Source organism: Caretta caretta, chromosome 19 (assembly GCF_965140235.1).
Source record: "Caretta caretta isolate rCarCar2 chromosome 19, rCarCar1.hap1, whole genome shotgun sequence".
Taxonomy (NCBI): domain Eukaryota; kingdom Metazoa; phylum Chordata; order Testudines; family Cheloniidae; genus Caretta; species Caretta caretta.
Window position 1 is genome coordinate 9,855,891 of NC_134224.1, and position 69,280 is coordinate 9,925,170.

Below are 69,280 nucleotides of genomic sequence, written 5' to 3' on the forward strand. Positions count from 1 at the left end.
CTGAATGGGACAGAGAGGCGTCACCCTGAGCAAAATCTGAGACTTCCTCAGAGCTTCATATGACACACAGACGCCTTATTGACAGGTGGGCTTATTCTCTACACTTAATAAACAGTGTTCAGAGGAGAGCACATGCAGGCTAATAAACAGCACCCTGGAAGCACTGGTTAGTGCTCAGCATAGGAGCAGGAAAGTAGATTTTTATTCCTAGCTCTGTCTGTTGTGGGACCTTGGGGAAGACATTTCACCTCTGTACAGCTCAGTTGCCCCAAATGTAAATTGGGAGCTACTAACCCCATAGGGGATGGTGAGGCTTAGTTCATTAATGTTTATAAAGTGCTTTAAGATGCTCAGCTAGGAAATACTCCCCAGTGATGGATGCTAGCTGGAAATGCAACAAATGATGTACCCTGCAATTGCCACTCTGGACACAAGAGGGCGTGCGCGGCGGCTGCTCCCATGTTGTTAAGGTGTGCAGCTGGTTGTGTGTGCAATGATCCCTCCCTTGTGTGAAAGGCCCAAGTGCAGTGGTTCTCAAACTTTTGTATTGGTGACCCCTTTCACACAGCTAGCATATGAGTGCAACCCCCCTTATAAATTAAAAAACACATCTTTTTATATTTAACACTATTATAAATGCTGAAGGCGAAGCGGGGTTTGGGATGGAGGCTGACAGCTCGCGACCCCCCCAAGTAATAACCCCCAGTTTGAGAACCCCTGCCGTAGTGTCTCACGTCCATCCATTGAGCAGCATCTCAGAGACCAGCTCAACGAGTGTGTTAGCGTGCGACTGGTGATACAAACCGAGCACCCAGTCAGAGAGCTGGTGTTAGAAAAGGGATCGTATCTGACACACACATAAATACAGGGGCTTAGGAAGCCATGACAGGGCAGGAGTCTGTGTTTCAGTCTTTGGTGTACAGCCCAAATCAGCCACACCAGAACCGGTTCGGCACCTGAGGACTCCAAATGGCCCATTGCACGGCACTCACGTGTGCACACGGGTACCACATGGCACTTCACAGGCGATTCACTATAGTTCAGGTAGGTCCTGATGAGCCCCTGAATGCTGAAACAGGACAGCCAGTGCCACCTCCACTCCCAGGCAATCCCTGGAATTGACGAAGGGTTGAACTGGAGTAGTCACTACCCTAGAATGGCCAGCGGGCAGAGGAGAGGCTGCAGAGACATGTGCCTGTCCAGGCTCCATTCTAGGGCAGGGGATACTTTCTGGTAGCAGCACCCCTGAACCAGTTTGCAAGGAACCCTGATAACCCAGAAAGACCGTGGGAAGAGCTGGGGGCACTTGGTGGCACCTCCAACAGGATCCAGGCCTGAATGTAAGCTCTTAGAGCACTTGTATGTCCCAGATCTGCGTGGATCTTTCCTCAGCCACGTCCCAGAGGATGGCGTGATCTCGGTCATACAATCTGCCCCCTGCATGGAGAGAGGGGAGAGTCTGATGGGGAAAAGATAGGAGGTATTTTCTCTCTCCCTCTTCCCCGCCCTCTCCTCCACCCCCTGCCAATCTCCCAGCTAGGACCCAGTGCTTTTAGTCACTATTTACAGGAGCTGAGAAATCGCCTCTTTGGTAGCTTAGTGCCCTTATTTTGCCCCTTGGGCTCTGCCACTCGGCCATGTAGCCTCTCCTCTGACCAGTCTCCAATGGGGAAGTAAAAAGCCATGGGTTTTCCCGCTCTGCCCCGCCTTTCGAAGAAACAATTTTCCACCCAAAAACCTTCGTAGCACTGAAATGATCCATCCCCATTGGGCAGGGCTGTCTCTGCCACAGCCAAAGCCCAGAGATTTTGGGAGTGGAATTGAGGACCTGAGAAACTGCCCTCCTTCCCCCCCTGAATTCAGACGGTGGGCAGGCCCAAGCCTCACCTTTCACATCCAGGATCATGTCCTCAAACATCTGGCTACAGATCCGCCCAAAAGAATCGATTCTCCAGGTCTGGCGGGGAACTCGGCTCTCAGCCCACAGCACCACCTTGGCGCCTTTCCCGGCCAGACCAATCACCTGCAGGCTCATGGTGGGGGCAACCTGAAACCAGCAACAGCCAAACCAGTCAGCCCCTCTGCTACCTCCCATGCCCAGCTCAGGCCTTCCAAGCTCAGACTTGCCATGGCCGTAAGGGACAGGCAAAGTCCAGTGCAAAGTGCCAGGGACATTCCTCCCTGCGATATCAAGTGAGGAACCGATGAAGGGGAGACGTCAGTGCTGGGGGAGCCTTTTTCCAGTGGCACACTCTGCTCTCTGCTGGCTGCCCCACACCCCAATGGGCTGGGGAGTAACCCCAGAAACTGAGTACGCAGGTGTGAGTCCTGCCTGGCATGGATCCATTACAACACACCTCCCTGGGGAGCCATGATCCAGGGGGACCAGCCCCAAACAATCCCTCCAGCTCTGGCAGTTCGGGTGGGGGAATAGTTGAGAGATTAACAAGGTTGCCACGGTAACCACTCACAGCTGTATGCACATGCAGCAGGGATTGAACCTGGGGATTGAACCTGGGTCGTGGGGTGTCGATCTGGGGTTCTGCTTTGGGCCCATCTCAAGCAGCCTATGACCCATGCAATCCAGGGCTGGTGACATCCCCATGAGTCCCGTCCCCCCCCCCCCCCCCCCCCCGAGTCTCCAGTCACCCACACGCAGGGGCCAGTCCTGACCTGGTTTTTGATGAGCCCCTCCTCGTAGTACCAGATGGAGCTGCTCTGGTCACTCAGGTCCGAGACCACCACGCGTCCTGCTTTCATGTCCTCAACGTCATCTGGGACAGAGAGGAAGAACTGCAGCTCCGCGTTTTTTATCCGGAAGTAGATCCGTCTCTGGAAGGAGACAAACCATGAGCTTCTGCTGCCCCATTTCACAGCATCACTCACAATGGCCACCCTCCTTCTGGTACAGAGCAGCAATTACATGGCTTGGTGTGACGAAGTGGGACTGTTCTTAATGTTTCCTCTGAATAGTGTGGGGGTGCCTCAGTTTCCCCTATGCAGTTCTTAAGTATCTAGGGGGTGGAGTAAGGGTGTATGATCATTGCAGAGCCCTAGAGGGCAGGTGTGTGCAGGAGTCTGGACACAGAGAATGGCCAACACCCTGTTTCCTGGCAACTGATGGCCTGGGCCCTTCCCCCCCTGCAAGGTGAGAGCTGAAGGGTTGGAGAACAAAGGAATCAGGTGACCACCTGGCCCGGGAAAGGAACAAAGCCCAGAGGAGGAGGGGCTGGAGGGGGTTTCAGTTTGGGGCTGGCTGGGACATGGAGTGAGGTGCAGACGTGGTTGTCTGGCTCACTGCCCCCCAAAATGGACCCAGCTGAGGGGTCCCGTTCTCTGCACCTGCAAGCTCTGTGTTAGACCATGTTCCTGTCATCTAATAAACCTTCTGTTTTACAGGCTGGCTGAGAGTCACGTCTGACTGCGAAGTTGGGGTGCAGGACCCTCTGGCTTCCCCAGGAGCCCCGCCTGAGCGGACTCGCTGTGGGAAGCGCACGGAGGGGCAGAGGATGCTGAATGCTCCGAGGTCAGACCCAGGAAGGTGGAAGCTGAGTGAGCTGCGTGTCCTGAAGATAGGCTGCTCACAGAAAGGCGACTGCCCCAGAGTCCTGACTGGCTTCATGGGGAGCAGTTCCAGAGCATCGCCCAGGGACTCCGTGACACTTGGGTCTGTTCATAAGTGAGTATAAAGAGCTGGCTAGTGTAAGGAGAAGCCGGCTAGTGGCCCTGTGCACCACTGCCCTCTACTGGATTGAATCAGAACTGCTCCAAAATGTGTCATAAGCTCCATACTACTAACAGCTAATGGAAATCCTCCTTTAGCTCGAGGGGGAAAGTGCTCGGCTTTAGGAGCAGGAAGAGCTGAGTTTTATTCCTGCAGTTGCTATGAAGTTCTGACCATGGCATACAACATATAGAATAAGTGTATTGCCCCGTCCCTTCCTCTTGCAGCTCCAGATGTCCTCAGCACCAGCTGATCAAATCCCCAGACTAGTGCACATCCGTCTACTCCAGCTCGAGTGTAGATGTACCCTTGGCCAAGCCTTCCTATACCAGCTCTATCCACTGAGTGTAACTCGGAATCTCCAGCAAACCCCACTGAATTCCCACTGTGTCCCAGTAAATCCCAGGACATCTTCATGCACTCCCAGTAATCTAAGCACATGCTCTCAGTCCCCTGGGCTCCTGGCCCAGACAGAGAGGGAACAGCCCTCTGGCAAAGTTGTCAGCTCAGTAGGAACAGGGTGGGTTGTGCTGGTGACACATGGCTGTTAGCATCACTTCTGTTACTCCCCCGTTGAGAAGGTGGGCTAGGAAAGAGCAGGGGACTCCCTGTCAGTTTTCCCCTGCTTCCAGCACATATAGCAGTAAGGGAAGTTTGGTGCCCAGCACTCACCTGCCTGATGGGGTAGAGGGAGCCTATGTGCTGAAGCCCGCTGTAGGTCAGCCAGTTGGTGATCTCTGTAGAGTCCAGCAGCCACTGGCGGCCTCGGAAGTTGCTGTGTTCACACAGCACCCATCTTGGGGGAGGGGAGAGGGAGCAAAGACATTCTGTTACCTTCCCCGTGCGGAAGAATGCTCCAAAGAGTGCACAGGCCCGGAGGGGTGTCGCCCTAGTGCAGGGGTTCTCAAACTTCATTGAACCACGATCCCCTTCTGACAACAGAAATGACTGCACCACCCCAGGAGAGGGGGCCGAAGCCTGAGCCCTGCTACCCCGAGCAGGGGTGCCAAAGCCGAAGCCCAAGGGCTTCAGCTCTGGGCAAGGAGCCTGTATCCTGAGCCCTGACACCCAGGGTGCCCTCGGGCTCAGGCTTCAGCCCTGGGCGGTGGGGCTCAGGCTTCAGCTTCAGCCCCAGGCCCCAGCAAGTCTAAGCCAGCCCTGGCAACCCCATTAAAACAGAGTTGCGACCCACTTTGGGGTCCCAACCCACAGTTTGAGAACCACTGCCCTAGAGACCCCACCAAACTCTGTGCTCGATTGGGAAGCAGCGTGGATAGCAAGGGACTTGGAGTCAGGACTCTTGGTTTTTCTCCCCAGCTCTTAGAGGGAGCACGGTCTAACTGTTACAGGAGGGGATTAGAAATCAGGGCTCCTGGGTCCAATTACGAGATCGGTGTGTGACCTGGGGCAAGAAGCTCAACTTCCCTATTACGAGCTATTTTTCTATAACTAAATGCACGGATTGACAGCAGCAAAATCTGCACTCAGCACCCGGCCTCTGGGAGCTAAGCTTGTTTGAAAAGGGGTCTCCAGGAATATTTCATCCCACCTTTAATTCAAGGCCAGCCTGCTCTGAGTTAACACCCAGAGGGTGTTACCTGGGGAAATGTCCAGGCTTGTGTGTTTCAAGTTATTCTTTAACCTTCATGTTCTTCCACAACTGGGGCAGGGCTGAGCCACCTGGGAGTGTTTGTCAACCTGTTGTTTGGGCCTGGAAGCTGCACAGCCTGGCTTCCTGCCAGCCCGGGGACGGAGCCAAAACACACCTGCGTAGCTGACGGTCTGATTGGCTGGCATCCCAGTGGGGTCAGATGGGGAGAAGCAAACAGAACGGGTCTGTGCGGGTTCTGGCTCTGGGGAGGAGCCACAGAGGGGGTGCTGAGTCCTTTCCCACAGCACATTGTGAAGGGGAGACCTGGGAGAGGCTTCCCCAGCCTGGCTGGCCTGGGGCAGCGGTGACCAGGCTCATAGTGTCAGCTGTGGGCTGGGCTCTGGCACAGGTTGGGTCTGACTGCCCAGGGCTCAGGAGCTGGTCACAGCCGTCAGGAGGGAGGCAGGGCTTTCCCCGCGGCTCTGAGCGTCGTGTGGAGTGGTTCCCTCAGCATCTGGATACTTCCCTCTATGTGACACGGGTCCAAAGAGAATCACTATCGGTCACTGTCCTGGGTACGTGTCAGGCATCACAGAAAGGTGGCTACCGTTCCCTATTGCTGTGGGGTGACGGAAATCCGAGGTGGGTCACGACTGAGCAGTACTCAGGACGTATTGTGGGGTACGGTACTGCTGGTTGTGATGGATGCACACCCAGTGGGCGGAAGGTCACTGCTGGGCACTCTTCCTGGTTTATCCAGATGGATCACTATTTCTGGATGTCAGAGGGGCCCCCTGGGAGGTCGCTGGCCCCTATTCTTGGTGTATGCCGGGGGAAGTTCGTTCACTTACATCCCGCCTTTCACGCGCACAGACAGCACATGGTTATTGAAGCCCTCGGCCTGCAGGCTCCGCACTTCGCTGGTCAGCTCTATCTCCTTCCCTTCAAAACGCTCCAGCCCATGCAGGAAGATCGAGGGCTCCGAGAAAAACTGCAGGGAAAGGGGAAAGGGATGGAAGCAGCGAAGGGGCAGGATGGGGCAGGCAGGGAGGATACACATGGCGATACGCAGGCAAAGCCAAGAAACTGCTAAGGGGGATGAGGAGGCAGCATTGGGATTTGAAATACTTACAATTGGGACCTTCTTCAGCGACCGGGTGACCGTGGACGAGACGCAGCCCATGGCGGTGAGCGTCGGATACTCGCCGTCCGATAGAACGTGCTGTTCCCCCTTGAACTCCCAGCCGTCATAGAGAATCCAGCTGGAAGTGAGATGCACCCTCAGGAATGATTCTGTCCCCAGGGGCCTTCGGGGCAGGCAGGGGACTGGGGTGCAGGCTCCCTGGGCTCTTCCCAAACCCTCCTCCACACTTATGTACCAGTGAGAGGAACTCCCTGCAGCCCCCTCCAAACACAGGGAACCTCACTCCCTCCTCCCCACCTCTTCCCCAGCACACAGCCCTGCCATGCCTCTATCAAACCTGCAAGACACCTGCCTTCCTCCTGAACCTACCAGCCCCCAGGTCCTTCCTCCTGGGAACTGGCAGTCCCCTGCAACTCCCGTCCAGATCCTCCCCACCCCAACCCTCAAGAGCTCATGTGCTTCCCAGCCCACTTGCCAAACACACAGGGCCCATCCCCACAAATCCAGAACAGAAGACCCTGCTCTTCAACTCCCCAAAGAGCCTGCTGGGGCACAGCCCCTAGGGGTTCCTGGCATGATCTCCCATGTTCCCAATCACCCCGCCAGAGCTCTGGGAGGTTCGTGCGGCCGCCAGCATTTCAACGCCAGCTCAGCAGCCCCTGCTTAGTAAATATGGCCCGTGGCTCAGAGCATGTGCGGCAGCTCTGGCTGGCCTGATGGACGCGTTACCTGCCTCCGTGGACCCTGCAGGACTGGGGAGTGAAGGCCTCCGGCAGGGACACCTGATCGTCCTCAAAGGAGATGTGATCACCGAGGTAATTGGGATCTGAGAACAGCTGGATCTGGAGAAACCCAGGAGTGAAACTGAATGAACTGGGTCAGCAGGGCACGGGGTCGGGGCTGGGGGAGTGTTAATGGAGATGGGACCCAGGGAGGGATACATGCGACTTCTCCAGCAGGCAGCTCGTGGCACCTCGCGAGGCGGCATCCCCCAGCAGCTCAAGCTCGTGCGTCCAACCCAGCACTGAGCTGGCAGAGGCCACAGTGATCTTAACACCCCCACCAAACCAGCGTCCGCTCCCAATGACATCCCATTACCAGAGGCACCCAGACCCCAGGGGATGGGCCTGGCAGAAAGGAGAGAGACAAATTACAACCCCACTCCACAGGATCCCACCTCTTACCCTGGAGACAATATGCAGACTGTGCTCCGCGACCTGGAAGAAAACAAGCCGCACCTGTTACTGTCTCACCCCACCTGCGCCAGGGGCTAATACCCCACAGCGGTGAGCACTGCACTCAAATGGGGCCTCAGCAACGCCCATTAACATCTCCCACCACCTGCACCAGGAGCACATGCCCCACACCAGTTCCCTTCACGCCCCAAGGGGGCTTCCCATGGTGTGCTGCAGAGCAAAGGGCCCCGATTTGGAGCAACTTTGTCCCCACACCAAGCACGGGAGGGTCAATACTCCCTGTGCTGGGTGTATTGCCCCGGGGCCATCTCCTCTGGCTGGCGCTCCCTGTACAGCAGGAAGGCGGATGGCAACAGAGAATCAAGCCCAAAGAACACGGATTGAAGGACTTCTTTTTTTAACACCCCTTGGCCACAGGGCAAGGGCAAGGGCAAGGCAGGGTGCGACTCTTTTGCCCAGAGGGGCAGGCAATTGGGGTGATGTGGGCTCCCTCACAGGGGGCAGGTGTATGGGGAGACACAGGGCTCCCTCACCTGGAGGACAGGTTGCACTGAGGAGATCCGGCTGTCACTGGCTCCCCAGTCTTCGCAGTTCCGATACACTCCTTTCTCCAGGATGTACTGCTCGCCTGAGAAGTTTGTGTTCTCATAAGCCACCCACCTGGCCAGAGAAATGGAACAGGGTGACTTAGACACCCATCCAGCTCTCAATGCACCCTGCCAATCATGCAGTGTTGCACGTGGGGGAGTATTACTTCCTTACCCCAGTGGTGATCAGCCCTGAAGCATGTGGATTCCTACCCCAGTCCTTAGCACAAATGTTCCTGCTGGTCACTAAGTTACCCAGCACTGGATTTGCCAAGACCCTAAACTCCTTTCCCCTCTTCTATATTGAAGCTGTCTCCCTCGTTCCCTGTTACAGCACTGTCCCCGCCGCCCCCGCACCCGCAGCCCACAGTGCAGCCTCACCCCGCCCTTCCCCAGGGCTCTCACACTCCACTCAGCACGTGGATGGACTGGGTTGTGATTCCATAGCTGGCCAGCTCCACGTCGGGCAGCGCTTCGCTTAGCTCCACACTGGGCCCATCCTGGAAGTCCTTGGCCTCAAAGAGCACCAGCGCTGGGTCTGAGAAGTCCTGTGGGAAGAGGGGAACCCTCTCTCAGTCTGTCTGTCTGCCTGACTCCCTCCTCGGTGTGTCACTGCTTGGCGGTGGGTGCCACTGGGCCACGGCAGGCTCCCTCCACAAACACAACCTGGGTCCCTAGTGGTGCTGGATGCGGCAGGTGATGGAGAATAGGATAACCACTAGGTCACCGGTTCAAATCCAGCCTGAACCGTTGTTACCGGCTGGTGCCGTGTGTGTAATGAGTTTGGTGGGTCTTCTGAGTCCCACTGGGACAGGTGTCCACAGCACAAAAGCTACTGGCACTGCTTGGCACCCTTCTGGACAGTGGTCTCAGAGAGGGCAAGGGCTGGACAGATAAAGGTGCTGAACTCCCCTGGCACTCTGACTTCGGCTGAGGCATGTGGGCGGGCAGTGTGGGAGAGCCGGCCCTGCCCAGGCTGGCGTGGGTAAAGGAGGTGGCAATCCAGCCGTCTGCTGTCAAACACCCTGCCGGCCCCGCAGCTTGCTCCTCTCACCGTCCGGATCAGCCGTAAGGACACCAGCTCGTCGTTGTAGCCGCCCCACTGCGTCCAGTCATGGTATTCGCCTTCCTCCAGCAGATACTGGTGGCCCCGGAACCCCTCCTTCTCGTAGCCGACCCAGCTGAGGGAACGGAGACAGACAAGCAGTCAGTTCCGTCATGCACCTTCTGGGCCCACATTCACCCCCAGGCTATTGAGATGCTTCTCCTATTGCTAGGGGCACCCCTTTCCCCTTTGTGTATGGGGGCACCTCACCCAGAACAGCTCCTGGGCTTGGAGACCCCGGTCTCCTTCACCTTGGACTTTGGCCACCAGAGCACTTTGCAATGACGACAATCTCACCCTCTGGTCTCTGCAGTTCCTCCATACACTCACCAGCCCCCCAGGATGCGCAGAGACCCCATTGTGGACATCACAGGGCCCTGGCTGTTCTCCTGCTTCTTCAGAGCATAGATGTCTCGGTTCACTTCGCAGCTGTGGCCCTGGAAACATGCCTTCTCATAGATCACAGCCTGGAGAGACACAGGAAACACATGGCGATTGTGGAACCTCAGATCCAGACCTAGTGACTCCTGCTGGGGTAGGTCGGGACTGGAGTAGTTGGGAACTCCCCCACAGCCAGTGCTCCTGCCCCATTCCCTACAGCGCCCCCTACTGGAAGAGGCTGGAGTTGCGGGAGCACTGCCACAGCCAGTCTTCTGACACCATGCTCTATAGTCACTCCTCCTAGCAACAGCTGGGAGTGGGTTGTGAGCAGTCCCTCAGCCCATCTCTTGGAGTGATCCCCAACAGCACCTCCTGATGGGAGTGGCTGGTTCCGCAGCAGCTGTGAGCACTCTGGACACCCTTCCCTTTGTGAACTGATCCTTTCACCTGATCAGTTTTAGGGCCCTGGCTCAGCAAGTCCCTTCCTCTCTTACCTTGGGCTCCCCAGGTTTCTCTACAGCAGGGCAGCCCTGAAACAAGAGGAAACCAGAATGAGAGCTCAGAGAATTGCCCGGCAGAGAGCGAGAGAGTGAAGCAGGCCACAGATGCAAGGCTCGAACCAGACAAGCTAAGGGCTTGGGGCTCAAAAGCTACTGAAGTCAAATCAGGCTGATTTATAGTCTTGTAAGGAAGGATGGGGCTGTGTGTGAGCTTCAGCTTGTCTTCTGGCTTGATGAGACACCTGCCATGTGCAGCCCTGGGGATTCAGAGTGTTCCTGCTTCGTTCCAGTCTCCACAGTGCACTGGCCATTTCACTAGGTCCCAGACACCTTTCCAAAAACGCAGCTCAGGACAAACCATCTCCGTCAGGGGAGGTTCAAATTCCAATGGTGGTCGCCATCCCTTATAAGATATGCTTGATCCTGATACAAGGCTGTCTATCATTTTGTGAGAAACCAGCCACTACTTTTGCACCATTCTATCTGAGAAGGGACAGAGTGATTAGCTGGTAGCACCCCCCAATGGGAGGGTGGGAGGCACCAGTGCCAAGCACTCACCAGTTTAATAGGATGCATAGAGCAGACGGAAGGGTCCTTTGCACCCCAGGCTTTTAAATTGGGATACCCGCCAGGTTCCAAAACATAGGGGTCGTCATCAAAGAAGGGTCTGGAGTAAATCAGCCACCTGGAGGACAGCAAGAAAACAATTAGATATGGACAAGCCATGGGCCTGACCCATTGCTCTCTGAACAAAATGTGAGTCTTTCCACTGACTTCAAAGGTCATTGGATCGGGCTCCTTCTCTGGTTTACGTCTCCCCTGCGATTCCCTGTGTCGCACTGGGAAGCCAAAGCAGGAAGAGAGGAACCCCCACCCCCAGATCCCAGCATCACAGTACGCATGTCTTACAGGCCAGAGTGGACAATGATGGAAGAGGCCTTCAAGGGCTGGCCACAGATCCGGGTGTCTTCTGAGGAATCCGTGAACCTCACTTTTGTGCCTTCTCCATTCTCCTCAGTAAACAAACTGATCTCGGGGATCCGATAATCCTGCAACAGGAGACAGCAGCCTGCTAGCCAGCAGGGACTAAAGTACCCTTCATCTCTCCCCGAGCTTGTGCTAAGAACCACCCCAGGGAAACCTATCCCGGCCTCCAATCAAATGCCAGCTGCTTCACTAATTTAGATCCCAAAAGACAAGTTAAGATCAACTTCCATCAAGGGCTTTTTCTCAGGTTGTGGAGAAGGAGTTCGATGACATTTTAGATTCTCTTCCAAATGGACCCAAAAGCCCTAGAGATTCCAAGAATCTGCCTTGTAAAAAAATCCAGGGCTCCATCTCTGACGTTACTCTTATTATTGGCCTCATCGTTGTCTATGTTGACCTCCTACAACAAACGCTTCCACGGACAACGATCTCATCATTCCACTTCCATTGGCACTGCCCCAGTGCATAGCCCTCCCTCGCACTCTGCTCCCACACCAGCTGCCATGCATGCCCTTCTGCTGGGCCTGCGCCACAAACTTCACGGGCGTTGGGTCTACGGTTTGGGCCCAACTCTACTGAACATCCCATTGCTTTGGAGGAGGGGAAACGTTTTCCAAGAGGATCAAACCCACCCGGAGAGCAGCCTCAATGGGGTCCCGCACTTACCCTCACCACCCTCTTGAAGGAGCCGATGCGGAAGGGCGCGTTCTCAGGCACCTCCCCGTCTTTCCGATAGGCTGTCCATGGATTATTGATCTCCACATCCCCCTCGGCCAGCACACACTTCCGCCCGTGGAATCGCGGCTTCTCGTACATCACCCAGCTGGAGGGAGCAAAGCGCATGGGAGGGGGGTCTTGCACTGAGAGCACTGCAGGGTAACCGTGCTGCCTGCCAGCAGAGCCTCTGACCCTGTGCCCGACTTGGGAGTCCAGCACCGCTTGCCTGCCCACTGGGACCCCGACCGGGCAAAGGGAACCCTAGTGCTCATGTGGTGTCCCAGCGGTGTCAGTGGGTCTCTGTGTAGGATAAAGGGTCTTACCCATGAGGATGACTTTGCAGCATCAGGGCCTTGGACAGTAACCCGGGGTCAACACACAGCGGGGAGCAAACCAGGGGAATAACCAAGGAGACCCGATTAAACAGTAAGCTGATAATCAAGAGACTGTTAAATTCCCAGCAGAATGGTAGAACCTGGATAATAATCAGAGGGATCAGTGCAAGCCCAAGCTGAGCCACTGTTTAAAGCCCCCCCGTCATGGGGTTTCCAGAGAGTGACCAGAGCCCTGGATTTAGTCTTTGGCTGCGAGGGCATTTTATCAGTGACCAGGGCACTAGTTTCTAACCACCAAGATTAGGGCCGAGACATGTTCAGTGCTGTGCGCTCCCTGCCCCAAGGAGCTCACAATCTAAATAGACCCAGCCGACAAAGGTAGGAGACAGGAAGGATTATTCTCCGCACTGGTGAAACAAGGCATAGAGATTTCTTGCCCAAGACCTCACTGGGAACCAGTGGCGGAGCCGGGAATGGAGCCCTCATCTCCTGAGTCCCAGCTCAGTGCCTTAACCTCCCTCTCCAGTGCTGGAGAGTCGCCCGAATGTGGGGATTGGGGTTCTCATGCAAGCTGAGCTGGGCAGCTTCCTACGGGTCACAGACTCATAGACGCTAAGGCTGGGGGCACCATCGGGATCATCTAGTCTGACCTGCTTATGGCAGGTGACAGAACCTCCCCCACCCATTCCTGTAGTAGGTCCCTAGCCGCTGATCGAGTTCCTAAAGTCCTCAGAGCTTGATTCAAGTTACTGAGAATCCACCAGTTACTCGAGTTCAAACCAGCAAACGACCCATGGCCCATGCTGCAGAGGAAGGTGAAAACCCCCAGGGGTCTCAGCCAATCTGATCTGGGAGAAAATTCCTTCTTGATCCCAAAGACGGCAACCAGTTTGATCCCGACCCCCCCACCAGCCAGACACCTGGGAAAGAATTCTGTGTAGTAACTCAGAGCCCTCCCCATCTAGCGTCCCATCTCTGGCCATTCGAGATGTTTGCTACTAGCAGTCGCAGATGGGCCACGTGCCATTGCAGGCAACCTTACTGTAGCAGAGCAGCCGGCGGTACGCTTACCCCCCTCGGACCACCCGGATGGAGATGGTGTGGGAGAGCTCCCAGGACGTAGCGTCAGCGACATCGCCCCAGATCTCCCTCTTCTGGCCCGCGAAGCCCGACTCGGAGAACAGAATGATCTGGAGAGAAATGACACCACCACTAGCCTCAACTGCCTGCCCTGCCCCTGCACCAGGCCGACGCCCCCACCCCAGCCCTGCCTACAGCATCAGTACCTTCCCAGGTCTCCCGTGGAGCTTCGTGGGGGAGTTCTTTGCCTCTTCCTGGAAAAAAATAAAAGGAAAACTGGATAAGAAGCGGAAGCAAATGGCACGTCCTCTGGAAAGAGCCGTGCACTTCGAGAAGGCTCCCTCGGTCCCATCTCGTCTTCTCTCGTCTGCCCCAAGATTCCTTCCTTCCACACACCTGGCATCCCATCATCTCTGTTCATCAGTTACCTCACCCACTTCTCTCCAGCTATCCAGCCCCTGTCCTACATGGCGGTCTCTCTAGCTATCCTCAGACACATCCAGCTAGCTAGCTCTCTCTCTCATACAGAGCTTTCCATCTATCCAACCCCATACACCTCTGTCTGTTTTTCCTTTATACACAACCCTCTATCTATCCAACCCCATACACCTCTGTCTGTCTATCCCTTATACACAGCCCTCTATCTAAACATCCCCATTCTCATCTATCTAGTCCCTATGTATGCATTCCCTGTGCATAGCCATCTACCTAATCTGTCTACCTAATCCCAAACACTCCCATCGATCTCTCATCCAATATAATCCAGCTCTCCAGATCTATCATCCAATCATATCAGATCATCTCTCACTTGCTCCTATACCAGCTGCTGTACCAGTCTCTCTCTGGGACACTCCAGATTCCATTACTTACCTTACTCCACGAGCAGAAGGCAATGGAGCTACTCGTGGAGCAAGGTGCTGCACAGTTTGAGGAAGGGGTATCAGAATCGGCCCTTCTGTCCGTCCCAGAGTGGCTCATACCCAGCTGGGTGACCCCGTGTGCGTCATGACGACAGCGTCAGTCCTGCCTACGCCTCAGAGCCTCATCCTGATGGGTGTCTGCACCCCTGCCTCCCATTCTCCCCGTTGCTCTGCATTCTCCCCAGGGCTCCAGAGGGGTGCAGGTCCTGGGGTCTGCCAGAGTGGAACCTCCCCCCTCCCTCACCCAGCTCACGTCAGCTAACCCCACCCCCACCAACACCACAAAGCTTCCCCCCTCCCTCCAAAGACCGACTTCACACCAATCACAAATATTACAAAGGCCAAACCCTGCTGTCCTTACTCACGGGGAGTTTTGCCTGAGTAAGGACCTCCTGAGCTGACCCATAACTGATGATGTTATTGGCACTGTTCACAATGATTATCAACGCTCTGCTTTGGGAATGCAGGTCCCACCAGTGCCATCAGTTTCTTTGTAGCTTTTCCCCATCAGCAGTGGAGCACAAGCTGCAGGGTCAGAGCAGCACAGTGGGACTGAGGGAGTTTCTAGAGCGCAGAACCCCCGGTGAGTTTTGATTCCCCTACCACCAGACGAGGCACTCAAGGGCATGGCATTATTGGGACGGGGGTGAGGACAAGCTGAGCTGGCTTCCTGCTCAGAGCTCTTGAGACTCACCTGACTGCGTAGTGTGGATTTACTCACCCCAGCTGCAGGGTGACCCAGCAACAGGGGAGGAGTATTTTTCTGCTCAGCCTCCATGAAGAGCAAAGGAATCTGGCCAGTGCTTTTGTCTATGCCTGGTGCCTTCTGAGGGTCCAGAGAGACTTGGACTCCAGCGGGGGAAGGCTCAGAGGTCAGCTGTTCACAGGGTTTCAACTGTGGTCCATTGGGTGGCATCCAGTCCTGCTCTCTGGCATTTAGCAGAGCCAGGTCAATTGGCGTGGGTGAGCTCCTTCCTTCTCGCTCCTTCTCCAGAGCTTTGAGCGGGGGCGTCACGGAGGAGATGTACCGCCTGTAGAGGAGGCTGCTGTCCAAGCGGGAGTAGGGCTTGTCTTCCGTGGGGATGGCCTTCTGCTCCCGGAGATCTGTCAGCAGGGAGGCACCTTTGAGGATGTTAGCATTGAAAAGGATGCTTTGATTCCTGGAAGCCTTCTCGTCCCCTGGGGGCTGCCTCAACTTCCCCAGGAGGGACAGCGTCTTCTCCTCTATTTCAGTTGACATGTTTTCCCAGGGGTAAACTTTCCTGGGCTCCTCTTCGGCCTGTGGCTTATCAACCTTACTGAGATACGGGTTCTCTATCTCCTCCTCCTCCTCGGGATCCACGTTCTCCCATTTTGGTCCATTCTCCTCCAGATGCTTCTGTTCTGTCCGACCAAAGAGCTTGCTGAGGGCCTCTGGGAGGGGAACCTGGGACTTGGGAGCAATGTGATGCTCGTCAATGGGCGGCAGGGTAACGTATTTTCCACGTGAGGAAGAGCGCGATGGCCGGGAGATCTTGGGAGGCTTTCGGATTTCGGAGGGCTCCATGCTACGGAGGGTGTCCACCAAAAGTTCCATGTCCACAGACAGGTCGGGGTCCTCTTCTGCCGTCTCCTGGGGACTCCCCGTTGGCTGGGCGTGGCTCAAGGCTTCAGGGGAGGCCTTGGTCTCTTCAGATGAAACGTTGGACTCTTGTGCAGATCCCTCGGAGCTCCATGCTGGTTCATCCCCCTCACCCCTGACCTTAGCCTGGGAGGCCAACAGCTGCATGCCAGCTAAAGGCTCTGGATTGCCACTGTCTCCTTGGGCACTATGTCCAGGCGAGCCAGCAGCATTAGACGTGCTCTCTGTCCCGGGTGCAGCTAACACGGCACCCGCAGTGCTTGGCATGCCGCTTTCCACTGCCGACCCAGCTGAGGCCGCGCCGCCCAGACCTGGCAGGCTGCCGTCGGTTTCAGATCCGCTCACAGCGAAGGGACTGTTCTGCCTCTGGGGTGCATTTATGCTGGTGCTAAAGGCGCCCAGCATGCCCCTGTCTCCTTTGGATTCAGTCACATCGGCGCCGCCAGCTTGCGACATGCGGCTTTCTCCCTGCAAGCCAGCTGCAGAGCTACCAGCAGCCTCACCAAGGGCCATCAGGCTTCCACCAGCACACTGCCTGCTCCCTCGTGCGAATTCGCTTACACTGGTGCTCTCCACGTTAGGCCCAGTGACTTCTCTTCCGGATCTAAACTCAACAGTGCTTCCAGCTTTGAGCATGAGGATTTCCCTTTCGGATCTAAATACAGTAATGCTGCCAGCATTTGGGATGTGCCATTGCTTTTGGGAACTGGTTACAGTAGTGATGCCAACAGCACGGGGCCCGTGGCTTTCTCCTGGGGACCCAATGGGCGTATTGGTGCCAATTTCACTGGGCTCGTGGCTTTCTCTTGGGGACCCAATGGGCGTATTGGTGCCAACAGCACTGGGCCCGTGGCTTTCTCTCGGGGACCCAACAGGTGTAGTGAAACCACCTGCACTGGGCATGTGGCTTTCTTTTGGGGACCCAATGAGTGTAGTGATGCCATTTGCACCGGGCAAGTGGCTTTCTCTTGGGGGTCCAGTGGATGCAGTGGTGCTGACAGCGCCGGGCAGGTGGCCATCCCTCTGGGATTCAGTGAGTGCAGTGCTATCAGCAGCCTGCTTTCCCCTTTCAGTCGGCCTCGTCTCCCTTTGAACTGGAGAATAGATTTGTGAGAACACGGGCGTGTGTTCAGAGAAATCCTGCCGCAGGCCGGGAGATGGGGAGCAGCTGCCGTCTGTTGGAGAAGGCAAGTCTGAAGATTCCCTGCCTATTGTTCCCTTCTCCCAGGCCTCCAGCAGCATCGACACCCGGGAGGGGCTGGCGGCAGCCTCTAACCTCCGTGACAGCAAAGAGACCTTGCGGAAGCCAGGCTTGGCCTCTTCCTCGGGCTGATCAGCAGGTGCTTTCTTCCAGCTGAACCAGGTGCTCCGGGTGGACTCTCCTGGCTTGGGGTGATGGGCGTGGGAGCTACCGCCAACCTTCTTCATCTCGTCTAGGCCCGTCCCAGCGTCACGGCCTCCCTCTGATTGGGCCTCCTCGCCTGCCGCCCCCGGGCGATCTCTGCACGGCCCAGAGGAGCTGGGGGAGCTACAAGGGGAGGAGAGAAGAGACACAAGAAGCTGTCAGTGCTTGGGCAAGGCCCAGAGCTCTCTGCTTTGGCTCTGTTCTCACTCACCGGCACTGCACCTGCACTGAGCAGCTACCATCTTGTAGAAATCACAACCCGAACCGAGTTCCTCCCCCTTTAATTAACTAACCTCAGATCAGCCCAGCCCCCCCCCCCGCCCCCAATGAGCCTGTAGTAAGAGGCTACCGCAGCTCTGAGGGATGGATCACACCCCAGAACCTGGGTCATAGCCTGTTATGCAGTGAGAGTTTGTACATCAGGCTGGGCCCCAGTGGAAATCAGGTGGGGTCCATCAGACATCACTGCCTCCCACTGGAGGAGCAGTCGCCCTAGGAGCCAGCCAAACATCAGACCAGTCATGTTGTTCCAGAACCAAGGTGCTGAGTGACACCTGTAAAAACCAGCTGGAAAACATTCAACCAGCATTTCCTGTGGGAGGGTGGAACAGAGCCAGCCTGGCCTGCCCTACCTGGTGCCCGTAGTTTTCAGGATGAGTCACCTGGGTGTCTGGGCCAAGCCAAGCCAGCAACTCTGCAAACAAAGGAGCCAGAAACCAACCAGCCAGGATACTCCCCTCCCCCTGAGGAAGCAGGAGTGGAGCTGCCTTTCCTCTGTTCTCTTATCTCCCCTGGGAAAGGACTGGCTTCCTGGGAGTTCCAGCTGTAGATTCCTCAAGAGGAAGGGAAACATTTTCATTAATATTGGGCCAAACTCAGCATTTATTCACGGCAAACTCCTGAGGAAGTCGACGGGTGAGTCCCTTTGCTAGTATTTCTTGGCAGCAGAGGGATCTCTTTACATAGGGATCGCCAGACTGGATCAGTCCCGAGGTCTAGCTAGCCCATGGTCCTGTCTCTGATAGTGGTGGCACCAGATGTTTCTGAGAAAGGTGTAAGAAGAATCCCACAGTAACACACACATTCAGTCTAACCCCGTTCTCTAATAGTCAGAGATTGGTGTACGCCCATCTCTTCCAAAACATTTGCTGTCATTTGCACGGCTAGCCACATAAATAGCCGATCCCACATTGAATCTTGCTAAGCTCTCGGCCCCGTTAATTCCATGGCACTTTATGGACATGCAGGAAGAGTGAACGACAGGATTAGACGTTCCTCCCGCCTGCCCATTGCAAAGACAACGTCCTCCTAGCTAAGCGCTGTCATCTGTTGGGGAGACTCTGTTCTTATGGAGCGTAGCTCCCCCAGAATAGTTGTATTACACGGTTCAGTTTACAAATAAGCAGCTGACAAGGCATCCCAATCAGGCACCTCCTGCATGACTCAGCTAGAAGCATTAAACATCCTTGGTTTCTCATAGTGTCTCTCCATAATGAGTTTGTTCAAGGTCACTGGGTCAGACTGGGGGTCGGAGCTATTCTGTGACTTCCTTGGTTGTACAGCAATGGGGCCAGTGGATCCGGGGGCAGAGCGAGGAGAAAGGGATGCTGCTCAACGGAAATCTTTGAACCAAGAAGGCCAGCAGGAGGCTGGCCCTTCAGACCCCCTGCCACAAGAGGAGTGCACTACCCTGAAGTCAACGGGCTACGGGGCTGAGGACCTGTCTACACAGGAATGTCAGCCACTGCAGACCCATTGTGCAGACACGATTTGCCCTGGTGCAGTTTTCCCCGGGATAAGACAAGGTCCACATTCAGGCTCCCCCATGCTTGAAGACGTTTGGTTCTGAGTGTTTGAGTCCACCCTGTATCGACTGGTCCCCCTGTGCTCCCCCTAATCACGGCCAGCATCCTGGCGCCACTTCCTTGGGGTGGGCTTCCCATGCCATACTGCCTTTGCCTGAGCACCCAGACTGGTCCCTACATCCCTCGGTGCATTCCTCCGCTCCGAGAGCAGCTCTCAGCCCTACCCCCAGAGCAGCAGCCAGGGATTCTTCGATCTCACTGCAAGAATCAAAGCGGCAGAGGGTATAAGCCTACCTAGGGTGCAGTCTGCCATGCTGACCCCACCCCTCCATGCCAAGGATGAACCCCCAAAGCCCTGGAGGCTACTCAACCCCTTTCCTCATTCCGATCGCTCTCCAGAAGTCCCACTCCCTTCATGCGACGGGTGGGATTTTCAGAGCTGCCTAAATGCTTTCAGAGCACAGCTCCCGCCCTATGTTAATAACAAGGGAAATGTCATGGTGAGCATCTTGGGAGAGACCAGGTGCCCTTTTTAGTGTAACCTGCCTCCTCCTGCCTCGCCTCGCATCATCCTGACCTGCCTCACAGCTCATCATAATTAATCTCGATTGCAAGCAGCGCGGGACAGGGCCCACACAGCAAAGTCCTACTGTCTGACAATCAGCATGTGCCTGTCCCCGCCCCCCTTCTGACAGCCCCTCCTCATTAGGATCTCAGACTCTGTGGCTCTCTGATCAGCTCTGGCTTACTACCACTTTGGTTTACCTTCTAGGCAGGTCTCCTTTTCATATTCACCCTTCTCCAAGGCCTTGTCTACGCCCCGCACTTGCGCTGATTTACCTAAGTCGCTTAGAAACTGATGCTGTCAAATCGGTCGAAGAGGCCCTGATATCTGTTAATATAAGTCCGTACGGCCTTGTCCACACATACAAATTGTACTGCTTTAGCAACACTGGGATCGTTAAAGAGCTACAACTGCCCCCTAGACTGGACACAGATATAAAGGGGCTTATAATTGTCCTAGTTATACCACAAGGAGTACTTGTGGCACCTTAGAGACTAACCAATTTATTTGAGCATGAGCTTTCGTGAGCTACAGCTCACTTCATCAGATGCATACTGTGGAAAATACAGAAGATGTTCTTATACATACAAACCATGAAAAAATGGGTGTTTACCACTACAAAAGGTTTTCTCTCCCCCCACAAACCCACTCTCCTGTTGGTAATAGCTTATCTAAAGTGATCACTCTCCTTACAATGTGTATGATAATCAAGATGGGCCATTTCCAGCACAAATCCAGGGTTTAACAAGAACGTCTGAGGAAGGGGTGGGGGTAGGAAAAAACAAGGGGAAATAGGTTACCTTGCATAATGACTTAGCCACTCCCAGTCTCTATTCAAGCCTAAGTTAATTGTATCCAATTTGCAAATGAATTCCAATTCAACAGTCTCTCGCTGGAGTCTGGTTTTGAAGTTTTTCTGTTGTAATATCGCAACTTTCATGTCTGTAATCGCGTGACCAGAGAGATTGAAGTGTTCTCCGACTGGTTTATGAATGTTATAATTCTTGACATCTGATTTCTGTCCATTTATTCTTTTACATAGAGACTGTCCAGTTTGACCAATGTTCATGGCAGAGGGGCATTGCTGGCACATGATGGCATATATCACATTGGTAGATGTGCAGGTGAACGAGCCTCTGATAGTGTGGCTGATGTTATTAGGCCCTGTGATGGTGTCCCCTGAATAGATATGTGGGCACAGTTGGCAACGGGCTTTGTTGCAAGGATACGGTCCTGGGTTAGTGGTTCTGTTGTGTGGTGTGTGGTTGCTGGTGAGTATTCGCTTCAGGTTGCGGGGCTGTCTGTAGGCAAGGACTGGCCTGTCTCCCAAGATTTGTGAGAGTGATGGGTCATCCTTCAGGATAGGTTGTAGATCCTTAATAATGCGTTGGAGGGGTTTTAGTTGGGGGCTGAAGGTGACGGCTAGTGGCGTTCTGTTATTTTCTTTGTTAGGCCTGTCCTGTAGTAGGTGACTTCTGGGAACTCTTCTGGCTCTATCAATCTGTTTCTTCCCTTCCGCAGGTGGGTATTGTAGTTGTAAGAATGCTTGATAGAGATCTTGTAGGTGTTTGTCTCTGTCTGAGGGGTTGGAGCAAATGCGGTTGTATCGCAGAGCTTGGCTGTAAACAATGGATCGGATGGTGTGGTCAGGGTGAAAGCTGGAGGCATGTAGGTAGGAATAGCGGCCAGTAGGTTTCCGGTATAGGGTGGTGTTTATGTGACCATCGTTTATTAGCACTGTAGTGTCCAGGAAGTGGATCTCTTGTGTGGACTGGACCAGGCTGAGGTTGATGGTGGGATGGAAATTGTTGAAATCATGGTGGAATTCCTCAAGGGCTTCTTTTCCATGGGTCCAGATCATAGAATCATAGAATATCAGGGTTGGAAGGGACCCCTGAAGGTCATCTAGTCCAACCCCCTGCTCGAAGCAGGACCAATTCCCAGTTAAATCATCCCAGCCAGGGCTTTGTCAAGCCTGACCTTAAAAACCTCTAAGGAAGGAGATTCTACCACCTCCCTAGGTAACGCATTCCAGTGTTTCACCACCCTCTTAGTGAAAAAGTTTTTCCTAATATCCAATCTAAACCTCCCCCACTGCAACTTGAGACCATTACTCCTCGTTCTGTCATCTGCTACCATTGAGAACAGTCTAGAGCCATCCTCTTTGGAACCCCCTTTCAGGTAGTTGAAAGCAGCTATCAAATCCCCCCTCATTCTTCTCTTCTGCAGGCTAAACAATCCCAGCTCCCTCAGCCTCTCCTCATAAGTCATGTGTTCTAGACTCCTAATCATTTTTGTTGCCCTTCACTGGACTCTCTCCAATTTATCCACATCCTTCTTGTAGTGTGGGGCCCAAAACTGGACACAGTACTCCAGATGAGGCCTCACCAATGTCGAATAGAGGGGAACGATCACGTCCCTCGATCTGCTCGCTATGCCCCTACTTATACATCCCAAAATGCCATTGGCCTTCTTGGCAACAAGGGCACACTGCTGACTCATATCCAGCTTCTCGTCCACTGTCACCCCTAGGTCCTTTTCCGCAGAACTGCTGCCTAGCCATTCGGTCCTTAGTCTGTAGCAGTGCATTGGATTCTTCCATCCTAAGTGCAGGACCCTGCACTTATCCTTATTGAACCTCATCAGATTTCTTTTGGCCCAATCCTCCAATTTGTCTAGGTCCTTCTGTATCCTATCCCTCCCCTCCAGCGTATCTACCACTCCTCCCAGTTTAGTATCATCCGCAAATTTGCTGAGAGTGCAATCCACACCATCCTCCAGATCATTTATGAAGATATTGAACAAAACCGGCCCCAGGACCGACCCTTGGGGCACTCCACTTGATACCGGCTGCCAACTAGACATGGAGCCATTGATCACTACCCGTTGAGCCCGACAATCTAGCCAGCTTTCTACCCACCTTATAGTGCATTCATCCAGCCCATACTTCCTTAACTTGCTGACAAGAATACTGTGGGAGACCGTGTCAAAAGCTTTGCTAAAGTCAAGAAACAACACATCCACTGCTTTCCCTTCATCCACAGAACCAGTAATCTCATCATAAAAGGCGATTAGATTAGTCAGGCATGACCTTCCCTTGGTGAATCCATGCTGGCTGTTCCTGATCACTTTCCTCTCATGCAAGTGCTTCAGGATTGATTCTTTGAGGACCTGCTCCATGATTTTTCCAGGGACTGAGGTGAGGCTGACTGGCCTGTAGTTCCCAGGATCCTCCTTCTTCCCTTTTTTAAAGATTGGCACTACATTAGCCTTTTTCCAGTCATCCGGGACTTCCCCGGTTCGCCACGAGTTTTCAAAGATAATGGCCAATGGCTCTGCAATCACAGCCGCCAATTCCTTCAGCACTCTTGGATGCAACTCGTCCGGCCCCATGGACTTGTGCACGTCCAGCTTTTCTAAATAGTCCCTAACCACCTCTATCTCCACAGAGGGCTGGCCATCTCTTCCCCATTTTGTGATGCCCAGCGCAGCAGTCTGGGAGCTGACCTTGTTAGTGAAAACAGAGGCAAAAAAAGCATTGAGTACATTAGCTTTTTCCACATCCTCTGTCACTAGGTTGCCTCCCTCATTCAGTAAGGGGCCCACACTTTCCTTGGCTTTCTTCTTGTTGCCAACATACCTGAAAAAACCCTTCTTGTTACTCTTGACATCTCTCGCTAGCTGCAGCTCCAGGTGCGATTTGGCCCTCCTGATTTCATTCCTACATGCCCGAGCAATATTTTTATACTCTTCCCTGGTCATATGTCCAACCTTCCACTTCTTGTAAGCTTGTAAGATGATGAAGATGTCATCAATATAGCGCAAGTAGAGTAGGGGCATTAGGGGACGAGAGCTGAGGAAGCGTTGTTCTAAGTCAGCCATAAAAATGTTGGCATACTGTGGGGCCATGCGGGTACCCATAGCAGTGCCGCTGGTTTGAAGGTATACATTGTCCCCAAATGTAAAATAGTTATGAGTAAGGACAAAGTCACAAAGTTCAGCCACCAGGTTTAAGAATAAATGGACACAAATCAGATGTCAAGAATGATAACATTCATAAACCAGTCGGAGAACACTTCAATCTCTCTGGTCACGCAATTAAAGATATGAAAGTTGCGATATTACAACAGAAAAACTTCAAATCCAGACTCCAGCGAGAAACTGTTGAATTGGAATTCATTTGCAAATTGGATACAATTAACTTAGACTTGAATAGAGACTGGGAGTGGCTAAGTCATTATGCAAGGTAACCTATTTCCCCTTGTTTTTTCCTTCCCCCCCTCCCCCTTTCCTCAGACGTTCTTGTTAAACCCTGGATTTGTGCTGGAAATGGCCCACCTTGATTATCATACACATTGTAAGGAGAGTGATCACGTTAGATAAGCTATTACCAACAGGAGAGTGGGTTTGTGGGGGGAGAGAAAACCTTTTGTAGTGGTAAACACCCATTTTTTCATGGTTTGTATGTGTAAGAACATCTTCTGTATTTTCCACAGTATGCATCTGATGAAGTGAGCTGTAGCTCACGAAAGCTTATGCTCAAATAAATTGGTTAGTCTCTAAGGTGCCACAAGTCCTCCTTTTCTTTTTGCGAATACAGACTACCACGGCTGTTACTCTGAAACCAGTTATACCAGTGTATCAGTAAAAATTCACCCCCGTAACCGTACAAAACCGGTCTGCAGATCAGGCCTAAGCAATCAATTGAAGCTAAATTGATATGGGAGTCTGACTGAGTTTCAATGTTGTGTGTAAAAAGAACTAATAATAAAACCTAGCTTGTATCTTGCACTTTTCATCTGTAGATTTCGAAGCACTTGGCAAAGGAACTCAGTGTCACTATCCTCATTTTACAGATGCGGAAACTGAGGCACAAGGCAGCAAAGTGACTTGCTCAAGGTCACCCAAGTCAGTTGGTGGCAGAGTGCCATTCCAATCGGTGCAAGTCCAGCATTCAGACAGACACGTACTGGAGTGTGGGCGTGAGTCACGTCCCGAGAAGCCGGAGCACTTGAATTTGCTGCTGCAATTAGGTTTTTAATAAAGATTCTTAATGAAGCTCCTGCGATTCACATAGGAGATCCCAGGCCATTAGCATCTGAATACTGAAGTTACAGTAACCTGACGAAATGCAGTTTGGGTGACCCCCTAACTACGCAGCACCTGCATGTTGGCAGGTGACTTTAAGGTGTTCCTTCCCTGCTCTAAGCAAACACAGTTTTTGCCTGAGCTCTTTAACTATTTGGATGGCTTTTCAACCCAGAACAATCCTTGTCTGCTGGGCTGCCTCAGTAGAAAGCTACAGACAAATCTCAGTTCCCTGTGCCAGATTTCCAAAAGATCTCAGGGCCAGATTGCCACCCACAACCCGCAGCTGAGGCTGGCATCATCAGATTCTTTGGACCCTAGGCAATCAGCCTCCAGCCCAGACTAAGGCATGGGAATGGGGTTAATCTCCTCACAGCAATGGACAGAAGCCATGTGGCCTGGCTCATACCAGTAGAGCAGTGACCTTCGACCACGTCACCCATGAGGTGCTGCTAACTTTGCCTAAGGCCCCTATTCTTCTAGTATCTGAGCACCTCACAATCTTTAATGTATTTATCTTCACTCATCCCTGTGAAGCAGGGCAGTGCTATTATCCCCAATGTATAGATGGGGAACTGAGGCACACATAGGCTAAGTGACTTGCCCAGGGTCACACACAGGAAGACTGTGGCAGAGAACTGAACACTGGTTTCCCGAGCCCTACACTAGTGCCTTAACCACTAGACTAGCCTTCCACTTCTGAAAACTCCAGTATGGGACCTGGCAGGTCTGGACAGTATCACTTTAAACCAGTTCCATTCACTCCTGTCCACAGGGACCCAAAGTGTGGCACCGCCAGATTGTCCCATCTCAAAGGGACTCCCAGCTCTGGAGTCCTGTAGTCTTTGTTTAGTGATTACAGAAAACTGCTTGGGGCAATCGTGAGGCAGGATGGGCTACAGAGCCAACACCGTGCTGATGGCGCACTGATCTCCAGCTGGCCCCCGACAGAGCTCTCTGTCTGCTCGCCCAGAGTCTGGCCGAGATGGGTCCCTGGAGGCAAGCATCAAACAGATAAGATGGAGCTGATGCTGGCTTGCAAAGGAAGCACTGAGCAGCTGGTTAAGCCTGTGGCCACTCCCTCAGATGCAGGCATCTCCCTGTCTATTGCTGAGGTGGCTCCCAATCTCTGGGGTTTGGCAGGTGCCTGCCACTGCCCCTAGATGCCCAGATTGCTTCAGTGGCCAGAGACACTTTCTTTCCCCCACAGTTGGTCAAGGGCTGGCACATTGCTTCCTTCGGGATGCAGGCCTCATCATGGTCCCCTTCAGAACGGACCACCAGCTCTACCTCAAAGGCCACCTGGAAGCTTTGGCTACTGCAGAAAACGTCTTGCCACCTGCCGAGCAAAACGAGCTGGCGTGAGTGCATCACAGCGGCGCTCCACTTCCTGGTGAAAGGGAAGGTGCTGGTTACAGGGCCCAAAATGACACAAGCCCAGGTTACCTAAGAAACTGACTCTCCCCCCTGACTCACCCCACCATCGGAAAACTCGGGCTGTCTGTCCCAGGAAGGAGTCAGAGGTTGGGAATTCTCAGCAGCAGCCTCTGGCTTCTGGAATTCATTCCCGCCAGAAATATGGCTCATCCCGGACCTGGTGACATTTAGAAGAGGTTGCAAGGTGCATCTTTGTGTCCAGCCCTCCTGCTGACTGTGATCACGAAGAACCCTGGTGGGTGAGGTAGTAGCTTTTACTGGACCGACTGAGAGCCCTGGCATTTAACTGACTGACTTAGTTTCTCCGAGTCTACCCTTTAAAGCTGCAGTACCATGAGATGCATTTACTGACCTCCTTCATAAAGGGCTTTGAAGTCCACTGATGAAAAGTGCTACATACGAGCTAGGTATTGAAGTCTTTAAACCATAATTTGAGGACTTTGGTAAGTCAGTCAGAGGTTAGGGGTCTATTACAGGAGTGGGTGGGTGAGGGTCTGTGTCCTGTGATGTCCAGGAAGTCAGACTATGACCATGAGGGTTCCTTCTGGCCTTAATTCTGGCCTTATCGTTATGATTCCCAATGTGGATAATTAAATGCTCCTAATCCAAACTGTGTAAAGGGCCCCGAAATACCATGCACCCTAGAGCTGCACCCAAGGGTGCTAGAACTAGGGCTGCTGGGGTGTAGCAGCGCCCCCTGGCTTGAAGTAGTTTCCATCATATCCAGGGTTTACAGTTTTGGTCAGTGGCTCTCAGCACCCCCCAGTGTACAAACTGTTCCAAAGCCACTGGACACACACAACAATAAATCGCGACTTCAGCTGTGCCAATCAGCATCAGTTGAAATGGACCTGCAGACTCATGTCACCCAGGCCACTGGACAGGCATCAGAGGTAACAAGTTCCAGCCACCACTTACTGGGGCTGGCTTTGAACCGGTGACCTCGAGGAAGAGCCCCAGCTGTCTTCTGCCTGTTTCTGGTCAGCTGACATTTCATGACTTTGTTGTCTACCTTTGGGGGCTTCCCCTGGCCTGAACCCCAATAGTCCATTGATGGAGCCATGTTTTCAACAACAGCAAACTCCTGTGACTCCCTTGTTCCTACAAAATACACGTCTGCACGCAGAAAGACTGAGCTGCTCAGGTAACAACCCCAGACATCTGGACACACAATGATGGGCTGGCTGCCCAGTGGAGCCTAATGGAAATCCAATCTGCAGCCAGCGCCCTGTGGTCTTTAATGCAAAAAAAAAGGTCATGATCCATGCTGCCTGAAAGGACTTGGGCCAGAGGGTTTGCTGCCAGAGAGACTGCGTTAAGAATTCGGGCAAGGCTGGTTAATCTCAATAACTGGCTCCAATTTTTTCCCCCCTCCTGCTTGGCTGAAGTGCTGGCTGGTTGATTCCATCTCAGCCACAAAGTCACGACAATATTTAAAATAGCCTCAGACTCGGACCGAAACCCTCCGGCAGCGTGACCCAGACTCATCCCGGATGCCAACACTCCCGGCTGTTAAAAGCATTTGGGGTGAACAGGCTTGCAAACCCCTGGGGAAAGCCCCCCTCCCAAAAGGAGCATGACTGGGACAGGAGGGTTCATCAGCTGAACGGGGGGCTGGATCCCCAGGTTGGAATGTAGCCATATATATATCTATATATATATTTGTAATCCAGGTTGTTTCTTGATGCCTCAGGCAGGTTGAATTCTGCTCACCAGCCCCAGGAGTCAATCCAGTGTAACTCCACTGCCTTCGCGCTCACTCTGCATTGACACCCATGGAACTGGGAGCTGAATCTGGCCCTGCATTTTTAGAGCTGAGGCCCCCAGATCCGACCCCCATCCCACCAGGATTTATACAGGCCCAGAACTCGGGGAGCCCTTTTCACTGTTTTTATGAATGAGTGGATTGGTTCTCAGCAGGGCTGAGTCCCCATCCCCCCCATTACGTCAGTGGGCACACTGGCCCTCTGCGAACCCGGCCAGAGGTTCCTCTTGTTGGGTCCCTTCCCAGCTGCTCAGGGAAAATGAGTTAGGCAGAGGTGGAGAGAGCTCAGGTGCCAAGGATGGATACAGCTCCCAGTGTGGGGCGTAGAGACACTCTGGCTCCATTCTGCGGAGACATGCCTCCCTCCCCAGTTCTTGCCGACCTGGGCTGGCCCAGGTTCCTTTCAAAACCTGTTTCCTCACGTACCTGCTGGCCGGGGCTCCTGCCGCGCAGACGGCTCTCCCCTCCGCTGCCGAGAGGTCCCTGTCGTGGCACAGGCTCTGTTCCTGCCCGTCCCGTCTCTGCCTGGGGCTGGGCTCTGATCCTTGCAGAGGTGTCACCAGGCACCCTGGGACTGGGCGGACCTGCCCGGTCACCCCAACAGTACCCTCCCTTTGCCGTGTGAAGGTTTGGAATTCCTTGTGTGCTGCCAGCTGGAGAGCCGGTCTGGCTGGTTCCCCATGACATTGCTCATCCATTTTCTGCAACTCAGCAATCCCCTGAGAAACTCCTGCCTCCCCAGGTGACTTCGCAGCTCCGTGGGAACCCGGTCCATTCCCACAGACCCTAGGCCGATCCTCTGCTCCGCTCTTCGCACCCTCTTCCTGCTCCTTGGTCAGAGTGATCATTACCTCGTAACGGATCTTCGCAGGCCTCTTGGCAGGGGCGGGTTCAACCCGATGGATAGTCTCCAGAGGCCATTCCGGGCTCTCCCTGCCTATTGCAGGGTCCTCTGTCCTGCTGATCCGATTATAGGCAGGGCTGGTGAATGGACAAGTCTCTGGTTCAGAGATGGATTCTCTGTGGCCATGGCTCACATGGTCTGGCTGTCCCGCCACCTTAGGGCGGAAGGTCCCTGAGTCTAAATACTCTTGGAAAACTCTTTCAGCCCACTCTGTCAGAGGCTCTGAGGCTCTGCTGGGTTCCTCCTGGGAAGCTGGAAGCTTGTAGTCTTCCTCCTGCGTCTCAGGGCTGGTGGGGAAGTCCAGGGAGGAGCTGCTGATGGAAACAGACCCTCCCCAGGAACTCCCATCTTCTTTGCCCAGCAGAGAGTCAAAGGATGTGAAGATTTCCACCTGGCTGGGTATGGCTGGCTTCGAGTTCCCTGTGTCCCTGGGCCAAGCAGATGGCTCTGCAGTCTCTTGCTCTCTGGCCAGGTTCCCAGCAGAGCACAGGTCAAGACGGCCTACCATATCCAAATCACTGCCGACCGCTGGTCTCTGTAGCCGCCCGAAAGGCCAGGGCTTGCCCAGTGAGCTCCCCAGGTGTCCTGTACCACCAGCGCCGGTGCCTGAGAGCTCCAGATGGCTGCTTTGCCGCCTCCGCCAGGGCAGGGTCCCAAACGTCCGCAGGAGGCCGTTCCTCCAGAGGTCGGACTCCGAGTAGCTGAGAGCATGCAGCTGTGGGGGGAAGGAGAGGGAATCAGGAGTGGGTGCACAGGCAGGAGGCAGTAAGCAGCCACTAGAGTGCTCCTTCCCCACACAGCAGCACGGAGGTGCTGGCTAGCAGGAGCACCAGCGAGAGCCCCTGCCCTGCGCCAAGGCTCACAAGGGCAGGATCCTGCACATGACTGGCCTGGAGGCTGGAATTCTGTGTGTGTCCCCGCACCCCTTGCAAATGCTTGGTGTCGCCCAAGCCCCTGGTTCTAGAACTGATTCACGTCCACGCTGCTGGGTTTGATCGGAGCAATGGGGAAAACTCCAGATACGCCCCAGCATCCTAGTGCTGGCATCCCAGCCCTGCAGAGCGCCTATCCACCGGACAGGGGCAGCACGGGCATCGGCAGGGCAAGCCACCCTCACCCGGCCCTGCCTGGGCAACTTAGGGCTGATCCAGACAGGCCTGCCCCGTCTCCATGGCTCGTTCAACACTTAGCCTCTGCTGAGTCAACAACACAAGAGCTAGTTGTGATGTAGCTTTGTCACAGCGCACTGGACTCACACTCCCGCTGCCTTCCCATTTGCTTCACATCTATGGGGATGAGATCTGGTTTCTGGCTGGCCTGGAACTGGCAAGTGAGAGAAGATCCAGAACCCAGAACCCATCTCCTGAGCCACCTTCTCCCAGATAACTGCATTTCCACAGTGCCCGGGGCTTGCCAGCTCCTGCCTGTGGGTCTTCTTCAACAGTGCATCGTGATCCCTGTGCAGAGACGGCTCCCACATGGGGATCTCTGTTAACAGGGGCAGGCGGGCAGACCTGCATCTCAGCCAGATTCTCCAGCTGGTAAAGGAGGGAAGTGGAAAGTGTGAGCCCAGGAGACAGCTGGTCCAGCAGGGGCAGGATCAGAGTGTCCTTCCCTTGCTCCCACGGAATCAAGGCAACTCCAAGAAATGAACGAGAACTCAGGCCCCGCAGGGGAGGGGATCCAGGAGGTTGGCCAGCGCCCCTCATTTTGTCTCTGGCTGTCAGTTTCGGCAGCTCCCGTGCAGATCAGCGGTGCCGCACAAGAGGTGGGAGGGTTCCTAAGAGAAAGCCCTTCTCCCAGTTGCTGTGGGAGTGGAGTAGACCCCACGCTCTAGGAGATCTTGGTGCTCCTGTCACTCAACAAGGCCTGTCCCCTGTCCCACTGGGTTAGGTCAGGGACTCCATGTCCCTGGACTATGGGAGCTCCTAGTCACTGAACGAGATCCCAGCCCAACTCACGGGGAAAGTCCTAACCTCTGACTCAGCAACTAAGGTGCTGGTCCCTGTGTCACTGGACCAGGTCCAAGTCTCTGTGTCGTTGGATTATAGTAAATCCTGCTCACTAGAGGAGATCCCAGTCCCTGGGCTAATGCGGGAGGCCTGGGCTCCTGATCCAGCAGATAGGAGGTAGCCCCTGTGTCCCTGTCTCTGGGGACGTGCAGGCTGGCAGCAGAAGGGATCTGACATGTAGCAGCAGAGCGAGCACCAGCCTTACATAATCCCCATTGGCCCCGACACCGTACCAAGCAGCTAGTGGTTCCACTTGCCCCAGCTGAGCCAGGCTAGGACGTAGCTCCAGCCTTCCCCTGGGGCAAGGCGCTGAGCAAACAGCCAAAGGGGCTCCACCCTCCGGAGTCACTGGTGCAGCAGGAAGGAGCTGAAGCTATTAGACACAGGCCAGTGGAGCACACGTGTTCCACAGACACCTGGGGAGATTAGATCCCCCACTTTCACACGTTCCCTCACCCACCCCATGGACAGCTTCCAACGAGAATGGTGCTAACACCAGGAGTGACTCGCGCAGCCCAGAGCAGGGACCGGGATTGGGGCAGGTTTCTCTCCTTTAATAGACACTGGGTTGTTTTCTGTCCTGTAACGTTCCTAGGCGTTCACTGGGCTGATGGGCTCTAGAGCCAGGCTCTGCGCAAGCTCCCCACCAACGCCCCTCAGCTCTGATGAAGGGCTGGGGTAGCAGCGTCTCTGCTGAAGTTTGGGGATCCCTGCACCGTCCCTGAGCAAATTCTTCTCTGGAGTCGCAGATCCCTGCTCTGACGGAACGCAGGGAGCGGAGGAGAAACGTGCAGGAACCCCAGAGCGGGTGTGTTTCTAGAGGAGGCCTCAGGATGTTTGCCATGGGAACAGACCAGGTTGTAGATACAATCAATGACTGCCATAGAGTGTTGCCCACTCTCACAATTTTATCATGAAGCTTGTGACATTTCGTGGTTTTCTTAAAGCCCCAGTTCCTGGAGTCAGGTGATCACACGAGACTCTCAACTTCCATTAAAACGAAAGTAAGTGCCTAGCCCTCATGATTGCTGAGAAAAGCCCTTAAGCACAGACAGAAGGCCCATAAAAAGAACCCATCATTTATTGGTTTTTAAAAATCTCATGAGAGTTTAAGCCCATCTCATGATTCTGCGGGGCTGACTTATGGTTTTTGGCCACTTGTGATTAGCAGTACTGGCTCCACTCTCTAACTGTACTCCAAACCAGCCTCAGTTACCAAACTACTTCCAATTCAAATCTTCCCCTAATGGTTTCTGCTCATCTGCTTGCCCTAGCATCACAAACACCCACAGAAGGAACATCATGGTGGGGGATTTGGGGGCCCCATTAAATGATGGGAAAAATCCCATCCTCTTACAGCCATGTCCCTGCAAAGCACAGCCTAGATCGCACATGCTCAGTTCCTGCCGCAGCACCAGGCTAGGTGTCTTGCAGATATTATTTACCATGATGGATGGACAGACAGGTGAGAGACAGAGGGAAACACAGACAGAGAGAGCTGGAGAAAATATATAGATGCACATATGTTTTCCCCAGTTAGGGGAGCTCGTCCCTCCCCAAAGCTGTCCCAGCCCACTGGCTTTCAGTGGGGTTTAGTGATGGGCCCATGTGTTTCCCCCCAGACCTCCCTGTTTATGGCTTTCAAATGCTAGCCGGGTCAAAGCATGGACAGAATTACATGGGAAACAGGAAATTCCAAAAAGAACGAGGAGTACTTGTGGCACCTTGGAGACTAACAAATTTATTTGGGCATAAGCTTTCGTGGGCTAAAACCCACTTCATCAGATGCATGCAGTGGAAAATACAGTAGGAAGATATATATACACAGAGAACATGAAAAATGGGTGTTGCCATACCAACTCTAATGAGACTAATCAATTAAGGTGGGCTATTATCAGCAGGAGAAAAAAAACTTTTGTAGTGATAACCAGGATGGCCCATTTCCAACAGTTGACAAGAAGGTGTGAGTAACGGTAGGGGGAAAATTAGCAGGGGAAAATAGTTTTTACTTTGTGTAATGACCCATCCACTCCCAGTCTTTATTCAAGCCTAATTTAATGGTGTCCAGTTTGCAAATTAATTCCAGTTCTGCAGTTTCTCGTTGGAGTCTGTTTTTGAAGTTTTTTTGTTGAAGAATTGTGACTTTTAGGTCTGTATATATATCTATATATATCTTCCTCCTGTATTTTCCACTGCATGCATCCGATGAAGTGGGATTTAGCCCACGAAAGCTTATGCCCAAATAAATGTGTTAGTCCCCAAGGTGCCACAAGGACTCCTCGGTTTTTTTTGCTGATACAGACTAACACGGCTGCCCCTCAGGAAATTCCAAGGCATTGCTCTGATTGTCCTGTAGTACTCCTGAGCTCCCAAGAGAGGGAACCCTCGCCCCACAGGAAATGGCCCTCAGCCTGCTGCTTCTGCAGAAGTCAGTGAGATCAGCAGGAAGGGAGAAAGGCACCCACAGCAAAGCTATGATGAATCCCCAGGGGGTCTGGTAACTAGAGTAAGGGATGGTTGGGGAGCCAGGACTGCTGGGTTCTGTTCCTGATTCTCCCCTGCTTTGCGCCTTGTGTCACCAATTTGCTCCTGTGGAGAGCGAGTGTGAAACACTACCCAATAACAATGTTGGTTTCAGAGTAACAGCCGTGTTAGTCTGTATTCGCAAAAAGAAAAGGAGTACTTGTGGCACCTTAGAGACTAACTAATTTATTTGAGCATGAGCTTTCGTGAGCTACAGCTCACTTCATGTTGTAACTGACACCTCGAGGCTGGGGAGAATCTGGCCCCCAGGGTCACTGATCCTGGCAATTTCCCATCCCTGTGCTTTAGTTTCCCCATCTGTCACCGGGGAAACGAGACTGCCCCACCTCCATGGGGACGGGTCTGAGGCATCACTCATTAACGTTTGTGATGCGCTTTGCGAGCCTGGAGCATCTGTCTCTCTTGAAGTGCAAAATATCATTAATCAGTGATGCCCCACGCCCACAAGCCTCACTGTACCAGCACAGACCCTTGCCCGCAGAAAGCAGCCAGACAAGCCTCTGGGATACTCCCCTCCCTGGATGGAGGAGGCCTCTGATGGGAGAGGCACAGAAGGCTGCAGTTCTGAAAGCAGGATCCCTCCTCCTGGGGATTTCAAGTACAATTATCCCCATTTACAGGTGGGGAAACTGAGGCACACAATGATTCAGCAACTTGTCCAAAGTCCCAGAGTAGGTGAGTGGCAGAGCCAGGAAGAGAACCCAAGTCCCTGGGTCCCCTCTTCAACCACTAGACCACACTCCAGCCCAGCTGGAGAACCTGTCTCCTTAAACCTCACATGTGCCAGGGCGGCCAGCCTCAACAGCCGGGCCAGCCTCAGGCATGTGCAGTGGAGCAGATTGGCCACGGCCTTGCGCTCTGAGCGGCCCAGTGCCCAGGGTCCCTGCTGCCAGCAGCACAAAGGGCCGAGCGACCCCGGGGTCACGTGTTGGAGAATCGGGCAGGCCTCTGGGTATCCGTTACCAAAGGAAGGAGAGTGACCCGCTGGCTCTGCCCAGGGGAAGCTCACAGGCCTCTCCACAGCCCCTTCTGCCCTAGGAGCTGAGCCATCCTGCACGCCCCAGGCCAGACACTTATCCTTTCCACAGCCATTCACGCCAGAGAGGCCTCACCTTCGAGGATGACTTCCGGGGCCCGCTGGGATGGGGGCGCTCCTCGCTGCGTCTTCCCCCAGCGGAGATCTTGTCCTCCTCGGCCATCCTAGAGTGAAGCGCAAAGTCCATGGGAGACAGTGGTGCTAGTGATGGGCCCAGAGCCCATCCTGCCTGACCTCGGGGAAAGCGCTGAATCCAAACTGCCTGGCTCAGACCCCGCTCCAGGTGGAAAGAGGGGAGTACCTGGGCTTTTCAGTTGTCTCCCAACGATCTCAGACCATCATGAGAAGAACCAACGTTTCTCTCAGAAGGCAGAACCCTCCAGTCTATGAGCACAGGCTCCCTCGACTCTATCTGGAGGGACTTTGCTGCCCACTTCCCCATCCCATCGGGTAGGACAGGAATGCATCTTGTTTGGCCTGGGTGTTGGCCTCCTGAATCTACAGCCCATTCTGAGGGGTACAGGCTGGACACGTTGACTTTGAGGTTCACATGGACCGAGCACCATGGATTCAAGCTATGTACAGACCAGATACTGCAAAAAAGATCATGCTGAATGAAGGTGTATATGGACCAGGCAGCGGGACTGTATCCCTTGTGTATGGACCAGATACCCTGACTGTGAGATGCACGTGGACAGGATGTATTGACTGCTGGGGTGTGTATTGACTGGATGGGTTACATTACTCCAAGCACTGATTAGATTCTGAAACCACCAGGTTGTATGTGGTCTGGACACGGTGACTACAAGCTTGGACCCATTAGGAAAGGGCCTAGCAGGCCAGATAGCGACCTGTTCACACAAAGGCGACACGGACAAGAATTCAGCCCCCTTCCTCAAGCGTGCCAGCCTAGGGGCTGCTCCCGCTTCCTTATGGGCTGGGAATGAAAGACAGACCCAGATCCTAGTCTCCTATCAAACCTCCCCAGGCTGACTCAGCAGCGGGACTGCTTCCCAAAAGGGCTCCTATAAACACCCCAAGAGCAAAGGAGGCCCAATCTGTACGGCCACAGCTCAGCACGTCCCTGGGTGGGGAGCGTGTGAGGGGGATAAACGTTCACAGCTGAACACGGAACATGCCCCTAGTGCGCACACACGCCTAGCCCTGTGCCCGTCACAATCACAACATGCACATGGACAAACGTGCCCACCAGATGCAACACGCCTTGTCAGGCACATGTGAAAACACACCTATACACACATGCCTGTCACAGTCACTCACGTGCACACACAAACCCACCCATCGCACTGAGGGGCAAACACCCCACACACACACACGTGTGCAGTCGTCCCCAGGCCCAAGCTAGCACACCCCTTCTCCCGCAGCCAGAAGCTGCAGCTCACCCATTGCCCGCCTCCGGGGGGGCTCACCTCTGCAAGGACCCCTGCAACGTGCTCCTCTTCTCTTTCCTCCTGCCCTTCCCTTTCCCATCCTGGTGGCTGGCAGCTCCTGGGGCGCTGGGGCCATCCCATCTGCCCTCCTTCCTCTGCAGCTCTGTCAGGCTGATCTCACTTCTGGAGAAGAGCTGGGCGAGCCGCCTCCTGATGCCCCCTTTCTTGGCTCTGGGGGGGTCCCGCTGCGGGGAGCCCGCCTGGTCCTCGGCCCTGAGAGACATTAGCAACCGGAGGGCTAGAGGCCAGTGGAGGGTGGAGCCGGGAGCACCGCTCCCCACGCACCCAGCCGGCAGGGACAGACAAGCCTCCTCTTGCTCCCTCCTTTTCTTAGCCAGGAGCCGGCGTGCGACCCACCTGGGAGAATCCGGGTGTGTGTGTTGGGGAGGGAGCGGGGAGTAACACCTGCTGCGGCAGTGCTGACAGATCCAGCCGTGCCCAGCTGGGAGCACGGCTAGAGCGGCCCCGGGAGGACTGTGGGGCCCAGGCGGAGGGCCTGGTTACCGGGGCTGTTACCTGGCATTGGGAACTCGAGCCCGGTCACATGAGCGCGACCGCAGCCTGGAGACAGGTGTTCAGCGTAACCGCCCAGGGAAAGTGGGAAAGCGCCCAGCCCAGGCCTCGGACGGTGTGTGGCAGGTGTGGGGCTGGGATTTGAGACTCAGTAGCTCCGGGAAAGGATCCTACCTGCTGTGTGTTTGTTTAGAGAACAAACAAGGCAGATCTCAGCAGCCCGGGTCCGAGGGGAAAGTCTCACCTAGGCACTGACTCAGAAAACAACAAACAGTGAGGCAGGCTTCCACCTTTTGGAGGCCGATCCAGGCCTCTCCAAAGGCTGAGGGGCTGGATCAGGCCCATCTCTACTAAGCAGGCCAGGGGAGATCGAGTGGGTGCTCTCATGGATCTTTTACATCCCTCACTTGGGTAGAGGAGACCCCTCTAAGGAGCCCCCTTCCCCTGCATTATCAGGAGGGGAAGGGGGCTAAATTTGATCATTACCCCCATTTCCCAGATTTTGGGGTGACTTCCCAAGTCTGGTCTGAGACGCAGTACCTGAGTGGGGGCAAGGGAACCCTGGCGCTCCTGGCTCCCAGCCCCACTAGCCGTATCCTCCAAAGAGCCTACCTGTTATGAAGTGGCAGAGCCACATAACAAATCTTCAGTCCACTGTCTCTCCATATTCCCCCTCATGGAGAGGTTGTGCCCTAGATAAAAGTCTGGGAAGGGGCCTTTTGGGCATTGTTAATAATAATTAATAACTTACATTGATATATTTACCTAAAGGATCCTAAAGCACTTTATATACAGATCACTTCATCCAACGTTATAATGCAGCCACCTCTGGGGTGGAGCACAGCAGCTGTTTTGCTACATACAGCAACACTGCACAACAGTTTAGGACAGGAAGTGAGGAGGAATACTGTATCCTTTCCAAATCCTAGGGGGATTTCGGGCTGCAGATTGCAGTTCCCTGAGTTGGAATTTAGCCACAACAATGGGGTTAACATCTCCACGCAGGCAAAAAGTGCCTGGGATCTTTAATGACCATAGCTATGCAAACCCAAGGCCAGGGCTCTCAGTTGAAAGATGGCTCCCCCAGCAGCACCGCTCCCGCTCATGGAGGACGGGGTGCTGGCTCAGCACTGACTCACTGGAAACAGACTCAACAACTTCAGTGTCTGCTGCCAGGTGGGTCTCCCATCCAGGGGCTGAAACCCAGCCCAGGCCTCCTTAGCACATGGCACCGGAGAAGGTCGCACCCCAAGGTGATGCTGTTGTATGGAGGGCACTACTACGTGGAACTTACCCCATGGGTCCCAACCATTGGATCTCAAAAACAGGGGGGGACTGGCAGCACGGGTGCCCCAGAAAATGAAAGCTAACAGGCCCAGGTGGCCCCTCTAGTGGACCCCACCCCATTGCCATAGCTCTACCCCAGTGAGAGTGGGAGCAAGGCCCTGGAAAGTCTGTGGAGCCCAAGCAGAGGGACCCGTTACCAGGGCTGTTACTTTGAGCCCTATCACATGGGTCCCCCTAGGGACACCCCACACAAGGGCCACTGGCCGAGCTGGTGGGGAGTTTATTACCACTCCACTGTGGGTAGGCTGGGCTTTCCCACCCCTGCCCTCTTGCTCCCTGCATTCCGGCAGGCTGGGGTCTGCCCTAAAGGTGGAGGTTTAAGCTCCCACCCACCGGAGCTGAAGACTCTGTATAGCACACCGGGGCCCTGCCATCTTCACCCCTGCAGGGTGACAACAGTGAGGGCCCCCTCCCAGAGCAGTGGGTCTGGTAGCAAACAGCCCATTGAGATGACTGGTGCAGCTCAGCCTTCTCAGAGCTCTTGGTTCAGGCTCTCTGCAGACTCAGGAAGCCGCCACTGCACTGGTTGTATTCATGGCGCAGCTTCAAGTTTTTCTTGGCCCCCACGAGGGCCGGAAACGTAATTCTTTTACAAATGAAAGCTGAGCTTTGGGCAGCAGCAGTGACTTTAGTCCCAGGCAGAGGCCTATGGGGCCCATGGCTTAATCCAGCCCTGAATGCTGGTCATGTCTTTCATGCCAAAGCATCCCAACATCCCCTCGCAGAGGCAGCACCAGGGAACGAATGCACCAGGCTGAGAGTCCTGGAAACCTGAATCCTCTGGGTATTAATATTATGATGTCTGATGTGTACTGCAGTCATGCCCAAGAGCCCCGCTTCTGCCCCAGGACTCCGTTGGGATAGGTGCTGTACAAACACAGAACCAAGAGACACATGGTCCCTGCACCAAAAAACTGCCTCCTCTCTTGGCCAGCGTGCTTCAGCCCTGCATTAGAGGGACCCCATCTAGGACCTAGAGGGGAGCTCAGTCTCCGAGACCCACTCAGTGAGTCTGCCCACAAGGGGGCCAGTCAGTGCCAGTTGAGAATGGGGGTGGGGATTTGAGATGTGGACACCTGGTGTGAGACGCCCCAAACATTTCACACAGGCCATTGGCCTGTCACCGCAGCCACCAGGCTGGCCTGGCACTATTGACCCGAGTCACCTTCAGCAACCTTCAGATGGGAAAGACCCTGTAGGTCAGTGCCGGTCCGGTGACCCACCCAGAGCCTTGCTAACCTCTCCGGACTCATCCCTGCTGCAAGTCCTGGGGTGGGGCTTGTGAGCCGCAGCCTCAGTCTGTCACTGAGTCCCTCTCGGGGTCCCTGAATTCTGTCCCAGCAGCCTGAAAAGGGGGTCTGAGAGTCCAGCGGAGAGTGGGAGGGAGCCAGGAAACATCAGGAGGCCAGGCAGGGGCTGGGAGATACACCCCAAAGGCAGGACTCAACAGGGGCTGAATTAGGCTGGGGACGGGCCCCTGAGGGAGGCGCTGGGAGCGCTACTGCTTGGGACTTTCAAAACCAGGCTGCCTCCTGCCCCTCAGAGCCAGATCCCCCCGGGGCTCTGCTGTACCCGGGGGCAGTACAAGGGCATCGCAGTGTTTGCAGTCGGGTCACTAGAGCCACATGAGACAAGCACAACGGGCAGCGTTTTCTAAAGCGCTGAAAATCCCCGGAGCTTCTGCAACGGAGAGCGACCAGGGTGCTTTAGAAAACCCTTCCCCGTGCCAGCACAGATGGGGTGGCCAGTGCCAACCCAAAGCTCTCAGAGCTGGGCCGAGGGTAAAAGTGAAGGACCAGCGGGGGGGGGGGGGGGTCGCCTTCCCCCGAGCCTGGGGAAATCAGGCATGAGAAGTCCCTGGGGATGGGGCAGGCCAGCAGGGTGCAGGCACCCAAAGTCACGTGAAAGAATGGGAAGTGAATCAGGGCCAGTGCAGGGATTGTAAAATGGGAGCCAGTGTGTGCTGGGGGCAGATGTGACGCCCACCAGACCGAGCAGCTTTCTAAAGGGACAGAGACGCTCCCAGGACTGCAGGCTGGGAACCCGCCGCTGCTCTGGACTCCAACCCAACAGAGCGTGGGAGTGGGAAACCCTGCTAACCAAACGGGAAGTAAGGGAGAGGCGGACATGGCTCCAACCCATAATACTGTGATTAACCCAGTTAACCCCCACTTGACTACAGGCACATTGGCATGGGCTATCACCAGTGCTGGCTGGGCTCTGAAGTGAGCTTTGTCCTGTGGTCTCATTTTATTCCAGCGGCTCTACCTGGAGGCTGGCAACCTCTCTCTCCAGACCAGTGGTTCTCAACCAGAGGTCCGGGGCTCCCCCGGGGGGCTGCAAGCAGGTTTCAGGGGGCCGCCAAGCAGGACAAGCGTTAGACTCGCTGGGGCTCAGGACAGAAAGCTGAAGCCCCACCTCATGGGGCTGAAACCTAGGGTTGCCAACTTTCTAATGGCACAAAACTGAACATCCTGCCCTGCCCCTTCTCTGAGGCCCCACCCCCGCTCACTCCATCTCCCCTCCCTCTGTCACTTGCTCTCCCCCACCCTCACTCACTTTCACTGGGCTGGGACGGGGGGGGGGGTTGGGTGAGGGAGGGGAGTGAGGGCTCTGGCTGGGGGTGTGGGCTCTGGGGTGGGGCCAAGGATGAGGGGTTTGGGGTGCAGGAGGGGTGGGGGCTCCAGCTGGGGGTGCTGGCTCTGGGGTGGGGCTGGGGATAAGGGGTTTGGGGTGCAGGAGGGGGCTCGGGGCTGGGGCAGGAGGTTGGGTTGCAGGAGGGGGTGAAGAGTGCGGGCTCCAGGAGGAAGTTTGGGTACAGGAGGGGACTCCAGGCTGGGGCAGAGGGTTGGGGTGTGGGAGGGAGTGCAGGATCCCGGCGGTGCTTACCACGGCTCCCAGGAAGTGGTCGCCAGGTCCCTGTGGCCCCTAGGCGCATGGGCAGCCAGGGAGACTCCATGCGCTGCCCTCGCACCCGCAGGTGCCACTCCCGCTGCTCCCATTGGCCGTGGTTCCCAGCCAATGGGAGCTGCAGAGCTGGCTCTGGGGCCTTAGCCCTGGGCCACTGCTGACCAGACTGACCCGACTAGAGCCACCAGGGTCCCTTTTCGACCGGGCGTTCCGGTCAAAAACCAGACGCCTGGCAACTCCACTGAAACCCCCAGGGCTGCAGCCGAAGCCTGAGCAATGTAGCTTTGAGAGGGCCCCTACGGCGTGGGGCCCCAGGCAATTGCCCTGCTTGCTACCCCCTGATGCCAGCCCTGGTTCTGAATCTGAACCGCACTGCCCCCAGGTCCCAAGCCTTGCGGCTACACCCCAAAGGCTGGACCCAGCGGTTCTCACGTGAACCACAAGGAGGCACCAGGGGAATGTCTTTCAAGCCCAGTCTTGTCGTGAAATGCTAAGCAATGAGCTATGTGCTGACTGTGGGCTCCCCGCTTCAATCCCCATGCTGCCCCCCTGACTAATCCAGGGGGCCTGGGAACTCAAAGCTGAACTCTGCTCCACCAGATCATGTCTGAAGTTCACCCACCAGGGGGCACTCCAGCTGTGGGCTGAAGGAAGGGGAGTTGCAGGATGATGTATTAATTTAGATGAAATAAACGGGCTAAAGCTGTCCACCTAACCCAGTCACCATCCAACATTACCCATTAAACAAGGTCCGGGGCTCGGTAGACAGAGCCCTTTGCCTGCTCAGCCCCCCCGGCAGACACGGCATTGTGGAAACAGGAAAGAAAGAGAGGGTTTAAGTGCCGCCATTTTTAATTTGTTAGAAACAGAGCAACGGTTATGCCACGTCTTAGCCTAATACCACGGGACCTGTAGAAGCAGGGCTCACGTCAGAAGCGAGTGGGAAAACAGCAGCGCACAGTCAGTGTGACCTAGCCTTGAGATAATGATGTTTTAAGAAGTGAAAGTGAGAAAATGCTGGATTAGACAGGACATAATATAAACAAAATGTAGATGTTTTCAATTAATGCAGGCCACAAAAGAGTGTAAATGCTTGTGTGATACTGCTTGTATTTCGGAGAAACTGAGGCAGCGATGCTCTCTGTCAGCTGTATTCTTCCCTTGCAATCGCTCGATGAAGTGGGCTGTAGCTCAGGAAAGCTTATGCTCAAATAAATTGGTTAGTCTCTAAGGTGCCACAAGTCCTCCTTTTCTTTGTGCGGATACAGACTAACACGGCTGCTACTCTGAACCCTGTCAAATAAAGCTGTCTTTGATTTTGTTGCTTCCAACCTGAGAGTGAAGGCTCTTTCCTCCACAGCATGAACAATCCTTCTAACCTTTGATTAAAGACACCGAAAAGGAGAAAAAACAGTTCAAGCCTTTGAAAGGTAAAGCATTAAACTGAAGTACGGTTTCCGTTTCAGCCCCATCCCTTGTGCTCTTTCCTGAGAGCCGTTTTTAGGAGGCAAACCCCCCCTCGTGTTTGAGATGCTAGCTCCCCTGGGCCGACACATCTCAGCTGCTGCTGAAGCTGAGCTGAGGATGCATGGAGCCTGGCCAGGTGCCTTTCCCTTCTCCCAGCCTCGCTGGTTTCTTCTTCATCTCAGGAGGAAGCTTGTTCCTCGAAAGACTCTGCTCAGCTCTCTGCGGAGTTTTCACATAAGCAGCTGGCGGGCAGCTGGCCGAGCAGGCAAATCTCTCAGCACGCTGCACCCGAAAGTCGCCCCCCCCCCCCGCCCCGGGCAGGAGGGGGAATCAGGGGCCTTTCCCCACTGAACAGGCAGCTTGGAGGAGCCTCATGAGCCCAGCTCCGTGACTCAGCTAGGGAAGGAGTCCCACCAGCCTGGTCTGCAGTCCCCACTTCCAGCCCCAGCTCTGTGACACAGGGAGGGATATATCAGGTAGGGAAGTCACACTCTTCTTAACCTGAGAGGACAGTAGTGACCTCTCTCAGGTCTCTGACACTGAAGTTGGACCAATCCCTCCAGACCAGCTTCTGGCTAGACCAAAGGTAAATAAATGGCTTGTCTACCTCTCGCTATCCCCATTTTAGAGGTGGGGAAACTGAGGCATGGAGCAGTGACATGACTTGCCCAAGGCGACACAGGAACTAAACCCAGATGTCCTGTCTCTGAGGCCTCTGGCTTAACCACAAGACCACCCTTCCTTTGGGCCTGATCCTGAAAGGTGCTGAGCAACCTCAGCTCCCAAGGAAATCTGAGGGTACGCCAGCACCTTCCGGAAAAGGCTCTTCACCCCACAGGACTGGGCCACAAGAGAGGACACAGGCCTGGATCCTGCTCCTGTTGAAGTCCACGGCAAAACTCCTGTTGGTTTCAAAAGGGCAGGATCGGGTCCATAATATGGCCACTACCCTGAGCGCTTCGTACTGTCACTGGGGAACGATGGGTTAATCAAAGCCGCCTTGAGTGAGTTCTAGGAAGGCCCAGGCCCTGTCCTTACACAGCTGGGTACCTGCCTGCCCGCCCACCCTGTGCGCCATGCGGTGGGGATTAGTCACCAGGCCTGCTGGTAAATGAGGGGATTTCTCAGAGCGCAGCAAAGGCGAGCGCTCGAGGCTGCAGCTTCCTTCAGCTCTTCCTGTTGAAGTGACAGGCAGAGGGCCTGAGAGACCAGCCCAGCCCTGCACGCGGCATCTTCCCCCTCAGCCGGGTCTGGGGTGGGTCGTGGGGGGGAAGTCAGCGAAGCATGAGTCACACACTCACAAGACTCTTTCGACAACAGCTGCCGGATGGCGAGAGCTGCCTCCAGGAGAGAGATGCCAGTAGGGGGACGTGTCTTTCTACAAAGGGGTGCAGACCGTGCAGGAAGCCACCTCCACTTCACAGGGGGACCCACGGGAAAAAACGTTTCATCCCCCATTAGGAACCTCCTGCTTTGGTTGGAGCTTGAGGCTGGGACTAGAATAGGTGTGAGCTCCCCCAAAGCCACCTCTTCCGCCCCATTCCCTACAGCGTCCCCTGCTGCGACACGTCCCCCCCACACAACCAGAGCTTTTTGCCCTGCTCCCTACAGAGCCCCCTGGGATAGACAAGCATGTGGGAGCTAGTGTCATGGTGACAGCTTTGTTGCAGGTCCTGGGGGTGAGCATGAGGCTTGGCTCTGGGGTTCACAGCCAGCTCCCTGCCCAGCCCAGGAGCAGCCAGTCACATGGCTGATTCCTTGGCACCATCTCGCAGGTGATGTGCTCGTACCAGCTGGGCAGGAAGAACTCCCTTCCCTGGGCCGCAATGGGGAACCCTGCTGTTTCCCAGGCTTGATGAGGAAACAGGAAGCCAGGTCATGCACAGAGCACTTCCCCTTGGACTTGAGTGGCAACCTCCCTCGTCACAACCGCACGCAAGACCCCTCACCTCCCCACTTGGTTTGCTCACTGGTTCTGGAAACACTTCTGAGAGCTGTTCACAAGGCCCCACATCTCAGGCCCCAAAAGCCCTTCACAAACAGATACCCATTGATTAACCCCACCCTTTTGACACAGGTGAGCATTGTAACTAATCCATGGGCAACCAGGAAATTCACATCAGCTCTGAGGTCAGAATCCAGATCCTCCTGCTCTAAAAGCACAAGCCCCAGTCATTGGAGCTAAAGAAGAATCCCCAGTAGTTGTCAGCAGTATAGGGTCTATGATACACAGTTGAGCAGGTTTGACCCCAGCCAGCAAAGGGCAGTCGTGCACAGGGACACTAACCAGTCTATTACATTATGCCCATATTACTGGTGGAAAAATCAAGGCACAGAGAGGTAAAGAGACTGGCCCAAGGTCACTCAATGGCATAACCAAGAAAGGAACCCAGGAGATCTGGGTCCCAACCCAGGTCCCTCTTCCAACCCCTCCATCATGGACTGCTTGCTATAGCAGGTCAGAACATTGGTCCACCTTAACCAGTATCCTGTCCCTGGCACCAGCCACAATCCAGTTCTTTAGAGGAAGGGGGTGGAATATAAACCAGAATGCACCTGGTAACCAGGCAATGCTGTATGCCAGCTAAAAGTAGATTCCTTCCTGACCCCTGCAGAAAACAGTTGGTACTCTGAAGGATGTTTGATTGCTGTTAGCCTGCCATGCCACGTGGCATGCTGGAGGCTGTCATCCATGCAGGCCACACGTCTGTATTGAAATTGAAGGGGTGCCCACGGACCATATATAGCCTGATGGGCTGTATTATTGCCCGGTGGCCGTGCCTTGAGCACCCGGGGCTGTGAAGAATCTATTGGTCAGTGGTTGGGGATGTTGGAGGAGGGGACCGCTGGCCTGAAGAGAGCTCAGGCATCCCCTGTGGAAATACAGCTCCCCAGAGCCTCCTCCTTGGGTAACCGAGGCCTCTAAACAGACACATGGAAACCAAAAGGCCCCAGAAAACAGGTTTGTTCCTCAGAGAAATTTGTCAAAGTACAAAGGCAGAAAGTTTTATTGACTATACACATTGGAATCACAACCCCCGGCCCTGGCCCCTTCCATGTTACCAGGCTTTTCCGATCAGCAGACGTTTCCGCTGTGGCACCTGAGGTGGGGGTCGGTGGGGGTCTGTCTGCCGGCTCCAGAGTGTTATGTGACTCGCCCTGGCTTGCAGGGTATGGAGGGAGCTCAGTGGGTATGAGGAGCCAAGCAGTGGAGGGCTGGGCCTGCAGCTAGGAGGGATATAGAGGACAAAGGGTGCAAGGAGGTGCAGAGGCAGAGGGCAGAACGCAAAGGGGATACAGGAGAGAAGAGTAGGGGGGGGTCTAACGTGAAGCAGGCAGGCAGGCTGCCGGCCATCGAGGGTGCTGGGGAAAGGATGTGAAGGAGCTATAGGGTGAGGGGACAGACCGGTGAGTGGGGAGCAGGAAAGCAGTGGGGTGTCCCATGGGGTGTTCTGGGCTGGCGGGGCCATCCTACCACTAAGCGTTTCCCTAGGGCTGGGCAGATGTCCCAGGGGCACTGCCCTAGACAGAGATCGAGCAGCTAACGGGGGTAGAAGGTTGGGCATGGCCTAAATGTCCCCCCGCCCCAGGGGCCGTCTTCCTGCCACCAGGATCAGCCCCCGCTGGCCCCACTTTCTCACTCCCTCCATTTCAGCGCTCTACGCCAGCAAAGTGCCCAAGGAATATACAAAGGCCCTGGCCAGGGCTGCAGCCAGCCGAGAAATAAATAAAAAAGGAAGGGCAAGTCAAATGTGAGGGCAGCGGCCCCATCGGGGATACCTGAGAAGGTCACAGACTAGGGAGGGTGGCACAGCCTGAGATTGCGGGGCGGGGGGGGGGGGGCAACAGGAGAAGTTAAAGCTCTTTCCATAGGCCAGGCTGGGGCCCCTGGCTTGTACTGAGTGCAGCTCCCTGACCCCACACGAGGGGCACTGGAGAGATTAAAGCTTTGTATAGACAGGGACGAAGTCTTGCTCCCATACCACGTCCTCCCCCCTCCCCCCCCCCCCCCGAGAGGTTAAAGCTCATTCCATAGACCAGAGAAAGGAGTCCCTTGGTTTTGTACCTTCGTGTGGCTTGGATGGTGCCCTCAGGGGCTGTGGGCAGGACCAGATGTGGCATTTCGAGGGTTCATCACAGATTCCTGTGATGTGACACTGGAGGTCAGGAGAGGAGGCTGCAGGAGCTGGGAAGGGCTTGGCAGATCCCAGTTTTTGGTATCTCTCTACAGGGCCTGGGGCCCGGAAGTCACTGTGGTGCTGAAGGAAATCAGGTCCCAATGGGATGGCGGAGCTGACCGCAGCTGGTTCTTGGCCAGCCCGGGGTTCCTGCCACCCTGGTCTAGCCTCCTGGTGAGCAGGGTGGCATCACTTTTAAAGGGGAGGTTTGGGCCATTCACAGAGATAACCCAGACCAGGCAGCTCCCGGAGTTCTGGGACAGGTTGTGGGTCTTGACCTGCACCTTACCTGCGGCCTGGAGAGAGAACCCAAGGAAGGGCTTTCCCTGGATCCCTGCAGGCCCCTAGGCTGAGGGCGCTGCTACGGGGCTGGAGCTCATGTAAAGCCCAGGTGTCAGCCCCCCTGCTCAGTGCTGAGACTGGGGAGGCCAGTGCGAGAAACAAAGCCCCCTCCTAGCCCTGTCTGCAGAGCGGGAGGCGATACCCACAGCTCCCTGGCACCCGCTTCACCCTGCGGACACATCCATGGCCCCAATCAAAATCCCAGGCTGCTGTACCCCAGCCCAGCCCCTGGCACCCAGGGCTGGTCCGTGGGACCCGGAGGGGAAGATACAGAGCCCATAGGAGTCTGTAAGGGCTTGGTCTTTTGCCTAGCCCTTGCCCAGAGGGGCCACAGAATCAGAATATCAGAGTTGGAAGGGCCCTCAGGAGGTCATCTAATCCAACCCCTCTGCTCAAAGCAGGACCGATCCCCAATTTTTTTTTTTTTTGGCCCAGATCCCTACATGGCCCCCTCAAGGATTGAACTCACAACCCTAGGTTTAGCCGGCCAACGCTCAAACCGCTGAGCTATCCCTGACCACAGCTAGCCAAGGCCCCGCAGTGGGCATGGGGTCCGGCCCAGTCCCAGCCGAGCGAGCGGCTCAGGCCGGCTGCAACGGGAAGTCTTCCTGCTTGACGGAGACACTGCAGTGGGGCAGGGGCAGGAGCGGCAGCTGTTTGCGGAGGCCCGGCGAGCAGGGGCCCTTGTCCCTGGGGGGCTGCCCAGGCCTGCTGGTCTTCATCTCCCTGCGGGTGAGATCCTCCAGGGGCCCAGGAGCCCCTTCCCCCTGCAGGCGCTCGGCGTCCAGGCTGAAGTCGAGGCGGCCGATCAGGGCGTCGAAGCGGCCGAGCTGGGCGGGGGGGCCGGCCGCGCCGGGGGCCAGCGGGCAGCAGCCGCGGCGGTGCAGCGCCAGGCCGAAGGGGTGGATGTAGGCCTCGGGGCAGCCGGGGCAGCGGTGCGGGCGCTCACGCACGTGCAGCCGCTTGTGCAGCTTGAGGTGGGCGTGCTGGGTGAAGCGGCCCTGGCACCGGTGGCACCGGTAGGGCCGCTCGCCCGAGTGCAGCCGCAGGTGGGTCTTGAGGTTGCTGGTGCTGCTGAAGCGCTTGTGGCAGACCTGCGTAGGGGCGGACGCGTCTCAGACCTGCCGGCCGGCCCCCCGGCTCAGCCCCCCCCCGCCCCGGCCTGCCCCCGGGCCTGCGGCGAGGACCAGCCTCGCGGGGGGCGACTCCAGGCCCGTCCGTGGAGCTGGGCTCACTCAGCCCAGGGCAGAATTTGGTCCTGTGCCTGTTCAGGGCCCTCCTGTCCCTGTGCCTTGGGCTCAGTGTCCAGCTGATTCCTCGTCCCCCCGGCAACCGTTATCCACCCTCCCGCTGCCCAGCAACCGAGGCCCCGCTGGGTCTCTGCCCCCCATATTGATGCCATTGCCCCGCCTTCAACACCATTCCAACAGGCTGCCCAATGGACAGTGCCCCACACTCTCAGACCTCAGAGTCAACCGCCCCCACGCCGGCATGGGCTCAGATGGGCCCTGAGGCCCCTTTCCCAGCACCGCAGCCTTTAGCAGGGGGAAGGAGGGAGCATCACCTACCAGGCATTTGTGAGGTTTCTCGCCCGTATGCACCAGGTGGTGCTTCTGCAGGTGAGCCAGCTGCGTGAAACACTTCTTGCAGATGTGGCACTGGAAGGGTCTCTCGCCGCTGTGCACCCTCAGATGGACCTGCAGGGAGCACAGGGGGCGGGGCAGGGTGGGGAAAGAAAGAAAGAAAGAAAGAAAGAAAGAAAGAAAGAAAGAAAGAAAGATGGGAAAGTGCAGGAGTAAGAGCATGGTCGGAGGTCAGGGGTTTGAGAAAAGCGAGGGATTGAGGGAGAGAAGCGAGAGACATTTCCATTAGGCGATGGAGCCACTTGCTCCGAGAGGCGATTGTCCCTCTGAGTTGGGCTCTCCTCATCTGAGGGATGGATGAGCAGGGATAATGGGGGAGCCTGCATGTCTCTTGCTGGCCAGGATGGGGGCCCTCTCCTGGGCTGGCTCTTCCCTCCTGCCTGGAACCTTTGGGGCTAGACGGGGAACATCCTGGCTTTCCCCATCTGGGCTGTGCTGTGCTAATGAGAAAGAGAGAGGCTGGGAAAATCCTCCTGCAATGTGATCCATGTGCTGGATCCAGGACAGGGGACATGCCCCAAGCTGCTGAGATAACACAGAGGAAGAGCAAAGACGTCAGAGGGGACTCTAGTGATGTCCTCCCAGATCCCACCCCTGATCAGCTTGCGACCAAAGCCCACCCACGAAGCACAATCCCGGGTAGCCCAGTGTCCGGCTATTAACATAATGGAACATCTTCAGCCATAATGATTTGTGACTGGGAGACCTAGGAGGTGGGTGAGACGTGACCCTGAAGGCTGCTGAGAAGGATGGAGACTGACTGATTAAGGAAGAGGCACGGGAGGGTATTTACCAAATGAGGAGATACTTTTCATCCAGAGTGCTCAAAGCAGAGGTGAGTCGGTATCATTATACCCATTTGATAGATGGAGAAAACTGAGGCACAGAGCAGGGACATGACTGGCCCAAGGTCGCACAGTGGGTAGAGTCAGGAATACAACCTGGGTCTCCAGACTCTCAGCCCAGTGCCCTAGCCACTAGACCATGCTGCCTCTGAAGAAGCTAGCAGGACCACACTGGTGTGGGCTGGGAGGGGCAAGGCTGCTGCTGATGGAGGAAGGTGAGAGACTGGCCCAAGGTGGCTTTTTGGTACCTTGAGATTGGAGAGCTGCCCGAAGCTCTTGGCGCAGATGTTGCACTCGTATTTGATCTTGCCGTTCTGCTTCTTCAGAGGGTAGGGCACGGGCGTGGTACCCAAGCGGCCAGATGGCGGGCAGAACTTTGGCATGCTGAGATTGATGGCCTCCAGTGGGTGGGCAAGCAGGGAGGTAGGTTTCTGTTGCTGAACTTCAGAGGTATATGAGGTGTCCCCGGCAGGGGACAAATACTGCTTTGGTCCATTGTCCAAGCCTGGAAAGGAGAAAGCCCCGCTTTGGAGGGCGATTAAAACATCCTGTGGCTTCCGGAGCTCATGGGCTTCCTGTTTTTCATGAGGCAAGACAGTTGCGTAGAGGCCTGGGTATGGAGATGTCCCATCTCCCCGGGCATGGGCGTAGACCTGCGGATCCTGCGACAGCAACCCCAAGGGAGGGACTTCCCCGGCCCTGCTCAGGGGCAGCGCTGGCAGGAAAGGCATGGCTTGGGGGGGCAGCACAAACCGGGGGGAGTGGGCAGGGATGGTGCCGCAGGCATGAAGATACGGCTGGGGCAGGTGGCCCGTCGGCAGATACAGGGGGCAGGAGGGGTAGAGGCTGCGAAGGCAGCCCTGCAGCTCCTTGCACAGCGAGGTAGTTGGGCCGTACGGGCAGAAGCCGAGGACTGCCTGGTTCCTGGGGCTTGCGGCTCTTTGGCTGAGCTTCTCGGGTGCCCCTTCCTTGCCAGGGGCACTGGGGAAAGGGCTACGCCCCAGGGGCCACGGCTTGACTTCCTGGGGGAGCTGCCCGCTCAGCACCGCGGGTCGGCATCCTGCTGGGCTCGGCGGCACGCCCCTGTCCAGCGCTTCCACGTCAACGCTCTCATCTTCATCGCCCTCTTCCGCCTCCTTGCTCTGTGAGTGCTTCGCTGTGGGGTTTGGGTTGGCGGCAGAGCCCCCCTGTGGTGGCTGAGGCCCCGGCGTGGCGGGGGCCTCTGCGGTGGATTTCCAGAGACCATCGTGCTCTGGAGAGAAAGAAGCAAGCACACGTGTTACCACGCACGTTCCGGGTCCCGGCTTTGCCAGGAAGTGTCATTGGTAGGGTAATCCCACCCCCACCCCACCCCGGGTGTTTCATCCAGGCACTGTGAGTGACTAGTGATTCACCTGGCTGTTTATTCATATCCTGTCCTAGGCTCCCATCCCGAGCTCCAAGCACCTAAGACACGTTAAATGCAGACAAGCCCGCAGGGCCCTGCAGCCAGGCCTGCCGTATAGTAGACAGAACACAGGTCCTGTTCTCAGGTGGTTGTGTCCATCTGGTGGAAATCCCATCATCACCAAGGGTGATCTCGCAAGACCCCGGGTTGTGGGTGAGATTTCCACCCTCGTGGGACCAGCTGCACCCCCGCGCCTTTCACCAGCGCTAAATTCACTTTTCGGGACAGCTCCTCATCTGGCCTGGAGCGAGGCCGATGACTAGAGATGGACAGAGATTACTAGATTCCTAGATTTCAGAGTAACAGCCGTGTTAGTCTGTATTCGCAAAAAGAAAAGGAGTACTTGTGGCACCTTAGAGACTAGCCAATTTATTTGAGCATAAGCTTTCGTGAGCTACAGCTCACTTGCATCCGATGAAGCTGTAGCTCACAAAAGCTTATGCTCAAATAAATTGGTTAGTCTCTAAGGTGCCACAAGTCCTCCTTTTCTAGATTACTAGAGATGGACAGGTCAGTTTCCGTGAAATAAGGATTGAACTGGCCCAGACTCAGGCTGAACCATGAACCCCAATTGGAAGATCCACGTCAGTTCAGCGAAGGTTGTCCGTTTCCCTGGAAGCAGCTGTGCTCACGCACGGAGAGGAAAGCCGGGTTGGGAGCCTGTGCCCTTCAATCTGGCCTGCTCCCCTGCCTCAGAGCCACTCCATCACCTGGGGGACCAGACCTGCCCCTACTCCCTGCCACTTTGCAGGAAACTCACCTGCACTTGATGTCCCTCCCCTATTTCACGGGGGATCAGCTGGCACCTGGAGCTCACCTCCACAGCCACCCACACTCAAGGCTCAGGGTTGGGCTGGCACCCAGTCACTGCCCCAGTGAGCTGCTGCTTCTGGGGACGGGCCAGGCAGCCTGTGATCAGCTGAGCTCCAGAGCAGAGTATCCGCGATCCATGGGCCTGGCTCAACTGGCAGGCGTTCTGTGCAAACCCAGACACGTGCAGGATGGCAGACACACGTGCACAACCCCACATGCCACCCCCTCCTTTGGGGCACAGCCCCCTGGCATGACTCCCCCTCTCCCCCCATTACAGCCAGACTCTCTCTGGGTCCGCTGTAACATCTCAGACATGGAGGCACGCCCGCCACCCTCAGACCCCGCCCCAGACGCTCCTCACCGAGCTCCCCCGGCAGCGGGCACTGCAAGCACTCAGCAAACTCGTGGCTGTACCACACCAGGAGCTCGGCCCCCGTCACGATGGGCTTCAGGGTGTAGAAGTAAATCTCCAGGCCGTTCTGGCAGGCCACCAGGTTCTGGGCCGGGGCGTCAGAGGTGGGGTTGACGTAGCGCATCCAGTTACTGCGGCGTGGGTCATGGGCGTCGATGAAATGGTGAAGCTCGCCCCACGGGGCGTAAATCTGTAGGAGGCAGAAGGGAAGAGACAGTCTGGTTAGCCACAGAGCTGGGGGCGCTTAGCGAAACGAGCATCCCCTGCCGGTGCATCTGGCAGGAGGTTGACGCTGCCTCTGGGGCCTCCAGGGTTGTGCCCACTAGGTTGGTCACTGATGGTGATGGGTACTTGGTCACCCAGTTTTGTTATCCCCCTTTAACAGACACGGGATGCTGAGGTAGAGAGGAGGGAAGTGACTTGCCCCGTGTCGGGTCCGCATGGAAGAGAACCCAGGAGTCCTGGCTCTCAGCTGCAAGTTGAGTCCACCGGAGCGAGCTCTCTCCCAGAGTCAGGAATAGAACCCAGGAGTCCGGACTCTCCCCATCCACGAGTTCCATGCACCGGCACACAGCTGTTCCTTTCGCTTTCCCAAAGCCAACCACTCCCTGCCAGGGGTCAGCCCCAGAGGCAATGTTACCCTCCGCCCAAATGGGTCCAGCTCAAAAAGGCTGGAAGAACCAATGTTCTGAGCACCTCAGCCATGGAGCGTCTGCGCCGTGAGCAGCTGCTGAGAGCGACGAGGTCCCAAGTACATGCGACACTTACAGCCCGTCTGTGATCTCTCTCTCTCTGCCTGTCACACTCACCCTGTGGGGTTCTCATGAGTCACTACCAGAGCACTGGGCACAGGAGGAGCCCCTGCTGACATCACCCCACGCGGGGAGAGTTTTGGTTTCAAACTCAGCAGCCGCGACCTTCGCCTCTGCGGTGTTTTTTGGCACCTGACTTGGTTCTGCCTCCCGGCAGGAGGAACTGGACAGGGGCCCAGAAAGGGCTGGTCCGTTCCCCTTGTCGCTCCGGGAGGCAAACAGCTCAGAGCCGCCCGGTGCTTTGAAGAGCAGGAAGAGCTGACAAAGGCCGGAGGGCTAAACACTGGCTGGCGAGCAGCCATGGGATTATTTCCTTTTAAGAAACAAGAAAAATGAACCAAAGCAAAAAAAAGAAAAAAAAAAGCCCCCAAACCAAAACACTCCCCAGCAAGCACTGGGGCATGCTGTCGGCCACCTGAAATTCCCAGCACAGATGGGGAATGCAGAAAGGGGCTTTCACTTGCAGTTTGACCAGCAGAAGTTCCCCTCCTCTCCCCCTTCCCTGGGCACGGGTTACTCTGTGTAAATAACCCAGGGCAGGGTTGTCTAATGGTGAGAGCACAGGACAGGGAGCAGGGGCGGGCCTCCCTTCCTGAGTTCTGTTGCTGTGCCTGCCAGAGTTGCCTCACTTTCTTGCTCCATGCCTCAGTTTCCCCATCTGTAAAGGAGGGGTAGCCGTACTGAGCCACCTTGCACAGGGGACTGAGAGACTTAATTCCCTGACGTATGTAAAGTGCTTTGAAGGAAGGTGCAATAAAAGAGCAAATGATCATTCCGAGTATGTCGCTATTGTGGGCCCAGGGCGTGACCGCAGGTCGGGCAGACATTCCCGAGCTAGCTTTAACCTAGCTAGCTCAGGGGCTGGAGCGGTGAAGCTACGGCAGCATGTACGTCAGCACAGGCTGGCCCCGCAAGCAACGACCCGGGGCTTGTACTGCCGCTGAAGCACACCCGGCAGCGGCTCCACGCTCCGAAACCAGAGGTAGCTACATTAAAGCTAGCTCGGGTGTGGGGGCTGGAGCTGCAGACACATCCTTAACCGGCAGCCCCCGGGTGGACTCCAGGCCCTGGACAGGTGAGGGGCTCTGGTCAGGACACTCAGATGTGACGCATTCTCCCATTAGGACACTCTCCCCAGCCACACCATCAGCCCATCAGCATGCTGGGGCATCGATACAGCACCCACTCGCGGAGACACTGCTTCTGGCAATGCCGTAGAGTCCCTGGACTCCTCCCTGGCAGCCATGAGATCCCGTGCGACCCCAGCCACCCAAGCCCTATATGGCTACACGAGTGGAAGGCAGTGCCCCCAAAGGTCCGGCTATGGCGCTGGGGGACCAGACTGGGGATGGAGGCAGAGTGCTTTGGAGACAGCAAAACCTTCTCACAAGGAGATTCCCTGATTCAAGTGTCTTCCAAAGACTGCGCCAGAGGCCGGCCCATGCTGCGTCCAGCTCTGGGAAGATGCCAGTGACTGTCTCCCAGGTACTGGCACCCTGATGGCCTCGTGCCCACTGAGCTCGCCTGCTGCCAGACAACCTGGTCAATGGGGCAGGTTGGGGCCAGTGGAGCTGAGCAGGGCTCGGGAGGAGCGGAGGGCCTGGCAGAAGCAGGTTGTCTCATACTGCTGGTGACCCAAGCCTTCTAGGGAAGGTGCTGCTTGTCTCCGCCCCGGGCATCCTTGGTAGCTGGCTGTTAGAGCAGCCTTCCACCCCCGCAGGAAGCCGCCCGCTCTGGCTGGCTGCCAGGAGCAGAGATATGTCTGGGAGGAAGGCTGCATAGATAGCCCTGCGCAATGGGTGAAAGCCCTCGGGAGGGGACGGCCCCTGGGGCTGGGGAGAACACACCGATCCCGTCACCCTCCCAGCTGGCCTAGGAGGGAGCCGTTACTCACTCTCCAGAAGTGCTTCCTGTCTGCGTTCTTTGGCACGTTCTCTTTGGTGTAGACCTCCCCGACCAGCGGCCCGAAGCACGTGCCCGCCGGGATGTACTCTCGGCTCAGCACCGCCACCACCTGCAGGGGCACGAGCATGCAGTCAGCACCGGCCAGCCCTCCTCCCACGCCTGGGAACAGGCTCCAGAGAACATCCCAGCAGCCTCCTTGGATCCCGAATCTTGACAGCACTCCTGACACACACATATACCCCAAAACTACGCCCCCCCTGCGCACACACACACACAGCCATTCCCCTTCCCCCATGCAGTACGCCCCATGCACCCTCCCACCACTGCAGCCCAAGGCCCCCCGCCACCTCCCCGCTCCCCTGTGGCAGGCCTCGCTGTCACCGTCAATGCAACCCAGCTGGGGAGACCAGATTTTGGTGGCGGAGCAAACAGGTGATGGACAGCACTGTCCGTGGGATCAGTCTGGCGTTAATTAGCCAAGGCCCCTGACACGCTAATCCCTAAACGGGATTAGGCAGACCCTTCATTGAGGGGGAGAGCAGCACAGATAAACCAAGTTAGACTGTGAATGAAAGTTTTTCCGATTCCCATCAGAGTGTTAGGAACTGGCTCCTGCTGCCCCTTCCTGGGGCCGGAGCCTCTCAAAGAACCCCGGAGCCTCCCCAAAACACTCCAGCCTTGCTACACCCAGAGACACCTTCAGTCCTGCCACAAGGACAGACGCTGCACACGGAGCAGCGTGTCTCTTCCAGCAGACCCAGAGACGGGCCTGGGCTGGAACACGCCGGGTCTGGCCTCCCCCTGGCCCAAAGGCTGGTGACCTGCAGGGCTGGATGCAAACTCTGCCGGTGCAAAGGGGCGAGGAGAAATTCCAGCTGCCCGCAGGCCCTCACTGCGAGGGGTTTGGACTGGGATCTGGCCGCTTCGCACCCTTCTCTGCCTCCTCCCACTGGGCGAGGGCAGGCGCTCGTGGCCTCAGCATCAGCTGCCAGCAAACGCAGCGTCCTTGCACGTGGAGCCTGCAAAGGCAGCTGGGGTGGGGAAAGCCACCCCTCCACCCTAGCAAAGGGGCAGCGTGGGAGTCGAATCCCCTGCCTCTGCCGCACCCTCCCTCTCGCTCATCCCTGCCTGGCACCCCGCTCCTCAGCCCTGTTCCCTCCGCCCTCTCCTGGTCTGCCCTTGGGTGCACAGAACTGGGGGGATTTCCTCTACACTGGAGGGAAATTGTACAGGAGGGAAGTGCGTCTTCTGCTCTGCTTCCCCATCCCCCATCCCGCCCCTTCCTCCTCCTCCTCCTCCTCCCGATCCTGCAGGACTCTGTCCCTCCCCCACCCCCCGCAACCCTCCCAACACACGAGAGCTGGGAAGGGGAGCAGGCATATGTGTTAATCAGAGCGCTCCCCTGGCGGGTTCCCAGCTGCGGGCCCACGGAGCAGGCTGAGCCGGCCGCGGGGCTGGAGGCAGGAGAGGAGTGGGGGCAGGCACGGGGTGGGGGACCAGCAGGGGTCTGGCTAATATCTTAGCCCCGCTTGTCACCGTGGCTCATTGCCCCTTCTTTCCCTACCCACCCCTCAGCTCCCTCCCCCTCCCGCCACGTGCTCTCTGCACAATGGGACGGTCAAGCTTGGTCAGGCACCTCCATTTAGCTGGGCAGCCAGCAGCGCCCACAGCCCATGTGGGCTTTGCTCATCTGCACAGGGTGAGCACGGCTGCAAGGAGGGCGGGGCACCTGCCCCGGCAGGAGGGAGGGTCCCAGAAGAGGCTGATGCTGGGCCTGCCCCAGTTCACTCCAGGGTAATTTTGCCCTTGACTGGATTGGGACCAAGTTGCGTGAGGCTCCCCTCGGCTTGGCTTGGCATGCCCAGGGCTATCACCAGGTGGCAGAGGAACTCCGGCCCAGGGGAGTGGCCCACCAGAACCTCTCCCAGCCAGGCACATCAATGCACCTCCTGTTCCAGCTGCGACAGCAAGTCTGGTGTAATACACCGGGGCCTTTCTCCCGTGGGAGGCACAGGAAAACCCCAGCCTTTCCTTGCTCGGATCCCCGTGCCAGGCAGGGTTAGCTCACCCCTTCCACCCGGGACAGCCTGACACCGCAGGAAAACCCCAGCCTGACCCAGCTGCTGGGAATGTCCCTGCTCCCTCGCTTCCACTTCCTTTGCTTGTTGCCCTTCCCAGCCCCTCTGAACGCCCTGCTCCCCCCTCGACTCACCGTTCCTCCTCTGCATTTCCTTCCTTCCCAACAGCAGCCCCCGCCTCGCCACTGCCCCCTCACACACACTCACATTTCCTGCTGGTAGATGGGGCTAGAAAGCATCCCCTCTACAGGAGGGTGGAAAGCTTGGCACGGTGCGGGGAGCGGGAATCCCAGCGAAGGGTTTGCTCTGTGCTCACCCCCACCCCCGCCCCAAGAGCAGCCACCCAGCCCATGTTCCCACCTGCACACAAGTCAGGAGAGGCCCCTCCCCACCCCCAGCCCCTACTCTGGCTGTCCCTAGCTCTGGGCATGGCCTAGCCACTGGGCTGGTGCTCGGCACCTGGAAATCTGCCACCTCCGGCTCCCTCGGAACGGCAGCAGGGTCTAGTACTCACACCCTGGGGGCGGGGGATGCAATCAGGGCGCCCCTGGTTTGCTAGCTGCCAGGGCCTCCACTTGCCCCTGGGCCTTTGTGGGGACAGAGAAAGACAAGGTGGCAAGTTCTCAGGGCACTTCCTGGGTGAAGGCAGAAGGTTAACGCTGAGAGTCAGAGCCAGGGAACCTGTGAGACATCACCAGGCTGCCCACCGCCATGGCATGCCACCCCACCACGACGTGTGGTACACAGCCAGTGGCGACAGGCCTAGGGCTCTGGGCACAGGCCGCAGCCAGGCAGGGCTCCCTGTCAGAAGGGAATGTGCCCTCCACCCTCACTCCACCAGCTGGGCACCTGCCCCGACAAGGCCAGGCTGCAGGGAGGAGAGGGCTGGGAGGGAGGGGAAGGTTAATGCCTTCGTGGCTGCGTGTCTCGCTCTCCTGCTTTGATGGGAGGAAGCCGAGCCCAGAGGCTGTCACTTGGTGAATACCACAGGCAGATACAGCCCTCGCGGGGCCTGCCTGGGAGCTTCCTCCCTTGCAGTCACACCCTGGAGGCTCAGGCTCCTTTGGCTGTCACAGCACCCGCCCAGCCCCGGCTGCTTTCATTTCACCCCGCAGGAAGCAGCAAGACGGGAGCGTGAACGCCGGCCCCGTCTGTGTGCAGGCCTGCTGGTGTGCCCCCGCTGATGGTGTGCGATAAGCATGAGTGGCAGATTGCAAGTGAGGAGCATGTTCGATCCCGCCCGCTGGTGACTGTAGTCTGTCGGTGTTAGGTGTGCACACAGGTATGTGCGTGCGTGTGAGCATGAGCACAGGGGTGTAGGCATGTGAGCATGCACACGCTTGTGTCTGCACGTTAGCATGTGCGCATATTAGTATGTTCACATGCATGTATATGAGCACGAGCAGGTGTGTTTGCACAGTCGCATGTTCACTAACAGATCCACGTGTACATTCCCGGGGGGGTGCGTATGTATGTGAGAATGTGCACAAGTGTCTTGCACGTCCCTCGGCCCGCGCCGCTTCCAGCAGCTCCCATTGGCCTGAACCACGGCCATTGGGAGCCGCGATCAGCCGAACCTGCGGACGCGGCAGGTAAACAAACTGGCCCGGCCCGCCAGGGGCTTTCCCCGCACAAGTGGAGGAACAAGTTTAGGAACCACTGGCCTAGAGCAATGGTCTGACGCCCCCTCCCTGGGGTTGGTGAGGGGGCACCTCAAAGCCCCTCCTTTTGTCCCATTGCCTCTTGCCTTGGCCAGGGCTCCCAGGAAAAGCCGAGCCCTTGGTGCCTGCAACTCACCTTGTGGCTGCTGTTGCGCCGGAAGGCCAAGTTTCGGGGTAAGGAGGCTTGTGCGCGAGGGAAGTCAGGGCGCGTGAGCATTTCGCACAGCTGGTCCTTCACGATGTAGGTGCATCGTTCCTGGAAATCTGCCTCCCGCCAGTGCAGCATGGCTCGGCGCTCCCCCTTCATCGCCGCTCGCTCGCTTCCCTCTCAGTCTGGCCGCAGCATGGGGGAGCCTGGCACAAGGAGGACAAGAGCAAACTGCTCACTCACAGCACCTGGCACAGGGGCTGGGGCCATGCAGTAACTGGCTGGGGGGGGTCACTGTCCCTGGGGGCTCGGATCAGACTCATCAGGAAGCTAGACAGGGAGCTCACATGTCACACCCTACATCTGGACCCGAATGCAAAAAGCCGGAATCTCTGGGTGTAAATCAGGAGTAACTCCCCTGACAGCAAAGGAGATACACGGGTGTAAATCTAGTGGAGGTCAGATCAGAATCAAGTTCTCCATCCAAATTACACACTTAACCAGCCTAACCTGCCAGTGACCCAGTCATCTCCAAGGAACCAAGCTCAGGGATCCCCAGGGACCACACAGGGGTCTGCGATGGAGAGGCTGCTGGGCTATGCAGGATCCTCACCCACTGCTAAATTAACCGGGGTGGGACTGTTGCTACTGGGTGGGTCTTTGTGGCTCAGGCCAAGTGTGGTCGCTTAAGGGCAGATGCAGCCGAAGGGAACCAGCTCAGTGATCTATGGTAACATAGGATGGATTTTTCCACCTCCAACATCCCTGCCCCTAAGGAGCTCTACACCCCTGTGTGTTCACTTCTTTTTAGATCTTCCCCTTTACTCCTAGGGCCGATGGTCACAAAGGAAACACTAACTGAGATCTCCAGCCAGGGGCTCGTTAGCGCCAGCGAGGGGCAGTCTGCAGTAGTCATTGGAACTTAAAGCAGATCTGCCCAGGAAGGGCAGTTTGTGCTGTGCAGCATACTGTGACCAGACAGCAAATGTGAAAAATCAGGACAGGGGGTGGGGGGTAATAGGAGCCTATATAAGAAAAAGACCCCAAAATCAGGACTGTCCCTATAAATTTGGGACATCTGGTCACCCTAGTGCAGCAGGAAGAAAACACAAAAGGCCTGATCCCACTCTGAGCTGGCAGACTTTTTCCAGCCCCTCTGCGCTCTTTTTGCCCCGGGGGTATGACTGCATAGGCAACGGAGAATCAGGCCCAAAGAATCTGCAACTGCAGTTCCAGGACTTGGGCACAGTCCGTCATCCATCCCTCTCTCTACCCCGTGTCCATCCCTGGAGACAAATTTGCTTGGACTGATGCTTTTGTCCCCTGCACTGTCACAAGTCTTGGCCTAAAAAGGTTGCAAAGGACACTTGAAAGTACCCCAGTGCCAGCGGGTCACTGACCCACCAGGAGGTCTCACAGCTGACGGCCTGCATGGCTAACACACAACGTGACAGGCAGACACTGGGCAGGAGCATTAGCCCCCAGGACTAGGGGGTCTGAAAACAGAAGCAGTGGCAGGGAGCACCAATGACAGGTTAACCACCGATGGGCGCAGAACCCGTCCCGGGGTCGGCATGACACAGCTGCCATGTCTGCTTTTCTAGCTGTCCAGCTTACACCAAGCGCGCGGAACATCGTCAGTTCTGCACTGGGCAAATTAAAAAAAAAAATTTTTTTTCAAAAAAGGGAGCGGGGCCAGAGGAGTGGAGTCTCCGGCAGGGCAGGAGGGAGGGGGAGTATTTTCTCATAAAAATGAACTCCTCAGATCCATCCCTCCAGCCAGGGCAGGACTGGTCCATACAGTGAATTTTCTTCTGCTGTATCCAGTCTGGTTATAATTGTCTGCAGCTCTGGGGCTTCCCCGCTTCCCTTGGGCGGCTATTCCACACGCTATCGGGAAGTCCTGTCTGACAGTCCACCTCAATTCTCCCAGTTATACCTCCTTGTTCTCCAGGCTCAGATCTGAGACGGTGATTGTCTCTCACGTCATGCACATGCAAGGGCCAGGTTTAGGCACCAAAAGAAGGCCCACTGAGGCTGGGCTCTTCTGAAAATCCGGCCCAGGCAACAGTGTTGGGAACTTGGAACTAGCTCTGCGCTTTCCAGGCGATCTATCCTCTTGCCAGGCCTTTGAAATAACCCCAGGGGGAAATAAAACTGATTTCATTATTTTGGAGTGAGTTTGGAAGTGGACGCTCTTATTGCAGGTAAAAGCATCTCACGTCAATTCAGGCAATGCCAAATGACAAACTGCATTAGACTAGGTCAACCTGGGCCCCTTCTAGGCCAAAATAAGCGTGTCCAAACTTGCTGTACCAAGCTAAGTGGAGTACTCAGAATAAGGGGCAGATGGGGAAAATTCCTAAGGAAAGTTGCTCCGAAACAGCCAGATCAGTGTCGATCCACACCTTTGGGGCAAGCCCATTGTCTCTAACAGATCCTGGGGCTGCCAAAGTCAATTGATTGTAACCGGGAGCAGAACTGAGCCTTTAGCTCGTTTAATCTTTCCAGATAAATTAACCTCTCCTCCCCCTTTGTCATTTTTGTGCCTCTTCTCTGAAGCTGGTTCATTTTACCGGCCTCTTTCCTATCCCAATGTGCCCGGAGCTGGATGTGGAATCCTAGCTGTGCTCTTACAATGATCCCAAATCTTTGTCCTCGGCAGGATCCCAGGGCATTAGGGAGTGGGGATGGGGCTAGCTGGGTCTCCTTTCACCCTGTGGAAGAAAACTCAGTCTTCACTCTTAGGTTGTTTGCAACAAGTCAGAGACAATTTTACTTTCTGGCAATTGCAAGAAGGAAGGCAACAGTTTTGGACAGGGTGTCTGTCCTTATGCAAATCTTCAAAATACAAAACAATATACAGCAAAATTTTTACCTTTTCAGTAAACAAAGCTGTGCCTTGTTTATACATTTTTCTTTCTGATATCTTATTTGTTTTCAGCATTTCCTGCTAACAATTACATTCCATTGTTATCTCAAGGCAAGGTTAAAAAACAGCTTTGCTTGCAGTTTCCCATACACTTCACCAGTCCTGTCTCTACAAATCTCGCTTTATTATGGTTCTGTGTTAGCCTGACTGTTGCTCTGTCTCTAACAAACTAAGAGGGCTGCCCTCAAAGCCTCTTTTTGCCTCTTCCTACTTCCACAATTTGGTGCCGTGACGCGGATGGCAACGCCTGCTGAGACAGCGGTGGCTGCTGCGGACCGTTCCCCTTCCAACCCCATGGCGCCACAATAGAGGTAAGAGACCTTTTGAAATCTGTATTGGGGTATCGGAGGAGGACTGCTCGTGTTGCTATCTGTCCCTTTGGGCTTACGCCATCCCACTTGTTGACTGTGCGGCATGATCAGATGCAGAGTGGTACTGGGGACTTAGTTTGCCACCCCCGATAAGGTTCCTGTGTGGCATGATCAGATGCAGAGCGGTACCGGGGACTTAATCCCTTTCAACGTGCACTCTCTCCTCCTTGCAATTGCTTGAGAATAAAGACTGTCTCTGACTTGCTGCAGCCAACCTAAGAGGGAAGGCTGCGTTTCTTCCACAACGTGGCCGTCTTTGATGCACATACAGCTCTGCTAGCCTGGCCCTGACTTCCCCACCAGTGCCTGTGTCTCCCTGGGAACCCTCCACGCTGGCTGGCACGTGACGGAGTCCCATTGACGGGAGGAGGTACAGTAGCCGGTTGGCATGCCTCAACAACTGAATCTCATAGAGGACAGCGGGCACTAGAGGGCTGCAGCCAAACAGACAGATGGGCAGCAAGAGCCCCCAGGAAATGCTGCTGAAAGTCGGGTTTAATTCATTTCTAGGACATGCCTGTCGCCAGCCTCGAGGCAGAGTCATAACAGGATTCATCTCTCAAACTGAGGTGGACTCACAGCCCAGAGTGCCCTCGTCCCTCCCCCATCCCCTTCCCAATCAGCCTCGCTGGGAGCACGCCCTCAAGGAGCAAAGCGCCTCTGTCAGACCAAGAGGTCTGCCGAACCAAGGGCGCACCTCCAAGCATGTCCTGGCCCCGCATGCCAAGGACTGTCAGATCCAGCATCCCAGCAGATCCCAGCAGGAAGGCAGAGATGGGAACTCAGGACTTCAGTCCTGCTGCTCACTTGGCTGGGATGCCTGACTGCAGAGCTGGCTCCAAGTCTCAGACCCAGGCTGGAAAGTGGCACTTACCTGGGATCACCTCCTCCTCCACCCAGCACAGCTGCGGGCAGCCCTCGCCGACCTTGCCATGCCCCCCAGCCTCCCGCCTCAGAGGTCCTTCCCCATCTCTTTGGGCCCTGGCTGGTGCACTCTGCTCTCAGACCCCCAGCATTGGGGTGAGCAGCTCCTTCAGCAAGATCACAGACAGCAGCCCTCATTCTGACAACCTGCCTGTGGAACACAAGCTATCCCGGGGCGTCACGTGATGGGGATTACAGGGGATTAGCCAATAGCATGCAGGGAGATGGCCCTTCTTTCACCCCTGCCAAAAAAAGAGAGTCCAGATGGAGGATTTGGTAGCCCTCCTGTTAGGATGCAAAAAGTACCAGGAGGAGTCCCAAAAAGGGGGGGGCGCCGAGGTGGCCTTGACCTCTGCATGGACCAGTTTAGTGGATGGGGGCAGCAGGGGGAGGGGATCAGGAAAGATCCATGCTGAGGGGGCACCTGGCCTGCTCTGTGGGACCTCAGATTTGGCCTTTCCTATCAATGAACTGTCTCCAAGCTGTGAAAGATGCAAGTCTTTTCCCAAGGCTGTAGTTACATCCACGAGGGTGAGTTTGTGAGTGTGAGGGAGGTCTTCACGAGTCCCCGTTATCACGGCAAAAGAGATTCCACCTGGCCGGATCTCCCCATAGATACCACACAACAGGGTCTCACACGGCTGCCATGGTGAAATGCTGGGGTTTATTAGGTTTCTTGGTTTGGTTGATTGATTGATTGAATTAGCCATCACTTTTCATGATCTCGGCTGGGTTCTGCAGTGAAATTTTCCAAAGTGCAACCCAGCAATATGACAATACCCAGCATGCATGCACCTCCATGGCAAGCTGAGTGCAGCGATCCAGGTACCCCAGCAAGCCTCCCCAGCAATTCAGCTGCTGAGATCCAGCACTGGGCTACCCCGTATACAAACATCTCCCTAACAGTCTGAGTGCAGAGATCCAGGTAACGCAGTAGGCAAGCACCTCCATGACAAAGTGACCACTGAGATCTAGAACAGGGGTATTCCAGAAGTCAACCACCTCCACAGAAAGCTGCAAACAGCGACCCAGGACTGGAGCACAGAAGTGTACATGCACCTCCAGACTCATTCGACAGCACAACCCAGCAGCTGGCCCGTCCATGCATGTTTGGAAGAGCCCATCAATACAGTGAAAGAAAGTCCATTGATTTGTTTGGCAGGCAGCTTCCTGTCACAGTTCTTCACCAAACCACAAACAGCCAGCCCAGCCCTGGCGCACACCCACTAAGGACAGCAGGTCACTAACGCTCCTGCAAACAGCCTTCGTAACAACCCATAGAACATCGCTGTTTGTGTGCAAGAGAGAGAGACACACCTCACCCCAGGACTTCAGCAAACCGCCATCGACCCCACTCCTTTGATGTGGCCAACACCAGAGTCATTCAGAGCCTTTCAGTCGTTTCACATCGCTAGGGTATTGAATTTGTTTTCATGCATTTCACAAACACTACAAATATGGGCCAGGCTTTGGTGGGTGTAAGTCAATGGAGCAACTTCTGTGCTGCTTTACACACACCAAGGCTCTGGCCCTGTGTGGGGTGCATGAGCAACAGCTGTTTGGAAGCTCAAAGGAAGTGCAATTCTAGCCTCTGCCAGCAGGAGTCACTGCAGGGACTGGGACAGGAGCACTGGCTAGAGGGCAGTTCGCAGCTAGTGCAAACCCAGCTTCTGCCAGCAGGGGTCACTGAAGGGTAGTGTGTTGGGAGCACAAGCTATGAGGAAGCAGCCGGCTGTTTGCAATGCATAGATGAGCAAAGGACATGGCAGAATTTCATTCAATGGCCTTTTGTACAAGGGCTGGAGCATGCACAATGCTGAGGCCTCAGTGGCCCGGTGCCCAGAGAAGTCAGTGGGAGAAGAGCGTGCCATGACACTGCACAGGATTTAGCCCTGAGCGGCTCTGGCTGCTTTGGACACCCCCTGCAGGAGGATTTCCAAAGATTTGGTGTGGGGCGGGGACTGGGAGGAAATATTTCCCCAGCTGCTTGTCAAGAAGGAGCAAACTCCAGCACGGTAGGGACGGGGGGGAGCTGGGGAGCACATGACACCAGCAGGCTCAAGCCGGCAGACCTCACCGTCCTGGGGAAGGCTGGGCTGGGCTCCTTTTCTCTTCTCCTCCAGTGCCTCGAGTGACAAGTAGCAGGGAGCTGGGAAGTTTGCCTTCTACGGGGAGATTAGAGACGCTGAATGGGTGTCGCTCTGCTAGAAGACGGCCGAGGACGCCCACGTGTATCTCACGGGTCTAAATGCCAAGGAAGGAGAGGAGTCCACCAGGGCCAGCATCCAAGGAGGTGCATCCGAGGGGTCTCAATCCAAACTGACTCCAGTGAAGTCGGTGGGAGTTGTGGGCGCTCAGCACCTCTTCAGATCAAGCCACTGGCGCCTAGTTGAAGCACCCACCTTCAAAAAGGTTGGCAGAGGGGTCTCCTCCCAGTTCCCCCACCCCACCCAACAGCTGCTGCTACAGAACAGGAAATTCCCTCCGCCATGGGGCAGTCTCTGAAGTTCAGAGCATCACTTTGAAAGAACAGGTTTCAGAGGAACAGCCGTGTTAGTCTGTATTCGCAAAAAGAAAAGGAGTACTTGTGGCACCTTAGAGACTAACCAATTTATTTGAGCATGAGCTTTCGTGAGCTACAGCTCACTTCATGAAGTGAGCTGTAGCTCACGAAAGCTCATGCTCAAATAAATTGGTTAGTCTCTAAGGTGCCACAAGTACTCCTTTTCTTTTTTTGAAAGAACAGTTTCCTCTGAGCTGCCAGCTGTAGAAAGAGGCCTCAGAAGCTGTGACGTAGCTGGTTGGTTTGTCAGCTCTGCTCCTATTTGGGATTGGTTCCTCCTGGGCCAGGAAGGTGGAGAGTCTCACCTGTAATACCAGGAGCAAAGGAAACCAGGCCCAGGTGAGGCCAAGGGGCAGGATCTCATGCCCTGATGTTCATGCCACACAGAGCCACAGCTGTGCCAAGGGAGCTCGGACATTAAACAGATACACAAGCTGCCTGGGGAAGATGGAAAATGCACTGGGAAAACTGGGCCATAGACGGATGTGAGCCCAGAGTTCCTGCCCAGTGGCTGTGACAGTGAATAAAAGCAACGCTGGGCTGCTTCCATCTAAGCATCCCAAAGCACTTTACCTAAATGAGTTGGTTAAGCTTCACATCAACACTGCAGGCTTGGAAAGGATCGTTAGAGCCATTTCACTGGTGGGTCAACTGAAGCACAGAGAGGTGATGTGACATATCCAAGGCCACACAGTCAGTCATTGGGATACTGTGGTGATGAGGGGCAAATAAATGCCCTCTTAGATATACAGATTAGATTAGATTGGATCCAGGAATAGAGCCCAGGAATCCTTGTAATTCCCCAGACCCAGAAATTCCTTCAGCCTTGCAAACAGTGAAGGCTGAGACTCATGGGAACTACAATGTTTTCTGAATTTTTTTATTCATTCGACTAATAATTTGTGGACAAAATGACTTGGAATGGCCTTTGTTGAAGGTGGTGACCGATATTTTCTCGTGTCTCTCGATCTGCCAAACACCCCTGAGCCTAGGGAGGGGGTGAGCATGGGTCCATGGGGGGTATTTGATGAACAGAGAGTAAGCGACTTCCTAAAGGTCATATAGAGAGCATACAGCAAACCTGGGAGCAGAACTCTGGTCCTGCAGGCAGCAGAGCCGATGTTATCGGCTCACGCGCAGTCTGGAAGCAGCAGGGCCATGCTCAGCATTCTTAATGGCCACCCTTCTCAGCTTGCTGAGACACATTGAAGCCTGGTGAGTTGGGCATTGGCTTCAGAATATGGGGTCTAGGCTTGGGTTGGAGCTGAATTTGCCATAACAGGTGAGCACTTCTTTACAACATGAAGGCCTGGTCTACACCAGTATATTATTCTGATACCATTATACTGACAAATCCTCCAAGTGGAGACACAGCTTATCCTGGCAAAAGCACTCTTTTGGTGAAATTGTGTCTATACAAGGGCTTTTGCCAGTATAAAAACATCACCCCCCTAACTGACATCACTGGACCGGTAAGTGTTTTAATTTAGGACCTAGCCTGGGAGTGAAGGCAGGTTGTGCTCAATACATATCTGTGGTTGAGATAGGTCCCAATCCTGCAACAAGTTCTTCTGCTATGCAGGGAATGTGCGTATTGTATCAAGCGTGCACGGAATGATCCAGGTGGGAGCCATTCTTAATTTAGCCAGGACCACTCCCTCCCTTTAATCTGGTGAACCCTGGGTGCTATTAATTACAAATGTTTCAAATTCTGTCTTCATTCACCTCCACGCTCACCAAAAATGGAAGATGTAGTAAAAAAAATTGAAAAACTTAAGAAATTCCAAAACCAAAAACTTTGTTTCAAAATCCAGGCCAGGCTGCCAAGTGACAGCAACGTCGTTACCGATCCCATTGGTGCACATTTACAAAATCTAAGCGTTTAAAGGGAAAGGAAATGAATAGTCAGGGGCATAAGAAATCTTCCCCTGCCCATGTAACAAATAAAACAAATATAAATTAATGCATATTGCATCACAACTCATGAGTTTCAACTCTGGTCCAGCATAAATACAGCTCTTTCACAAGTAATCCCAAACTTAACACGACACAAAATATTTCTGAAAACGAAACATCAAAATGACATCCCAATATGGATACATTAACAATACATATTGATCAGCCCCAGATGCAACCCCACAAATATCCAAAATGGATAATGTTCTATACTTTCCTATTACCCTATGTAATAGAGTACACTTAAAAAGGTCGTTCTGGGTTTAACTATATTCTCAGTTCCAGCAATATTCCCTATGCTGAACATGAGGAACACATTGCATCCGATGAAGTGAGCTGTAGCTCACGGAAGCTTATGCTCAAATAAATTTGTTAGTCTCTAAGGTGCCACAAGTTCTCCTTTTCTTTTTACAGATAGAAATGGTAACATCTCTAGAACTGGAATGAACATTTTTAAGAGCATCTATTGGATAACTGCAGTCTCAAGAGTCATCAATTATATGTAATTGACCAAAACATTCTTCTGTCAGTTGATACACTTATGAGTTGACAATATTTCCCATGTAACAGTATCTTGTAAAAGAAAACACTTATTTACTGAACTCTAGATAACAAGAATAATACATATAAAATCCACAAACAATTCACAGATCAGAGATAAGGTTGTTGTGTTGCAGTGAAATACGCATGTCTTTATACGTGAGAAAATGATCGTGTCTTCAGCTATTATGAGGCAAGAGTTAAGATTTATGATGTCCTTAGCTGTTTGTTTCCTTGCTTTGAAGAGCTTGAGTTTTTAAGTGATATGCTAGGAAATCACACGGGTGTCTCTTAGCAACCTTCTCTGGTTTCTAGGAGAAAGGTATTTTGGCTTCGTATAGGGATGGGTCTGAACAAACAGCCAGAGGGATGGTAACACCCTTAAACTTCAAGGCAGCTCCGACCCAAGGCTGAATTGTGCACCTGGTCCTTCTTCTTCTTCTTTTTTTAACTGGCCAGTTCAAAATCCTGAATCTGCACAGCCCCTAGGCTTTGGGAAAGTTCTGATCCAGATCCGAACTTTGCATCCCGAATAATCAATGCCAAAGGTGAGCATCCCAAGGCTGCTCTGCCTTGGGGCGGTTTGGACAATAAGCAGGTAACAGCACCAGGAGAGGAGGCTCTCAACAGGGGATTTGGCAAGGGAAACAGAGGCAGAGAGTGAAGGAAGGAAAGCAAGGTGGGCAGAGAAAAGAGCAAGAGAAACCCCAGGAGAAGGGCCATTGCCTACCTGGCCTGGGCAGCTGCTCCTTAACCCGGATTCCAGAGGATGAGAGAAGGCGAGAGTGCCCCAGCCTCTGGGGATTCTCTTTAATGTTATGATTCAGCGGCTTTGCTTGAAGCGAGTTCATTGACAGGAAGCGTCTCTCGTTCAGGGGCTCTTGCTAAATTTGGAGAGGCGAGTCAAAGCAACCTCTGCATCAGCTGCACCACAAGGGAGGAGGAGGTGACAACTGGGTTCTCTGATAAACAAAGCCCAGGGAAAGGATCTCCGCTCTTTCCTACTGCACCCACAATCTAGCCTGCGCTTGGGAACCTTCCTCACCCAGTGGGGGAAAGGACCACCAGCTAGGAATCACTTCTCCCTAGTCCATTCTGTGCTGGGCTCCTCTCCCTAATGCCACCAGCCCGTCAGCCCCTCGAGCGCTCCCCTCCAGGCTCAGCCAGCCCTCTCTTTGCCTTGCAGGTGAGCAAGAGGAGCACCCCAATCCCTGAGTCCCTTGGAAGCGCTCCCCTGTGACATCCAGCCCCTGACACTGGCTACTCACAGAAATCCTGTGCCCCAAAGGAGCCGGGTACCCCCGTTTTACTTTAAACCCCTGCTCCTGCCTCACACAGGTGAGCATTTATAACAAACCAATAATAGGCTTATTTCAGAATAAAGATTTAATTAGAAACAGGAGAGAGTGATGGAAACAAACGGTTCCAATACAAAACAAAGTCGTGCAACCCAAACTAAGGCTGACATTGATTAAAAGTTCCCTTTCCTAGCTAATAAAGTGGGAGTCCTCCCCCACCCTCCACCCCCGCCAGCATTCAGTCTGTTGCAAAGCTGGCTGGCTTCACGGGAACC

At 55.1% G+C, this 69,280-nt stretch overlaps 2 protein-coding genes across 4 annotated transcripts; both read right to left on the reverse strand.

The window, feature by feature from the left end:
- Positions 1–528: 528 nt before the first annotated feature.
- CRYBG2 (crystallin beta-gamma domain containing 2) lies at positions 529–29,365 on the reverse strand. The gene is made up of 20 exons (XM_075121328.1): positions 28,380–29,365; positions 14,962–17,416; positions 13,554–13,601; positions 13,339–13,457; positions 11,882–12,038; positions 11,138–11,277; positions 10,787–10,913; positions 10,223–10,258; positions 9,678–9,814; positions 9,297–9,423; positions 8,648–8,790; positions 8,189–8,315; positions 7,644–7,676; positions 7,189–7,301; positions 6,448–6,577; positions 6,167–6,306; positions 4,397–4,520; positions 2,674–2,832; positions 1,888–2,047; positions 529–1,437 (listed from the first exon to the last, which is right to left on the reverse strand). Exons 1-20 carry the CDS (start codon positions 29,363–29,365, stop codon positions 1,349–1,351), a joined length of 5,550 nt encoding a protein of 1,849 aa, XP_074977429.1. The 3' UTR covers positions 529–1,348.
- A 15,762-nt stretch (positions 29,366–45,127) lies between these two features.
- Positions 45,128–68,546, reverse strand: ZNF683 (zinc finger protein 683). Of its 3 annotated transcripts, XM_048825933.2 has the most exons (7): positions 68,438–68,546; positions 58,410–58,627; positions 54,524–54,643; positions 51,767–52,007; positions 49,394–50,397; positions 48,226–48,354; positions 45,128–47,751 (listed from the first exon to the last, which is right to left on the reverse strand). In XM_048825933.2, exons 2-7 carry the CDS (start codon positions 58,578–58,580, stop codon positions 47,239–47,241), a joined length of 2,178 nt encoding a protein of 725 aa, XP_048681890.2. In that variant the 5' UTR covers positions 58,581–58,627; positions 68,438–68,546; the 3' UTR covers positions 45,128–47,238. The 3 variants fall into 3 exon arrangements, with proteins under 3 accessions (XP_048681890.2, XP_048681891.2, XP_074977411.1); XM_048825934.2 differs by lacking the exons at positions 54,524–54,643; positions 58,410–58,627; positions 68,438–68,546 and adding an exon at positions 52,627–52,749; XM_075121310.1 differs by lacking the exons at positions 54,524–54,643; positions 58,410–58,627; positions 68,438–68,546 and adding an exon at positions 52,514–52,732.
- Between the last annotated feature and the right edge of the window lie 734 nt (positions 68,547–69,280).

What these genes read in the sequence shown, in the direction of transcription:
- ZNF683 (XM_048825933.2), bottom strand. Translation starts at nt 58,580, where the DNA reads ATGAAGGGGGAGCGCCGAGCCATGCTGCACTGGCGGGAGGCAGATTTC. An exon ending in ACAGGAAGCACTTCTGGAGA is followed by an intron (nt 52,008 to 54,523) that starts GTGAGTAACGGC and finishes TGCCTCCTACAG; the next exon opens with ATTTACGCCCCGTGGGGCGA. An exon ending in AGAAACCTCACAAATGCCTG is followed by an intron (nt 47,752 to 48,225) that starts GTAGGTGATGCT and finishes GCCCCTACGCAG; the next exon opens with GTCTGCCACAAGCGCTTCAG.
- CRYBG2 (XM_075121328.1), bottom strand. Translation starts at nt 29,365, where the DNA reads ATGGTAGGCCGTCTTGACCTGTGCTCTGCTGGGAACCTGGCCAGAGAG. An exon ending in CCTTCAAGAGGGTGGTGAGG is followed by an intron (nt 11,278 to 11,881) that starts GTAAGTGCGGGA and finishes CTCCTGTTGCAG; the next exon opens with GATTATCGGATCCCCGAGAT. An exon ending in CCCTCTACCCCATCAGGCAG is followed by an intron (nt 2,833 to 4,396) that starts GTGAGTGCTGGG and finishes GTCTCCTTCCAG; the next exon opens with AGACGGATCTACTTCCGGAT.